Source organism: Ranitomeya imitator, chromosome 3, assembly GCF_032444005.1.
Source record: "Ranitomeya imitator isolate aRanImi1 chromosome 3, aRanImi1.pri, whole genome shotgun sequence".
Lineage (NCBI taxonomy): Eukaryota > Metazoa > Chordata > Amphibia > Anura > Dendrobatidae > Ranitomeya > Ranitomeya imitator.
Window position 1 is genome coordinate 262,440,017 of NC_091284.1, and position 72,089 is coordinate 262,512,105.

Consider the following 72,089-nt stretch of genomic DNA (forward strand, 5'->3'; position numbering starts at 1 on the left):
GATAACAGAGAGAAATAGACTGACAGCAGGATGGGGGAATGGCTGATAACAGAGAGAAATAGACTGACAGCAGGATGGGGGAATGGCTGATAATAGATAGAAAAAGACTGACAGCAGGACGGGGAATGGCTGATAACAGAGAGAAATAGACTGACAGCAGGACAGGGGAATGGCTGATAACAGAGAAATAGACTGACAGCAGGACGGGGAATGGCTGATAACAGAGAAATAGACGGACAACGGGATGGAGAATGGCTGATAACAGGGATAAATAGCCTGACAGCAGGACGGGGGAATGGCTGATAACAGGGATAAATAGCCTGACAGCAGGACGGGGGAATGGCTGATAACAGGGATAAATAGCCTTACAGCAGGACGGGGAATGGCTGATAACAGAGAGAAATAGACTGACAGCAGGACGGGGAATGGCTGATAACAGAGAGAATAGACTGACAGCAGGACGGGGGAATGGCTTATAAGAGAGAGAAATAGACTGACAGCAGGACCGGGATTGGCTGATAACAGAGAGAAATAGACTGACAGCAGGACGGGGAATAGCTGATAACAGAGAAATAGACTGACAGCAGGACGGGGGAATGGCTGATAACAGAGAAATAGACTCACAGCAGGACGGGGGAATGGCTGATAACTGAGAGAAATAGACTGACTGCAGGATGGGGATTGGCTGTTAACAGAGAGAAATAGACTGACAGCAGGACAGGGGAATGGCTGATAACAGAGAGAATAGACTGACAGCAGGACAGGGGAATGGCTGATAGCAGAGAGAAAAAGACTGACAGCAGGATGGAGGAATGGCTGATAACAGAGAGAAATAGACTGACAGCAGGACGGGGGAATGGCTGATAACATAGAGAAATAGACTGACAGCAGGACGGGGGAATGGCTGATAACAGAGAGACACAGACTGACAGCAGGATGGGGAATGGCTGATAACAGAGAGAAATAGACTAAGAGCAGGACGAGGGAATGGCTGATAACAGAGAGAAATAGACAGAATACAGGACGGGGAATGGCTGATAACAGAGAGAAATAGACTGACAGCGGGATGGGGAATGGCTGATAACAGAGAGAAATAGACTGACAGCAGGACGGGGAATAGCTGATATCAGATTGAATAGACTGAGAGCAGGACGAGGGAATGGCTGATAACAGAGAGAAATAGACTGACAGCAGGATGGGGGAATGGCTGATAGCAGAGAGTATTAGACTGACAGCAGGATGGGGAATGGCTGATAACAGAGAGAAATAGACTGACAGCAGGATGGGGAATGGCTGATAACAGAGAGAATAGACTGACAGCAGGACAGGGGAATGGCTGATAACAGAGATAAACAGACTGACAGCAGGATGGGGAATAGCTGATAACAGAGAGAAATAGACTGACAGCAGGACGGGGGAATGGCTGATAACAGAGAGAAATAGACTGACAGCAGGACCGGGATAGGCTGATAACAGAGAGAATAGACTGACAGCAGGACGGAGGAATGGCTGATAACAGAGAGAAATAGACTGACAGCAGGACAGGGGAATGGCTGATAACAGAGAGAAATAGACTGACAGCAGGACAGGGGAATGGCTGATAACAGAGAGAAATAGACTGACAGCAGGACAGGGGAATGGCTTATAAGAGAGAAATAGACTGACAGCAGGACAGGGGAATGGCTGATAACAGAGAGAATAGACTGACAGCAGGACAGGGGAATGGCTGATAACAGAGAGATATAGACTGACAGCAGGACGGGGAATAGCTGATAACATAGAGAAGTAGACTGACAGCAGGATGGAGGAATGGCTGATAACAGAGAGAAATAGACTGACAGCAGGACGAGGGAATGGCTGATAACATAGAGAAGTAGACTCACAGCAGGACGGGGGAATGGCTGATAACAGAGAAATAGACTGACAGCAGGACGGGGGAATGGCTGATAACAGAGAAATAGACTGACAGCAGGACGGGGGAATGGCTGATAGCAGAGAGTAATAGACTGACAGCAGGATGGGGAATGGCTGATAACAGAGAGAAATAGACTGACAGCAGGATGGGGAATGGCTGATAACAGAGAGAAATAGACTGACAGCAGGACAGGGGAATGGCTGATAACAGAGAGAAATAGACTGACAGCAGGACAGGGGAATGGCTGTTAACAGAGAGAAATAGACTGACAGCGGCATGGGGAATGGCTGATAACAGAGAGAAATTGACTGACAGCAAGACGGGGGAATGGCTGATAACAGAGAGAAATAGACAGAATGCAGGACGGGGAATGGCTGATAACAGAGAAATAGACTGACAGCAGGAGGGGGAATGGCTGGCAACAGAGAGAATAGACTGACAGCAGGACGGAGGAATGGCTGATGACAGAGAGAAATAGAATGACAGCAGGACGGGGAATGGCTGATAACAGAGAGAAATAGACTGACAGCAGGATGGGGAATGGCTGATAACAGAGAGAAATAGACTGACAGCAGGACAGGGGAATGGCTGTTAACAGAGAGAAATAGACTGAGCAGGACGAGGGAATGGCTGATAACAGAGAGAAATAGACTGACAGCAGGACTTGGAATGGCTGATAACAGAGAGAAATAGACTGACAGCAGGACGGGGGAATGGCTGATAACAGAGAGACATAGACTGACAGCAGGGCGGGGAATGGCTGATAACAGAGAGCAATAGACTGACAGCAGGACAGGGAATGGCTGACAACAGAGAGAATAGACTGACAGCAGGACGGAGGAATGGCTGATAACAGAGAGAAATAGACTGACAGCAGGATGGGGAATGGCTGATAACAGAGAGAAATAGACTGACAGCAGGACGGGGAATGGCTGATAACAGAGAGAAATAGACTGACAGCGGGATGGGGAATGGCTGATAACAGAGAGAAATAGACAATGCAGGACGGGGAATGGCTGATAACAGAGAGAAATAGACTGACAGCAGGACGGGGAATGACTGATAACAGAGAGAAATAGACTGACAGCAGGACCGGGATTGGCTGATAACAGAGAGAAATAGCCTGACAGCAGGACGGGGGAATGGCTTATAAGAGAGAGAAATAGACTGACAGCGGGATGGGGAATGGCTGATAACAGAGAGAAATAGACTGACAGCAGGACCGGGATTGGCTGATAACAGAGAGAAATAGACTGACAGCAGGACAGGGGAATGGCTGATAACAGAGAGAAATAGACTGACAGCAGGATGGGGAATGGCTGATATCAGAGAGAAATAGACTGACAGCAGGACAAGAAAATGGCTGATAACAGAGAGAAATAGACTGACAGCAGGACGGCGAAATGGCTGATAACAGAGAAATAGACTGACAGCGGGATGGGGAATGGCTGATAACAGAGAGAAATAGACTGACAGCAGGACCGGGATTGGCTGATAACAGAGAGAAATAAACTGACAGCAGGACGTGGGAATGGCTGATAACATAGAGAAATAGACTGACAGCAGGACGGGGGAATGGCTGATAGCAGAGATAAAAAGACTGACAGCAGGACGGGGGAATGGCTGATAACAGAGAGAAATAGACTGACAGCAGGATGGGGGAATGGCTGATAGCGGAGAGAAAAAGACTGACAACAGGACGGGGGAATGGCTGATAACAGAGAAATAGACTGACAGCAGGAGGGGGAATGGCTGATAACAGAGAGAAATAGACTGACAGCAGGACAGAGGAATGGCTGATGACAGAGAGAAATAGAATGACAGCAGGACGGGGAATGGCTGATAACAGAGAGAATTAGACTGACCGGAGGATGGGGAATGGCTGATAACAGAGAGAAATAGACTGACAGCATGACCGGGAATGGCTGATAACAGAGAGAAATAGACTGACAGCAGGACGGGGAATGGCTGATAACAGAGAGAAATAGACTGACAGCGGGATGGGGAATGGCTGATAACAGAGAGAAATAGACTGACAGCAGGATGGGGGAATGGCTGATAACAGAGAGAAATAGACTGACAGCAGGACGGGGAATGGCTGATAACAGAGAGAAATAGACTGACAGCAGGACGGGGAATGGCTGATAACAGAGAGAAATAGACTGACAGCGGGATGGGGAAAGGCTGATAACAGAGAGAAATAGACTGACAGCAGGATGGGGGAATGGCTGATAATAGATAGAAATAGACTGACAGCAGGACGGGGAATGGCTGATAACAGAGAGAAATAGACTGACAGCAGGACGGGGAATGGCTGATAACAGAGAAATAGACGGACAACGGGATGGAGAATGGCTGATAACAGGGATAAATAGCCTGACAGCAGGACGGGGGAATGGCTGATAACAGGGATAAATAGCCTGACAGCAGGACGGGGGAATGGCTTATAAGAGAGAGAAATAGACTGACAGCAGGACGGGGAATGGCTGATAACAGAGAGAAATAGACTGACAGCAGGACGGGGAATGGCTGATAACAGAGAGAATAGACTGACAGCAGGACGGGGGAATGGCTTATAAGAGAGAGAAATAGACTGACAGCAGGACCGGGATTGGCTGATAACAGAGAGAAATAGACTGACAGCAGGACGGGGAATAGCTGATAACATAGAGAAATAGACTGACAGCAGGACGGGGGAATGGCTGATAACAGAGAAATAGACTCACAGCAGGACGGGGGAATGGCTGATAACTGAGAGAAATAGACTGACTGCAGGATGGGGATTGGCTGTTAACAGAGAGAAATAGACTGACAGCAGGACAGGGGAATGGCTGATAACAGAGAGAATAGACTGACAGCAGGACAGGGGAATGGCTGATAGCAGAGAGAAAAAGACTGACAGCAGGACGGGGAATAGCTGATAACAGAGAGAAATAGACTGACAGCAGGATGGAGGAATGGCTGATAACAGAGAGAAATAGACTGACAGCAGGACGGGGGAATGGCTGATAACAGAGAGAAATAGACTGACAGCAGGACGGGGGAATGGCTGATAACATAGAGAAATAGACTGACAGCAGGACGGGGGAATGGCTGATAACAGAGAGACACAGACTGACAGCAGGATGGGGAATGACTGATAACAGAGAGAAATAGACAGAATACAGGACGGGGAATGGCTGATAACAGAGAGAAATAGACTGACAGCGGGATGGGGAATGGCTGATAACAGAGAGAAATAGACTGACAGCAGGACGGGGAATAGCTGATATCAGATTGAATAGACTGAGAGCAGGACGAGGGAATGGCTGATAACAGAGAGAAATAGACAGAATGCAGGACGGGGAATGGCTGATAACAGAGAGAAATAGAGCGACAGCAGGATGGGGAATGGCTGATAACAGAGAGAATAGACTGACAACAGGACGGAGGAATGGCTGATAACAGAGAGAAATAGACTGACCGCAGGACGTGGGAATGGCTGATAACAGAGAGAAATAGACTGACAGCAGGACGGGGATTGGCTGTTAACAGAGAGAAATAGACTGACAGCAGGACAAGGATTGGCAGAAATAGACTGACAGCAGGACGGGGGAATGGCTGATAACAGAGAGAATAGACTGACAGCAGGAACGGGATTGGCTGATAACAGAGAGACACAGACTGACAACAGGACAGGGGAATGGCTGATAACAGAGAAATAGACTGACAGCAGGAGGGGGAATGACTGATAACAGAGAGAAATAGACTGACAGCAGGACGGGGAATGGCTGATAACAGAGAGAAATAGACTGACAGCAGGATGGGGAATGGCTGATAACAGAGAGAAATAGACAGAATGCAGGACAGGGAGATGGCTGATAACAGAGAGAAATAGACTGACAGCAGGACGGGGAATAGCTGATATCAGATTGAATAGACTGACAGCAGGACGGAGGAATGGCTGATAACAGAGAGAAATAGACTGAGAGCAGGACAGGGAGATGGCTGATAACAGAGAGAATAGACTGACAGCAGGACGGGGAATAGCTGATAACAGAGAGAATAGACTGACAGCAGGACGGAGGAATGGCTGATAACAGAGAGAAATAGACTGACAGCAGGACAGGGGAATGGCTGATAACAGAGAGACATAGACTGACAGCGGCATGGGGAATGGCTGATAACAGAGAGAAATAGACTGACAGCAGGACGGGGGAATGGCTGATAACAGAGAGAAATAGACTGACAGCAGGAACGGGATTGGCTGATAACAGAGAGACATAGACTGACAGCAGGACGGGGGGATGGCTGATAGCAGAGAGAAATATAATGACAGCAGGATGGGAAATGGCTGATAACAGAGAGAAATAGACTGAGAGCAGGACGAGGGAATGGCTGATAACAGAGAGAAATAGACAGAATGCAGGACGGTGAATGGCTGATAACAGAGAGAAAAAGACTGACAGCAGGACGGGGAATGGCTGATAACAGAGAGAATAGACTGACAGCAGGACGGGGAATGGCTGATAACAGAGAGAAAAAGACTGACAGCAGGACAGGGAATGGCTGATAACAGAGAGAATAGACTGACAGCAGGACGGGGGAATGGCTGATAACAGGGATAAATAGCCTGACAGCAGGACGGGGGAATGGCTTATAAGAGAGAGAAATAGACTGACAGCGGGATGGGGAATGGCTGATAACAGAGAGAAATAGACTGACAGCAGGACAGGGGGATGGCTGATAACAGAGAGAAATAGACTGAGAGCAGGACGGGGAATAGCTGATGACAGAGAGAATAGACTGACAGCAGGATGGGGGAATGGCTGATAACAGAGAGAAATAGACTGACAGCAGGATGGGGGAATGGCTGATAACAGAGAGAAATAGACTGACAGCAGGACGGGGGAATGGCTGATAACATAGAGAAATCGACTCACAGCAGGACGGGGGAATGGCTGATAACAGAGAGAAATAGACTGACAGCAGGAACGGGATTGGCTGATAACAGAGAGACATAGACTGACAGCAGGAAGGGGGAATGGCTGATAGCAGAGAGAAATATAATGACAGCAGGACGGGGAATGGCTGATAACAGAGAGTAATAGACTGACAGCAGGATGGGGAATGGCTGATAACAGAGAGAATAGACTGACAGCAGGACAGGGGAATGGCTGATAACAGAGAGAATAGACTGACAGCAGGACAGGGGAATGGCTGATAACAGAGAGAAATAGACTGAGAGCAGGACGAGGGAATGGCTGATAACAGAGAGAAATAGACTGACATCAAGACGGGGGAATGGCTGATAGCAGAGAGAAATATAATGACAGCAGGACGGGGAATGGCTGATAACAGAGAGTAATAGACTGACAGCAGGACAGGGGAATGGCTGATAACAGAGAGAAATAGACTGACATCAAGACGGGGAATGGATGATAACAGAGAAATAGACTGACAGCAGGACGGGGGAATGGCTGATAACAGAGAGAAATACACTGACAGCAGGACGGAGGAATGGCTGATAACAGAGAGAAATAGACTGACAGCAGGACGGCGAAATGGCTGATAACAGAGAAATAGACTGACAGCGGGATGGGGAATGGCTGATAACAGAGAGAAATAGACTGACAGCAGGACCGGGATTGGCTGTTAACAGAGAATAGACTGACAGCAGGACGGGGGAATGGCTGATAACATAGAGAAATAGACTCACAGCAGGACGGGGGAATGGCTGATAACAGAGAGAAATAAACTGACAGCAGGACGTGGGAATGGCTGATAACATAGAGAAATAGACTGACAGCAGGACGGGGGAATGGCTGATAGCAGAGATAAAAAGACTGACAGCAGGACAGAGGAATGGCTGATGACAGAGAGAAATAGAATGACAGCAGGACGGGGAATGGCTGATAACAGAGAGAATTAGACTGACCGGAGGACGGGGAATGGCTGATAACAGAGAGAAATAGACTGACAGCATGACGGGGAATGGCTGATAACAGAGAGAAATAGACTGACAGCAGGACGGGGAATGGTTGATAACAGAGAGAAATAGACTGACAGCGGGATGGGGAATGGCTGATAACAGAGAGAAATAGACTGACAGCAGGATGGGGGAATGGCTGATAACAGAGAGAAATAGACTGACAGCAGGATGGGGGAATGGCTGATAATAGATAGAAAAAGACTGACAGCAGGACGGGGAATGGCTGATAACAGAGAGAAATAGACTGACAGCAGGACAGGGGAATGGCTGATAACAGAGAAATAGACTGACAGCAGGACGGGGAATGGCTGATAACAGAGAAATAGACGGACAACGGGATGGAGAATGGCTGATAACAGGGATAAATAGCCTGACAGCAGGACGGGGGAATGGCTGATAACAGGGATAAATAGCCTGACAGCAGGACGGGGGAATGGCTGATAACAGGGATAAATAGCCTGACAGCAGGACGGGGAATGGCTGATAACAGAGAGAAATAGACTGACAGCAGGACGGGGAATGGCTGATAACAGAGAGAATAGACTGACAGCAGGACGGGGGAATGGCTTATAAGAGAGAGAAATAGACTGACAGCAGGACCGGGATTGGCTGATAACAGAGAGAAATAGACTGACAGCAGGACGGGGAATAGCTGATAACAGAGAAATAGACTGACAGCAGGACGGGGGAATGGCTGATAACAGAGAAATAGACTCACAGCAGGACGGGGGAATGGCTGATAACTGAGAGAAATAGACTGACTGCAGGATGGGGATTGGCTGTTAACAGAGAGAAATAGACTGACAGCAGGACAGGGGAATGGCTGATAACAGAGAGAATAGACTGACAGCAGGACAGGGGAATGGCTGATAGCAGAGAGAAAAAGACTGACAGCAGGACGGGGGAATGGCTGATAACAGAGAGAAATAGACTGACAGCAGGATGGAGGAATGGCTGATAACAGAGAGAAATAGACTGACAGCAGGACGGGGGAATGGCTGATAACATAGAGAAATAGACTGACAGCAGGACGGGGGAATGGCTGATAACAGAGAGACACAGACTGACAGCAGGATGGGGAATGGCTGATAACAGAGAGAAATAGACTAAGAGCAGGACGAGGGAATGGCTGATAACAGAGAGAAATAGACAGAATACAGGACGGGGAATGGCTGATAACAGAGAGAAATAGACTGACAGCGGGATGGGGAATGGCTGATAACAGAGAGAAATAGACTGACAGCAGGACGGGGAATAGCTGATATCAGATTGAATAGACTGAGAGCAGGACGAGGGAATGGCTGATAACAGAGAGAAATAGACTGACAGCAGGATGGGGGAATGGCTGATAGCAGAGAGTATTAGACTGACAGCAGGATGGGGAATGGCTGATAACAGAGAGAAATAGACTGACAGCAGGATGGGGAATGGCTGATAACAGAGAGAAATAGACTGACAGCAGGACAGGGGAATGGCTGATAACAGAGAGAAATAGACTGACAGCAGGACAGGGGAATGGCTGATAACAGAGAGAAATAGACTGACAGCAGGACAGGGGAATGGCTGTTAACAGAGAGAAATAGACTGACAGCGGCATGGGGAATGGCTGATAACAGAGAGAAATAGACTGACAGCAAGACAGGGGAATGGCTGATAACAGAGAGAATAGACTGACAGCAGGACAGGGGAATGGCTGATAGCAGAGAGAAAAAGACTGACAGCAGGATGGAGGAATGGCTGATAACAGAGAGAAATAGACTGACAGCAAGACAGGGGAATGGCTGATAACAGAGAGAATAGACTGACAGCAGGACGGGGGAATGGCTGATAGCAGAGAGAAATAGACTGACAGCAGGACGGGGGAATGGCTGATAACAGAGAGAAATAGACTGACAGCAGGATCGGGATTGGCTGATAACAGAGAGAAATTGACTGACAGCAGGACAGGGGAATGGCTGATAACAGAGAGAAATAGACTGAGAGCAGGACGAAGAATGGCTGATAACAGAGAGAAATAGACTGACAGCAAGACGGGGGAATGGCTGATAACAGAGAGAAATAGACAGAATGCAGGACCGGGAATGGCTGATAACAGAGAGAAATAGACTGACAGCAGGACGGGGAATGGCTGATAACAGAGAGAAATAGACTGACAGCAGGACGGGGAATGGCTGATAACAGAGAGAATAGACTGACAGCAGGACGGGGGAATGGCTTATAAGAGAGAGAAATAGAATGACAGCGGGATGGGGAATGGCTGATAACAGAGAGAAATAGACTGACAGCAGGACAGGGGGATGGCTGATAACAGAGAGAAATAGACTGACAGCAGGACGGGGGAATGGCTGATAACAGAGAAATAGACTCACAGCAGGACGGGGGAATGGCTGATAACTGAGAGAAATAGACTGACTGCAGGATGGGGATTGGCTGTTAACAGAGAGAAATAGACTGACAGCAGGACAGGGGAATGGCTGATAACAGAGAGAAATAGACTGACTGCAGGATGGGGAATGGCTGATAACAGAGAGAATAGACTGACAGCAGGACAGGGGAATGGCTGATAGCAGAGAGAAAAAGACTGACAGCAGGACGGGGGAATGGCTGATAACAGAGAGAATAGACTGACAGCAGGAGGGGGAATGGCTGATAACAATGAGAAATAGACTGACAGCAGGACGGGGAATAGCTGATAACAGAGAGAATAGACTGACAGCAGGATGGAGGAATGGCTGATAACAGAGAGAAATAGACTGACAGCAGGACGGGGGAATGGCTGATAACAGAGAGATATAGACTGACAGCAGGACGGGGGAATGGCTGATAACATAGAGAAATAGACTGACTGCAGGACAGGGGAATGGCTGATAACAGAGAAATAGACTGACAGCAGGAGGGGGAATGGCTGATAACAGAGAGAAATAGACTGACAGCAGGACGGGGAATGGCTGATAACAGAGAGAAATAGACTGACAGCAGGATGGGGAATGGCTGATAACAGAGAGAAATAGACTAAGAGCAGGACGAGGGAATAGCTGATAACAGAGAGAAATAGACAGAATGCAGGACAGGGAGATGGCTGATAACAGAGAGAAATAGACTGACAGCAGGACGGGGAATAGCTGATATCAGATTGAATAGACTGACAGCAGGACGGAGGAATGGCTGATAACAGAGAGAAATAGACTGAGAGCAGGACAGGGAGATGGCTGATAACAGAGAGAATAGACTGACAGCAGGACGGGGAATAGCTGATAACAGAGAGAATAGACTGACAGCAGGACGGAGGAATGGCTGATAACAGAGAGAAATAGACTGACAGCAGGACAGGGGAATGGCTGATAACAGAGAGAAATAGACTGACAGCGGCATGGGGAATGGCTGATAACAGAGAGAAATAGACTGACAGCAGGACGGGGGAATGGCTGATAACAGAGAGAAATAGACTGACAGCAGGAACGGGATTGGCTGATAACAGAGAGACATAGACTGACAGCAGGACGGGGGAATGGCTGATAGCAGAGAGAAATATAATGACAGCAGGATGGGGAATGGCTGATAACAGAGAGTAATAGACTGACAGCAGGAGGGGGAATGGCTGATAACAGAGAAATAGACTGAGAGCAGGACGAGGGAATGGCTGATAACAGAGAGAAATAGACAGAATGCAGGACGGGGAATGGCTGATAACAGAGAGAATAGACTGACAGCAGGACGGGGAATGGCTGATAACTGTTGTGAATTCTGTGGCTGAGTTCACTTCTGTGGTCACAAGTGGTATTGCAGTCTCTGGGCTTCCTCCCTCAGGTGTTTTGGTGAGCTCGTTGGCTGCCTTGCTATTTAGCTCCACCTGAGTCTGTCTTCCTTGCTCCTTGTCAATGTTCCAGTGTTGGATCTGAGCTACTGCATCTTTCCTTGGGCCTGCTGCTCTGCTAGATAAGTGCTTCTAGTTTGTTTTCTGTTTTTTCTGTCCAGCATGTTATTATCTTTTGCTGGAAGCTCTGAGAAGCAAAGGGGTGCACCGCCGTGCTGTTAGTTCGGCACGGTGGGTCTTTTTGCCCCTTTGCGTGGTTTTCGTTTTAGGGTTTTTTGTAGACTGCATAGTTCTCTTTGCTATCCTCGCTCTGTCTAGAATATCGGGCCTCACTTTGCTGAATCTATTTCATTCCTACGTTTGTCTTTTCATCTTGCTAACAGTCATTATATGTGGGGGCTGCCTATTCCTTTGGGGTATTTCTCTGAGGTAAGTCAGGCTTGTATTTCTATCTTCAGGCTAGTCAGCTCCTCAGGCAGTGCCGAGTTGCATAGGTAGTTGATAGGCGCAATCCACTGCTGCTTCCAGTTGTGTGAGGATAGATCAGGTACTGCAGTCTACAGAGATTCCACGTCTCAGAGCTCGTCCTATTGTTTTGGATTATTGCCAGATCTCTGTATGTGCGCTGATTACTGCACGCTGTGTTGCCTGATTGCCAGCCATAACAGTACAAGGAGCCAACCAATGATTTCCAATAGAGGGAAAAAAGAAATCCTGACAGCATTTTTTTTTCTTAGCTCTGTCTTGAGTCTTTTTTTTCCCCTAGACATTAGAGTGCTTCAGGACACAGCTGTGGACATGGATATTCAGGCTCTGTGCTCCTCAATGGATAATCTCGTTGTAAATGTACAAAAGATTCAAGATACTATTGATCAGAAATCGATGCTAGAACCAAGAATTCCGATTCCTGATTTGTTTTTTGGTGACAGAACTAAGTTCCTGAGCTTCAGAAATAATTGTAAGCTATTTTTAGCCTTGAAACCTCATTCTTCTGGTAATCCTATTCAACAGGTTTTGATTATTATTTCTTTTTTGCGCGGCGACCCACAGGACTGGGCGTTTTCTCTTGCACCAGGAGATTCTGCATTGAGTAATGTTGATGCATTTTTCCAGGCGCTGGGATTGCTTTACGATGAGCCTAATTCAGTGGATCAAGCTGAGAAAAATCTGCTGGCTTCATGCCAGGGTCAGGATGATGTAGAAGTATATTGTCAGAAATTTAGAAAATGGTCAGTACTCACTCTGTGGAATGAATCTGCACTAGCGGCTTTGTTCAGAAAGGGTCTCTCTGAAGCTCTTAAGGATGTAATGGTGGGATTTCCTATGCCTGCTGGTTTGAATGAGTCTATGTCCTTGGCCATTCAGATCGGTCGTCGCTTGCGCGAGCGTAAATCTGTGCACCATCTGGCGGTATTGTCTGAGAGTAAGCCTGAGCCTATGCAGTGCGACAGGACTATGACTAAAGTAGAACGGCACGAACACAGACGTCTGAACAGACTGTGTTTCTATTGTGGTGATTCTACTCATGCTATTTCTAATTGTCCTAAACGCACTAGGCGGTTCGATAGCTCTGCCGTTATTGGTACTGTACAGTCCAAATTCCTTTTGTCCATTACCTTAATGTGCTCTTTGTCATCATATTCTGTCATGGCGTTTGTGGATTCAGGCGCTGCCCTGAATCTGATGGATTTGGATTATGCTAAACGTTGTGGATTTTTCTTGGAGCCTTTGCGGTGTCCTATTCCGTTGAGAGGAATTGATGCTACACCTCTGGCCAAGAATAAGCCTCAGTACTGGGCCCAGCTGACCATGTGCATGGCTCCTGCACATCAGGAAGTTATTCGCTTTTTGGTACTGCATAATTTGCATGATGTGGTCGTGTTGGGGTTGCCATGGCTACAAACCCATAATCCAGTATTGGATTGGAACTCTATGTCGGTAACCAGCTGGGGTTGTCAGGGAGTACATGGTGATGTTCCATTTTTGTCTATTTCGTCATCCATTCCTTCTGACATCCCAGAGTTTCCCAGAGTTCTTGTCGGACTTTCAGGATGTATTTGAAGAGTCCAAGTCTGATGCCCTTCCTCCGCATAGGAATTGTGATTGTGCTATCGATTTGATTCCTGGTAGTAAATTCCCTAAGGGTCGTTTATTTAATTTGTCCGTACCTGAACACACCGCTATGCGCAGTTATGTGAAGGAGTCCCTGGAGAAGGGACATATTCGCCCATCGTCGTCACCATTGGGAGCAGGGTTCTTTTTTGTAGCCAAGAAGGATGGTTCGCTAAGACCGTGTATTGATTACCGCCTTCTTAATAAGATCACTGTTAAGTTTCAGTATCCCTTGCCATTGATTTCTGACTTGTTTGCTCGGATTAAGGGGGCTAGTTGGTTTACTAAGATTGATCTTCGTGGTGCGTATAATCTGGTGAGAATCAGGCAGGGAGATGAATGGAAAACGGCATTTAATACGCCCGAGGGTCATTTTGAGTATCTGGTGATGCCGTTCGGACTTGCCAATGCTCCATCTGTTTTTCAGTCTTTTATGCATGACATTTTCCGTGAGTATCTGGATAAATTCTTGATTGTTTACTTGGATGACATTTTGATCTTCTCAGATGATTGGGAGTCTCATGTGAAGCAAGTCAGAATGGTTTTCCAGGTACTGCGTGCTAATTCCTTGTTCGTGAAGGGATCAAAGTGTCTCTTCGGTGTGCAGAAAGTTTCATTTTTGGGGTTCATCTTTTCCCCTTCTACTATTGAGATGGATCCGGTTAAGGTTCAGGCCATCCAGGATTGGACTCAGCCGACATCTCTAAAAAGTTTGCAGAAATTCCTGGGCTTTGCTAATTTTTATCGTCGCTTCATCTGTAATTTTTCTAGCATTGCCAGACCATTGACCGATTTGACCAAGAAGGGTGCTGATTTGGTTAATTGGTCTTCTGCTGCCGTGGAAGCTTTTCAGGAGTTGAAGCGTCGTTTTTGCTGTGCCCCTGTGTTGTGTCAACCTGATGTTTCTCTTCCGTTCCAGGTCGAGGTTGATGCTTCTGAGATTGGTGCAGGGGCGGTTTTGTCACAGAGAGGTTCTGGTTGCTCAGTGTTCAAACCATGTGCTTTCTTTTCCAGGAAATTTTCTGCTGCTGAGCGTAATTATGATGTGGGCAACCGAGAGTTGCTGGCCATGAAGTGGGTATTCGAAGAGTGGCGTCATTGGCTTGAGGGTGCTAAGCATCGCGTGGTGGTTTTGACTGATCATAAGAACCTTACTTATCTTGAGTCTGCCAAGCGCTTGAATCCTAGACAGGCCCGTTGGTCGTTATTTTTTGCTCGTTTTGATTTTGTGATTTCATACCTTCCGGGCTCTAAAAATGTGAAGGCGGATGCTCTGTCTAGGAGTTTTGTGCCCGACTCTCCGGGGTTATCTGAGCCGGCGAGTATCCTCAAGGAAGGAGTCATTGTGTCTGCCATCTCCCCTGATTTGCGGAGAGTGTTGCAGAAATTTCAGGCTAATAAACCTGATCGTTGTCTGGCCGAGAAACTGTTCGTCCCTGATAGGTGGACTAGTAAAGTTATCTCTGAACTTCATTGTTCGGTGCTGGCCGGTCATCCAGGAATCTTTGGTACCAGGGAGTTGGTTGCTAGATCCTTCTGGTGGCCATCTCTGTCACGGGATGTGCGTGCTTTTGTGCAGTCCTGTGGAATTTGTGCTAGGGCTAAGCCCTGCTGTTCACGTGCCAGTGGGTTGCTTTTGCCCTTGCCGGTCCCGAAGAGGCCTTGGACACATATTTCGATGGATTTCATTTCTGACCTTCCCGTTTCTCAAAAGATGTCTGTCATTTGGGTGGTCTGTGATCGCTTTTCTAAAATGGTCCATCTGGTGCCCTTGGTTAAATTGCCTTCCTCCTCTGATTTGGTGCCTTTGTTCTTCCAGCATGTGGTTCGTTTACATGGCATTCCTGAGAATATTGTTTCTGACAGAGGTTCCCAGTTTGTCTCGAGGTTCTGGCGAGCCTTTTGTGGTAGGATGGGCATTGACCTATCTTTTTCCTCGGCCTTCCATCCTCAGACTAATGGCCAGACCGAACGAACCAATCAGACCTTGGAAACATATCTGAGATGTTTTGTTTCCGCTGACCAGGATGATTGGGTGTCATTTTTGCCGTTGGCTGAGTTCGCCCTTAATAATCGGGCCAGCTCGGCTACCTTGGTCTCTCCATTTTTCTGCAATTCTGGGTTCCATCCTCGTTTCTCTTCAGGACAGGTTGAGTCTTCGGACTGTCCTGGTGTGGATTATGTGGTGGACAGGTTGCAGCAGATCTGGACTCAGGTAGTGGACAATTTGACCTTGTCCCAGGAGAAGGCTCAGCTTTTCGCTAATCGCAGACGCCGTGTGGGACCCCGACTTCGTGTTGGGGATCTGGTTTGGTTATCTTCTCGTCATATACCTATGAAGGTTTCCTCTCCTAAATTTAAACCTCGTTTTATTGGTCCGTATAGGATCTCTGAGATTCTCAATCCGGTGTCTTTTCGTCTGACCCTCCCAGACTCCTTTTCCATACATAATGTATTCCATAGGTCGTTGTTGAGGAGATACGTGGCACCTATGGTTCCATCTGTGGAGCCTCCTGCCCCTGTTTTGGTGGAGGGGGAATTGGAGTATATTGTGGAGAAGATTTTGGATTCTCGTGTCTCTAGACGGAAACTCCAGTATCTGGTCAAATGGAAGGGTTATGCTCAGGAAGATAATTCCTGGGTTTTTGCCTCTGATGTCCATGCCCCAGATCTTGTTCGTGCCTTTCATGTGGCTCATCCTGGTCGGCCTGGGGGTTCTGGTGAGGGTTCGGTGACCCCTCCTCAAGGGGGGGGTACTGTTGTGAATTCTGTGGCTGAGTTCACTTCTGTGGTCACAAGTGGTATTGCAGTCTCTGGGCTTCCTCCCTCAGGTGTTTTGGTGAGCTCGTTGGCTGCCTTGCTATTTAGCTCCACCTGAGTCTGTCTTCCTTGCTCCTTGTCAATGTTCCAGTGTTGGATCTGAGCTACTGCATCTTTCCTTGGGCCTGCTGCTCTGCTAGATAAGTGCTTCTAGTTTGTTTTCTGTTTTTTCTGTCCAGCTTGTTATTATCTTTTGCTGGAAGCTCTGAGAAGCAAAGGGGTGCACCGCCGTGCTGTTAGTTCGGCACGGTGGGTCTTTTTGCCCCTTTGCGTGGTTTTCGTTTTAGGGTTTTTTGTAGACTGCATAGTTCTCTTTGCTATCCTCGCTCTGTCTAGAATATCGGGCCTCACTTTGCTGAATCTATTTCATTCCTACGTTTGTCTTTTCATCTTGCTAACAGTCATTATATGTGGGGGCTGCCTATTCCTTTGGGGTATTTCTCTGAGGTAAGTCAGGCTTGTATTTCTATCTTCAGGCTAGTCAGCTCCTCAGGCAGTGCCGAGTTGCATAGGTAGTTGATAGGCGCAATCCACTGCTGCTTCCAGTTGTGTGAGGATAGATCAGGTACTGCAGTCTACAGAGATTCCACGTCTCAGAGCTCGTCCTATTGTTTTGGATTATTGCCAGATCTCTGTATGTGCGCTGATTACTGCACGCTGTGTTGCCTGATTGCCAGCCATAACAGATAACAGAGAGAAAAAGACTGACAGCAGGACGGGGAATGGCTGATAATAGAGAGAATAGACTGACAGCAGGACGGGGGAATGGCTGATAACAGGGATAAATAGCCTGACAGCAGGACGGGGGAATGGCTTATAAGAGAGAGAAATAGACTGACAGCGGGATGGGGAATGGCTGATAACAGAGAGAAATAGACTGACAGCAGGACAGGGGGATGGCTGATAACAGAGAGAAATAGACTGAGAGCAGGACGGGGAATAGCTGATAACAGAGAGAATAGACTGACAGCAGGATGGGGGAATGGCTGATAACAGAGAGAAATAGACTCACAGCAGGACGGGGGAATGGCTGATAACAGAGAGAAATAGACTGACAGCAGGAAGGGGGAATGGCTGATAACATAGAGAAATAGACTCACAGCAGGACGGGGGAATGGCTGATAACAGAGAGAAATAGACTGACAGCAGGAACGGGATTGGCTGATAACAGAGAGACATAGACTGACAGCAGGAAGGGGGAATGGCTGATAGCAGAGAGAAATATAATGACAGCAGGACGGGGAATGGCTGATAACAGAGAGTAATAGACTGACAGCAGGATGGGGAATGGCTGATAACAGAGAGAATAGACTGACAGCAGGACAGGGGAATGGCTGATAACAGAGAGAATAGACTGACAGCAGGACAGGGGAATGGCTGATAACAGAGAAATAGACTGAGAGCAGGACGGGGGAATGGCTGATAGCAGAGAGAAATAGACTGACATCAAGACGGGGGAATGGATGATAACAGAGAGAAATAGACTGACAGCAGGAGGGGGAATGGCTGATAACAGAGAGAAATAGACTGACAGCAGGACGGGGAATAGCTGATAACAGAGAGAATAGACTGACAGCAGGACGGAAGAATGGCTGATAACAGAGAGAAATAGACTGACAGCAGGACGGGGGAATGGCTGATAACAGAGAGAAATAGACTGACAGCAGGACGGGGGAATGGCTGATAACAGAGAGACATAGACAGCAGGACGGGGGAATGGCTGATAACAGAGAGAAATAGACTGACAGCAGGAACGGGATTGGCTGATAACAGAGAGAAATAGACTGACAGCAGGACGGGGAATGGCTGATAACAGAGAGAAATAGACTGACAGCAGGACGGGGAATGGCTGATAACAGGGATAAATAGTCTGACAGCAGGACGGGGAATGGCTGATAACAGAGAGAATAGACGGACAGCAGGACGGGGGAATGGCTGATAACATAGAGAAATAGACTCACAGCAGGACGGGGGAATGGCTGATAACAGAGAGAAATAGACTGACAGCAGGACGGGGGAATGGCTGATAACAGAGAGAAATAGACTGACAGCAGGAACGGGATTGGCTGATAACAGAGAGAAATAGACTGACAGCAGGACGGGGGAATGGCTGATAACATAGAGAAATAGACTCACAGCAGGACGGGGGAATGGCTGATAACAGAGAGAAATAGACTGACAGCAGGACGGGGGAATGGCTGATAACAGAGAGAAATAGACTGACAGCAGGAACGGGATTGGCTGATAACAGAGAGACATAGATTGACAGCAGGACGGGGGAATGGCTGATAGCAGAGAGAAATATAATGACAGCAGGACGGGGAATGGCTGATAACAGAGAGTAATAGACTGACAGCAGGACAGGGGAATGGCTGATAACAGAGAGAAATAGACTGACATCAAGACGGGGAATGGATGGATGATAACAGAGAGAAAAAGACTGACAGCAGGACGGGGGAATGGCTTATAAGAGAGAGAAATACACTGACAGCAGGACAGGGGGATGGCTGATAACAGAGAGAAATAGACTGACAGCGGGATGGGGAATGGCTAATAACAGAGAGAAATAGACTGACAGCAGGAGGGGGAATGGCTGATAACAGAGAGAAATAGACTGACAGCAGGACGGGGAATAGCTGATAACAGAGAGAATAGACTGACAGCAGGACGGGGGAATGGCTGATAACAGAGAGACATAGACTGACAGCAGGACGGAGGAATGGCTAATAACAGAGAGAAATAGACTGACAGCAGGAGGGGGAATGGCTGATAACAGAGAGAAATAGAATGACAGCAGGACGGGGAATGGCCAATAACAGAGAGAAATAGACTGACAGCAGGAGGGGGAATGGCTGATAACAGAGAGAAATAGACTGACAGCAGGACAAGAGAATGGCTGATAACAGAGAAATAGACTGACAGCAGGACGGGGGAATGGCTGATAACAGAGAAATAGACTGACAGCAGGAACGGGATTGGCTGATAACAGAGAGACATAGACTGACAGCAGGACGGGGGAATGGCTGATAGCAGAGAGAAATATAATGACAGCAGGACGGGGAATGGCTGATAACAGAGAGTAATAGACTGACATCAAGACGGGGGAATGGATGATAACAGAGAGAAATAGACAATGCAGGATGGGGAATGGCTGATAACAGAGAGAAATAGACTGACAGCAGGACGGGGAATGGCTGATAACAGAGAGAATAGACTGACAGCAGGACGGGGGAATGGCTGATAACAGGGATAAATAGCCTGACAGCGGGATGGGGAATGGCTGATAACAGAGAGAAATAGACTGACAGCAGGATGGCGAAATGGCTGATAACAGAGAAATAGACTGACAGCAGGAGGGGGAATGGCTGGCAACAGAGAGAATAGACTGACAGCAGGACGGAGGAATGGCTGATGACAGAGAGAAATAGAATGACAGCAGGACGGGGAATGGCTGATAACAGAGAGAAATAGACTGACAGCAGGATGGGGAATGGCTGATAACAGAGAGAAATAGACTGACAGCAGGACAGGGGAATGGCAGATAACAGAGAGAATAAACTGACAGCAGGACAGGGGAATGGCTGATAACAGAGAGAAATAGACTGACATCAAGACGGGGGAATGGATGATAACAGAGAGAAATAGACAGAATGCAGGACGGGGAATGGCTGATAACAGAGAAATAGACTGACAGCACGACTTGGAATGGCTGATAACAGAGAGACATAGACTGACAGCAGGGCGGGGAATGGCTGATAACAGAGAGAAATAGACTGACAGCAGGACAGGGAATGGCTGACAACAGAGAGAATAGACTTACAGCAGGACGGAGGAATGGCTGATAACAGAGAGAAATAGACTGACAGCAGGATGGGGAATGGCTGATAACAGAGAGAAATAGACAATGCAGGACGGGGAATGGCTGATAACAGAGAGAAATAGACTGACAGCAGGACGGGGAATGGCTGATAACAGAAAGAAATAGACTGACAGCAGGACGGGGAATGGCTGATAACAGAGAGAAATAGACTGACAGCGGGATGGGGAATGGCTGATAACAGAGAGAAATAGACTGACAGCAGGACGGGGAATGGCTGATAACAGAGAGAAATAGACTGACAGCAGGACGGGGGAATGGCTGATAACATAGAGAAATAGACTCACAGCAGGACGGGGGAATGGCTGATAACAGAGAGAAATAGACTGACAGCAGGACGGGGGAATGGCTGATAACAGAGAGAAATAGACTGACAGCAGGAACGGGATTGGCTGATAACAGAGAGACATAGACTGACAGCAGGACGGGGGAATGGCTGATAGCAGAGAGAAATATAATGACAGCAGGACGGGGAATGGCTGATAACAGAGAGTAATAGACTGACAGCAGGACAGGGGAATGGCTGATAACAGAGAGAAATAGACTGACATCAAGACGGGGGAATGGATGATAACAGAGAGAAAAAGACTGACAGCAGGACGGGGGAATGGCTTATAAGAGAGAGAAATACACTGACAGCAGGACAGGGGGATGGCTGATAACAGAGAGAAATAGACTGACAGCGGGATGGGGAATGGCTAATAACAGAGAGAAATAGACTGACAGCAGGAGGGGGAATGGCTGATAACAGAGAGAAATAGACTGACAGCAGGACGGGGGAATGGCTGATAACAGAGAGACATAGACTGACAGCAGGACGGAGGAATGGCTAATAACAGAGAGAAATAGACTGACAGCAGGAGGGGGAATGGCTGATAACAGAGAGAAATAGACTGACAGCAGGACGGGGGAATGGCTGATAACAGAGAGAAATAGACTGACAGCAGGACGGGGGAATGGCTGATAACAGAGAGAAATAGACTGACATCAGGAACGGGATTGGCTGATAACAGAGAGAAATAGACTGACAGCAGGACGGGGGAATGGCTGATAACATAGAGAAATAGACTCACAGCAGGACGGGGGAATGGCTGATAACATAGAGAAATAGACTCACAGCAGGACGGGGAAATGGCTGATAACAGAGAGAAATAGACTGACAGCAGGACGGGGGAATGGCTGATAACAGAGAGAAATAGACTGACAGCAAGAACGGGATTGGCTGATAACAGAGAGACATAGATTGACAGCAGGACGGGGGAATGGCTGATAGCAGAGAGAAATATAATGACAGCAGGACGGGGAATGGCTGATAACAGAGAGTAATAGACTGACAGCAGGACAGGGGAATGGCTGATAACAGAGAGAAATAGACTGACATCAAGACGGGGAATGGATGGATGATAACAGAGAGAAAAAGACTGACAGCAGGACGGGGGAATGGCTTATAAGAGAGAGAAATACACTGACAGCAGGACAGGGGGATGGCTGATAACAGAGAGAAATAGACTGACAGCGGGATGGGGAATGGCTAATAACAGAGAGAAATAGACTGACAGCAGGAGGGGGAATGGCTGATAACAGAGAGAAATAGACTGACAGCAGGACGGGGAATAGCTGATAACAGAGAGAATAGACTGACAGCAGGACGGGGGAATGGCTGATAACAGAGAGACATAGACTGACAGCAGGACGGAGGAATGGCTAATAACAGAGAGAAATAGACTGACAGCAGGAGGGGGAATGGCTGATAACAGAGAGAAATAGACTGACAGCAGGACAAGAGAATGGCTGATAACAGAGAAATAGACTGACAGCAGGACGGGGGAATGGCTGAAAACAGAGAAATAGACTGACAGCAGGAACGGGATTGGCTGATAACAGAGAGACATAGACTGACAGCAGGACGGGGGAATGGCTGATAGCAGAGAGAAATATAATGACAGCAGGACGGGGAATGGCTGATAACAGAGAGTAATAGACTGACATCAAGACGGGGGAATGGATGATAACAGAGAGAAATAGACAATGCAGGATGGGGAATGGCTGATAATAGAGAGAAATAGACTGACAGCAGGACGGGGAATGGCTGATAACAGAGAGTAATAGACTGACAGCAGGACGAGGGAATGGCTGATAACAGAGAAAAATAGACTGACATCAAGACGGGGGAATGGATGATAACAGAGAGAAATAGACAATGCAGGATGGGGAATGGCTGATAACAGAGAGAAATAGACTGACAGCAGGACGGGGAATGGCTGATAACAGAGAGAATAGACTGACAGCAGGACGGGGGAATGGCTGATAACAGGGATAAATAGCCTGACAGCGGGATGGGGAATGGCTGATAACAGAGAGAAATAGACTGACAGCAGGATGGCGAAATGGCTGATAACAGAGAAATAGACTGACAGCAGGAGGGGGAATGGCTGATAACAGAGAGAAATAGACTGACAGCAGGAGGGGGAATGGCTGGCAACAGAGAGAATAGACTGACAGCAGGACGGAGGAATGGCTGATGACAGAGAGAAATAGAATGACAGCAGGACGGGGAATGGCTGATAACAGAGAGAAATAGACTGACAGCAGGATGGGGAATGGCTGATAACAGAGAGAAATAGACTGACAGCAGGACAGGGGAATGGCTGATAACAGAGAGAATAAACTGACAGCAGGACAGGGGAATGGCTGATAACAGAGAGAAATAGACTGAGCAGGACGAGGGAATGGCTGATAACAGAGAGAAATAGACTGACATCAAGACGGGGGAATGGATGATAACAGAGAGAAATAGACAGAATGCAGGACGGGGAATGGCTGATAACAGAGAAATAGACTGACAGCACGACTTGGAATGGCTGATAACAGAGAGAAAGACTGACAGCAGGACGGGGGAATGGCTGATAACAGAGAGACATAGACTGACAGCAGGGCGGGGAATGGCTGATAACAGAGAGAAATAGACTGACAGCAGGACAGGGAATGGCTGACAACAGAGAGAATAGACTGACAGCAGGACGGAGGAATGGCTGATAACAGAGAGAAATAGACTGACAGCAGGATGGGGAATGGCTGATAACAGAGAGAAATAGACAATGCAGGACGGGGAATGGCTGATAACAGAGAGAAATAGACTGACAGCAGGACGGGGAATGGCTGATAACAGAGAGAAATAGACTGACAGCAGGACGGGGAATGGCTGATAACAGAGAGAAATAGACTGACAGCGGGATGGGGAATGGCTGATAACAGAGAGAAATAGACTGACAGCAGGACGGGGAATGGCTGATAACAGAGAGAAATAGACTGACAGCAGGACGGGGGAATGGCTGATAACATAGAGAAATAGACTCACAGCAGGACGGGGGAATGGCTGATTACAGAGAGAAATAGACTGACAGCAGGACGGGGGAATGGCTGATAACAGAGAGAAATAGACTGACAGCAGGAACGGGATTGGCTGATAACAGAGAGACATAGACTGACAGCAGGACGGGGGAATGGCTGATAGCAGAGAGAAATATAATGACAGCAGGACGGGGAATGGCTGATAACAGAGAGTAATAGACTGACAGCAGGACAGGGGAATGGCTGATAACAGAGAGAAATAGACTGACATCAAGACGGGGGAATGGATGATAACAGAGAGAAAAAGACTGACAGCAGGACGGGGGAATGGCTTATAAGAGAGAGAAATACACTGACAGCAGGACAGGGGGATGGCTGATAACAGAGAGAAATAGACTGACAGCGGGATGGGGAATGGCTAATAACAGAGAGACATAGACTGACAGCAGGACGGAGGAATGGCTAATAACAGAGAGAAATAGACTGACAGCAGGAGGGGGAATGGCTGATAACAGAGAGAAATAGAATGACAGCAGGACGGGGAATGGCCAATAACAGAGAGAAATAGACTGACAGCAGGAGGGGGAATGACTGATAACAGAGAGAAATAGACAATGCAGGACAAGGGAATGGCTGATAACAGAGAAATAGACTGACAGCAGGACAAGGGAATGGCTGATAACAGAGAAATAGACTGAGAGCAGGACGAGGGAATGGCTGATAACAGAGAAAAATAGACTGACATCAAGACGGGGAATGGATGATAACAGAGAGAAATAGACAATGCAGGACGGGGGAATGGCTTATAAGAGAGAGAAATAGACTGACAGCGGGATGGGGAATGGCTGATAACAGAGAGAAATAGACTGACAGCAGGACCGGGATTGGCTGATAACAGAGAGAAATAGACTGACAGCAGGACAGGGGAATGGCTGATAACAGAGAGAAATAGACTGACAGCAGGATGGGGAATGGCTGATATCAGAGAGAAATAGACTGACAGCAGGACAAGGGAATGGCTGATAACAGAGAGAAATAGACTGACAGCAGGACATGGGAATGGCTGATAACAGAGAGAAATAGACTGACAGCAGGACGGAGGAATGGCTGATAACAGAGAGAAATAGACTGACAGCAGGACGGCGAAATGGCTGATAACAGAGAAATAGACTGACAGCGGGATGGGGAATGGCTGATAACAGAGAGAAATAGACTGACAGCAGGACCGGGATTGGCTGTTAACAGAGAATAGACTGACAGCAGGACGGGGGAATGGCTGATAACATAGAGAAATAGACTCACAGCAGGACGGGGGAATGGCTGATAACAGAGAGAAATAAACTGACAGCAGGACGTGGGAATGGCTGATAACATAGAGAAATAGACTGACAGCAGGACGGGGGAATGGCTGATAGCAGAGATAAAAAGACTGACAGCAGAACGGGGGAATGGCTGATAACAGAGAGAAATAGACTGACAGCAGGATGGGGGAATGGCTGATAGCGGAGAGAAAAAGACTGACAACAGGACGGGGGAATGGCTGATAACAGAGAAATAGACTGACAGCAGGAGGGGGAATGGCTGATAACAGAGAGAAATAGACTGACAGCAGGACAGAGGAATGGCTGATGACAGAGAGAAATAGAATGACAGCAGGACGGGGAATGGCTGATAACAGAGAGAATTAGACTGACCGGAGGACGGGGAATGGCTGATAACAGAGAGAAATAGACTGACAGCATGACGGGGAATGGCTGATAACAGAGAGAAATAGACTGACAGCAGGACGGGGAATGGCTGATAACAGAGAGAAATAGACTGACAGCAGGACGGGGAATGGCTGATAACAGAGAGAAATAGACTGACAGCAGGACTGGGAATGGCTGATAACAGAGAAATAGACGGACAACGGGATGGAGAATGGCTGATAACAGGGATAAATAGCCTGACAGCAGGACGGGGGAATGGCTGATAACAGGGATAAATAGACTGACAGCAGGACGGGGAATGGCTGATAACAGAGAGAAATAGACTGACAGCAGGACGGGGAATGGCTGATAACAGAGAGAATAGACTGACAGCAGGACGGGGGAATGGCTTATAAGAGAGAGAAATAGGCTGACAGCAGGACCGGGATTGGCTGATAACAGAGAGAAATAGACTGACAGCAGGACGGGGAATAGCTGATAACAGAGAAATAGACTGACTGCAGGATGGGGATTGGCTGTTAACAGAGAGAAATAGACTGACAGCAGGACGGGGGAATGGCTGATAACAGAGAGAAATAGACTGACAGCAGGACGGGGGAATGGCTGATAACATAGAGAAATAGACTGACAGCAGGACGGGGGAATGGCTGATAACAGAGAGACACAGACTGACAGCAGGATGGGGAATGGCTGATAACAGAGAGAAATAGACTAAGAGCAGGACGAGGGAATGGCTGATAACTGAGAGAAATAGACAGAATACAGGACGGGGAATGGCTGATAACAGAGAGAAATAGACTGACAGCGGGATGGGGAATGGCTGATAACAGAGAGAAATAGACTGACAGCAGGACGGGGAATAGCTGATATCAGATTGAATAGACTGAGAGCAGGACGAGGGAATGGCTGATAACAGAGAGAAATAGACTGACAGCAGGACAGGGAGATGGCTGATAACAGAGAGAATAGACTGACAGCAGGACGTGGGAATGGCTGATAACAGAGAGAAATAGACTGACAGCAGGACAGGGAGATGGCTGATAACAGAGAGAAATAGACAGAATGCAGGACGGGGAATGGCTGATAACAGAGAGAAATAGACTGACAGCAGGACAGGGAGATGGCTGATAACAGAGAGAATAGACTGACAGCAGGACGTGGGAATGGCTGATAACAGAGAGAAATAGACTGACAGCAGGACGGGGATTGGCTGATAACAGAGAGAATAGACTTACAGCAGGACGTGGGAATGGCTGATAACAGAGAGAAATAGACTGAAAGCAGGACGTGGGAATGGCTGATAACAGAGAGAAATAGACTGACAGCAGGACGTGGGAATGGCTGATAACAGAGAGAAATAGACTGACAGCGGGATGGGGATTGGCTGATAACAGAGAGAAATAGACTCACAGCAGGACTGGGGAATGGCTGATAACAGAGAGAAATAGACTGACAGCAGGACGGGGAATGGCTGATAACAGAGAGAAATAGACTGACAGCAGGAACGGGATTGGCTGATAACAGAGAGAAATAGACTGACAGCAGGAAGGGGGAATGGCTGATAGCAGAGAGAAATATAATGACAGCAGGACGGGGAATGGCTGATAACAGAGAGTAATAGACTGACAGCAGGACGGGGAATAGCTGATAACAGAGAGAATAGACTGACAGCAGGACGGGGGAATGGCTGAAAACAGAGAGAAATAGACTGACAGCAGGACGGGGAAATGGCTGATAACAGAGAGAAATAGACTGACAGCAGGACGGGGAATGGCTGATAACATAGAGAAATAGACTCACAGCAGGACGGGGAATGGCTGATAACAGAGAGAAATAGACTGACAGCAGGAACGGGATTGGCTGATAACAGAGAGACATAGACTGACAGCAGGAAGGGGGAATGGCTGATAGCAGAGAGAAATATAATGACAGCAGGACGGGGAATGGCTGATAACAGAGAGTAATAGACTGACAGCAGGACGGGGGAATGGCTGATAACAGAGAGAAATAGACTGACAGCAGGACGGGGGAATGGCTGATAACATAGAGAAATAGACTGACAGCAGGACAAGGGAATGGCTGATAACAGAGAAATAGACTGAGAGTAGAACGAGGGAATGGCTGATAACAGAGAGAAATAGACTGACAGCAGGATGGGGAATGGCTGATAACAGAGAGAAATAGACTGACAGCAGGATGGGGAATGGCTGATAACAGAGAGAATAGACTGACAGCAGTACAGGGGAATGGCTGATAACAGAGAGAATAGACTGATAGCAGGACGAGGGAATGGCTGATAACAGAGAGAAATAGACTGACATCAAGACGGGGGAATGGATGATAACAGAGAGAAAAAGACTGACAGCAGGACGGGGGAATGGCTTATAAGAGAGAGAAATACACTGACAGCAGGACATGGGGATGGCTGATAACAGAGAGAAATAGACTGACAGCGGGACAGGGGAATGGCTGATAACAGAGAGAAATAGACTGACATCAAGACGGGGGAATGGATGATAACAGAGAGAAAAAGACTGACAGCAGGACGGAAGAATGGCTAATAACAGAGAGAAATAGACTGACAGCAGGAGGGGGAATGGCTGATAACAGAGAGAAATAGAATGACAGCAGGACGGGGAATGGCCAATAACAGAGAGAAATAGACTGACAGCAGGAGGGGGAATGGCTGATAACAGAGAGAAATAGACTGACAGCAGGACAAGGGAATGGCTGATAACAGAGAAATAGACTGACAGCAGGACAAGGGAATGGCTGATAACAGAGAAATAGACTGAGAGCAGGACGAGGGAATGGCTGATAACAGAGAAAAATAGACTGACATCAAGACGGGGGAATGGATGATAACAGAGAGAAATAGACAATGCAGGACGGGGGAATGGCTTATAAGAGAGAGAAATAGACTGACAGCGGGATGGGGAATGGCTGATAACAGAGAGAAATAGACTGACAGCAGGACCGGGATTGGCTGATAACAGAGAGAAATAGACTGACAGCAGGACAGGGGAATGGCTGATAACAGAGAGAAATAGACTGACAGCAGGATGGGGAATGGCTGATATCAGAGAGAAATAGACTGACAGCAGGAGAAGGGAATGGCTGATAACAGAGAGAAACAGACTGACAGCAGGACATGGGAATGGCTGATAACAGAGAGAAATAGACTGACAGCAGGACGGGGGAATGGCTGATAACAGAGAGAAATAGACTGACAGCAGGACGGCGAAATGGCTGATAACAGAGAAATAGACTGACAGCGGGATGGGGAATGGCTGATAACAGAGAGAAATAGACTGACAGCAGGACCGGGATTGGCTGTTAACAGAGAATAGACTGACAGCAGGACGGGGGAATGGCTGATAACATAGAGAAATAGACTCACAGCAGGACGGGGGAATGGCTGATAACAGAGAGAAATAAACTGACAGCAGGACATGGGAATGGCTGATAACATAGAGAAATAGACTGACAGCAGGACGGGGGAATGGCTGATAGCAGAGATAAAAAGACTGACAGCAGAACGGGGGAATGGCTGATAACAGAGAGAAATAGACTGACAGCAGGAGGGGGAATGGCTGATAACAGAGAGAAATAGACTGACAGCAGGACAGAGGAATGGCTGATGACAGAGAGAAATAGAATGACAGCAGGACGGGGAATGGCTGATAACAGAGAGAATTAGACTGACCGGAGGATGGGGAATGGCTGATAACAGAGAGAAATAGACTGACAGCATGACGGGGAATGGCTGATAACAGAGAGAAATAGACTGACAGCAGGACGGGGAATGGCTGATAACAGAGAGAAATAGACTGACAGCGGGATGGGGAATGGCTGATAACAGAGAGAAATAGACTGACAGCAGGATGGGGGAATGGCTGATAATAGATAGAAATAGACTGACAGCAGGACGGGGATTGGCTGATAACAGAGAGAAATAGACTGACAGCAGGACGGGGAATAGCTGATAACAGAGAAATAAACTGACTGCAGGATGGGGATTGGCTGTTAACAGAGAGAAAAAGACTGACAGCAGGACGGGGAATAGCTGATAACAGAGAGAAATAGACTGACAGCAGGACGGGGGAATGGCTGATAACATAGAGAAATAGACTGACAGCAGGACGGGGGAATGGCTGATAACAGAGAGAAATAGACTGACAGCAGGACGGGGAATGGCTGATAACATAGAGAAATAGACTGACAGCAGGACGGGGGAATGGCTGATAACAGAGAGACACAGACTGACAGCAGGATGGGGAATGGCTGATAACAGAGAGAAATAGACTAAGAGCAGGACGAGGGAATGGCTGATAACAGAGAGAAATAGACAGAATACAGGACGGGGAATGGCTGATAACAGAGAGAAATAGACTGACAGCGGGATGGGGAATGGCTGATAACAGAGAGAAATAGACTGACAGCAGGACGGGGAATAGCTGATATCAGATTGAATAGACTGAGAGCAGGACGAGGGAATGGCTGATAACAGAGAGAAATAGACTGACAGCAGGACAGGGAGATGGCTGATAACAGAGAGAATAGACTGACAGCAGGACGTGGGAATGGCTGATAACAGAGAGAAATAGACTGACAGCAGGACAGGGAGATGGCTGATAACAGAGAGAAATAGACAGAATGCAGGACGGGGAATGGCTGATAACAGAGAGAAATAGACTGACAGCAGGACGTGGGAATGGCTGATAACAGAGAGAAATAGACTGTTATCAGCCAATCCCCGTCCTGCTGTCAGAGAGAATAGACTGACAGCAGGACGTGGGAATGGCTGATAACAGAGAGAAATAGACTGAAAGCAGGACATGGGAATGGCTGATAACAGAGAGAAATAGACTGACAGCAGGACGTGGGAATGGCTGATAACAGAGAGAAATAGACTGACAGCGGGATGGGGATTGGCTGATAACAGAGAGAAATAGACTCACAGCAGGACTGGGGAATGGCTGATAACAGAGAGAAATAGACTGACAGCAGGACGGGGAATGGCTGATAACAGAGAGAAATAGACTGACAGCAGGAACGGGATTGGCTGATAACAGAGAGAAATAGACTGACAGCAGGAGGGGAATGGCTGATAACAGAGAGTAATAGACTGACAGCAGGATGGGGAATGGCTGATAACAGAGAGAAATAGACTGACAGCAGGACAGGGGAATGGCTGATAACAGAGAGAATAGACTGACAGCAGGAGGGGGAATGGCTGATAACAGAGAGAAATAGACTGAGAGCAGGACGAGGGAATGGCTGATAACAGAGAAATAGACTGACAGCAGGACGGGGAATGGCTGATAACAGAGAGAAAAAGACTGACAGCAGGACGGGGAATGGCTGATAACAGAGAGAAAAAGACTGACAGCAGGACGGGGGAATGGCTGATAACAGGGATAAATAGCCTGACAGCAGGACGGGGGAATGGCTTATAAGAGAGAGAAATAGACTGACAGCGGGATGGGGAATGGCTAATGACAGAGAGAAATAGACTGACAGCAGGACAGGGGGATGGCTGATAACAGAGAGAAATAGACTGACAGCAGGACGGGGAATAGCTGATAACAGAGAGAATAGACTGACAGCAGGACGGGGGAATGGCTGAAAACAGAGAGAAATAGACTGACAGCAGGACGGGGAATGGCTGATAACATAGAGAAATAGACTCACAGCAGGACGGGGGAATGGCTGATAACAGAGAGAAATAGACTGACAGCAGGAACGGGATTGGCTGATAACAGAGAGACATAGACTGACAGCAGGAAGGGGGAATGGCTGATAGCAGAGAGAAATATAATGACAGCAGGACGGGGAATGGCTGATAACAGAGTGTAATAGACTGACAGCAGGATGGGGAATGGCTGATAACAGAGAGAATAGACTGACAGCAGTACAGGGGAATGGCTGATAACAGAGAGAATAGACTGATAGCAGGACGAGGGAATGGCTGATAACAGAGAGAAATAGACTGACATCAAGACGGGGGAATGGATGATAACAGAGAGAATAGACTGACAGCAGGACGGAAGAATGGCTGATAACAGAGAGAAATAGACTGACAGCAGGACAGGGGGATGGCTGATAACAGAGAGAAATAGACTGACAGCGGGATGGGGAATGGCTAATATCAGAGAGAAATAGACTGACAGCAGGAGGGGGAATGGCTGATAACAGAGAGAAATAGACTGACAGCAGGACGGGGTATAGCTGATAACAGAGAGAATAGACTGACAGCAGGAGGGAAGAATGGCTGATAACAGAGAGAAATAGACTCACAGCAGGACGGGGGAATGGCTGATAACAGAGAGAAATAGACTGACAGCAGGACGGGGGAATGGCTGATAACAGAGAGACATAGACTGACAGCAGGACGGGGGAATGGCTGATAACAGAGAGAAATAGACTGACAGCAGGAACGGGATTGGCTGATAACAGAGAGACATAGACTGACAGCAGGACGGGGGAATGGCTGATAGCAGAAATAAAAAGACTGACAGCAGGACGGGGGAATGGCTGATAACAGAGAGTAATAGACTGACAGCAGGACGGGGAATGGCTGATAACAGAGAAATAGACTGACAGCAGGACGGGGAATGGCTGATAACAGAGAGAAATAGACTGACAGCAGGACGGAGAATGGCTTATAAGAGAGAGAAAGACTGACATCGGGATGGGGATTGGCTGATAACAGAGAGAAATAGACTGACAGCAGGACGGGGAATGGCTGATAACAGAGAAATAGACTGACAGCAGGACGGGGAATGGCTGATAACAGAGAGAAATAGATTGACAGCAGGACGGGGAATGGCTGATAACAGAGAGAAATAGACTGACAGCAGGACGGGGAATGGCTGATAACAGAGAAATAGACTGACAGCAGGACGGGGAATGGCTGATAACAGAGAGAAATAGACTGACAGCAGGACGGGGAATGGCTTATAAGAGAGAGAAAGACTGACATCGGGATGGGGATTGGCTGATAACAGAGAGAAATAGACTGACAGCAGGACGGGGGAATGGCTGATAACAGAGAGAAATAGACTCACAGCAGGACGGGGGAATGGCTGATAACATAGAGAAATAGACTGACAGCAGGACGGGGGAATGGCTGATAACAGAGAGACACAGACTGACAGCAGGATGGGGAATGGCTGATAACAGAGAGAAATAGACTAAGAGCAGGACGAGGGAATGGCTGATAACTGAGAGAAATAGACTGACAGCGGGATGGGGAATGGCTGATAACAGAGAGAAATAGACTGACAGCAGGACGGGGAATAGCTGATATCAGATTGAATAGACTGAGAGCAGGACGAGGGAATGGCTGATAACAGAGAGAAATAGACTGACAGCAGGACAGGGAGATGGCTGATAACAGAGAGAATAGACTGACAGCAGGACGTGGGAATGGCTGATAACAGAGAGAAATAGACTGACAGCAGGACAGGGAGATGGCTGATAACAGAGAGAAATAGACAGAATGCAGGACGGGGAATGGCTGATAACAGAGAGAAATAGACTGACAGCAGGACAGGGAGATGGCTGATAACAGAGAGAATAGACTGACAGCAGGACGTGGGAATGGCTGATAACAGAGAGAAATAGACTGACAGCAGGACGGGGATTGGCTGATAACAGAGAGAATAGACTTACAGCAGGACGTGGGAATGGCTGATAACAGAGAGAAATAGACTGAAAGCAGGACGTGGGAATGGCTGATAACAGAGAGAAATAGACTGACAGCAGGACGTGGGAATGGCTGATAACAGAGAGAAATAGACTGACAGCGGGATGGGGATTGGCTGATAACAGAGAGAAATAGACTCACAGCAGGACTGGGGAATGGCTGATAACAGAGAGAAATAGACTGACAGCAGGACGGGGAATGGCTGATAACATAGAGAAATAGACTCACAGCAGGACGGGGGAATGGCTGATAACAGAGAGAAATAGACTGACAGCAGGAACGGGATTGGCTGATAACAGAGAGACATAGACTGACAGCAGGAAGGGGGAATGGCTGATAGCAGAGAGAAATATAATGACAGCAGGACGGGGAATGGCTGATAACAGAGAGTAATAGACTGACAGCAGGATGGGGAATGGCTGATAACAGAGAGAATAGACTGACAGCAGTACAGGGGAATGGCTGATAACAGAGAGAATAGACTGATAGCAGGACGAGGGAATGGCTGATAACAGAGAGAAATAGACTGACATCAAGACGGGGGAATGGATGATAACAGAGAGAAAAAGACTGACAGCAGGACGGGGGAATGGCTTATAAGAGAGAGAAATACACTGACAGCAGGACATGGGGATGGCTGATAACAGAGAGAAATAGACTGACAGCGGGACAGGGGAATGGCTGATAACAGAGAGAAATAGACTGACATCAAGACGGGGGAATGGATGATAACAGAGAGAAAAAGACTGACAGCAGGACGGAAGAATGGCTAATAACAGAGAGAAATAGACTGACAGCAGGAGGGGGAATGGCTGATAACAGAGAGAAATAGAATGACAGCAGGACGGGGAATGGCCAATAACAGAGAGAAATAGACTGACAGCAGGAGGGGGAATGGCTGATAACAGAGAGAAATAGACTGACAGCAGGACAAGGGAATGGCTGATAACAGAGAAATAGACTGACAGCAGGACAAGGGAATGGCTGATAACAGAGAAATAGACTGAGAGCAGGACGAGGGAATGGCTGATAACAGAGAAAAATAGACTGACATCAAGACGGGGGAATGGATGATAACAGAGAGAAATAGACAATGCAGAACGGGGGAATGGCTTATAAGAGAGAGAAATAGACTGACAGCGGGATGGGGAATGGCTGATAACAGAGAGAAATAGACTGACAGCAGGACCGGGATTGGCTGATAACAGAGAGAAATAGACTGACAGCAGGACAGGGGAATGGCTGATAACAGAGAGAAATAGACTGACAGCAGGATGGGGAATGGCTGATATCAGAGAGAAATAGACTGACAGCAGGACAAGGGAATGGCTGATAACAGAGAGAAATAGACTGACAGCAGGACATGGGAATGGCTGATAACAGAGAGAAATAGACTGACAGCAGGACGGGGGAATGGCTGATAACAGAGAGAAATAGACTGACAGCAGGACGGCGAAATGGCTGATAACAGAGAAATAGACTGACAGCGGGATGGGGAATGGCTGATAACAGAGAGAAATAGACTGACAGCAGGACCGGGATTGGCTGTTAACAGAGAATAGACTGACAGCAGGACGGGGGAATGGCTGATAACATAGAGAAATAGACTCACAGCAGGACGGGGGAATGGCTGATAACAGAGAGAAATAAACTGACAGCAGGACATGGGAATGGCTGATAACATAGAGAAATAGACTGACAGCAGGACGGGGGAATGGCTGATAGCAGAGATAAAAAGACTGACAGCAGAACGGGGGAATGGCTGATAACAGAGAGAAATAGACTGACAGCAGGATGGGGGAATGGCTGATAGCGGAGAGAAAAAGACTGACAACAGGACGGGGGAATGGCTGATAACAGAGAAATAGACTGACAGCAGGAGGGGGAATGGCTGATAACAGAGAGAAATAGACTGACAGCAGGACAGAGGAATGGCTGATGACAGAGAGAAATAGAATGACAGCAGGACGGGGAATGGCTGATAACAGAGAGAATTAGACTGACCGGAGGATGGGGAATGGCTGATAACAGAGAGAAATAGACTGACAGCATGACGGGGAATGGCTGATAACAGAGAGAAATAGACTGACAGCAGGACGGGGAATGGCTGATAACAGAGAGAAATAGACTGACAGCGGGATGGGGAATGGCTGATAACAGAGAGAAATAGACTGACAGCAGGATGGGGGAATGGCTGATAATAGATAGAAATAGACTGACAGCAGGACGGGGATTGGCTGATAACAGAGAGAAATAGACTGACAGCAGGACGGGGAATAGCTGATAACAGAGAAATAAACTGACTGCAGGATGGGGATTGGCTGTTAACAGAGAGAAAAAGACTGACAGCAGGACGGGGAATAGCTGATAACAGAGAGAAATAGACTGACAGCAGGACGGGGGAATGGCTGATAACATAGAGAAATAGACTGACAGCAGGACGGGGGAATGGCTGATAACAGAGAGAAATAGACTGACAGCAGGACGGGGAATGGCTGATAACATAGAGAAATAGACTGACAGCAGGACGGGGGAATGGCTGATAACAGAGAGACACAGACTGACAGCAGGATGGGGAATGGCTGATAACAGAGAGAAATAGACTAAGAGCAGGACGAGGGAATGGCTGATAACAGAGAGAAATAGACAGAATACAGGACGGGGAATGGCTGATAACAGAGAGAAATAGACTGACAGCGGGATGGGGAATGGCTGATAACAGAGAGAAATAGACTGACAGCAGGACGGGGAATAGCTGATATCAGATTGAATAGACTGAGAGCAGGACGAGGGAATGGCTGATAACAGAGAGAAATAGACTGACAGCAGGACAGGGAGATGGCTGATAACAGAGAGAATAGACTGACAGCAGGACGTGGGAATGGCTGATAACAGAGAGAAATAGACTGACAGCAGGACAGGGAGATGGCTGATAACAGAGAGAAATAGACAGAATGCAGGACGGGGAATGGCTGATAACAGAGAGAAATAGACTGACAGCAGGACGTGGGAATGGCTGATAACAGAGAGAAATAGACTGACAGCAGGACGGGGATTGGCTGATAACAGAGAGAATAGACTGACAGCAGGACGTGGGAATGGCTGATAACAGAGAGAAATAGACTGAAAGCAGGACATGGGAATGGCTGATAACAGAGAGAAATAGACTGACAGCAGGACGTGGGAATGGCTGATAACAGAGAGAAATAGACTGACAGCGGGATGGGGATTGGCTGATAACAGAGAGAAATAGACTCACAGCAGGACTGGGGAATGGCTGATAACAGAGAGAAATAGACTGACAGCAGGACGGGGAATGGCTGATAACAGAGAGAAATAGACTGACAGCAGGAACGGGATTGGCTGATAACAGAGAGAAATAGACTGACAGCAGGAGGGGAATGGCTGATAACAGAGAGTAATAGACTGACAGCAGGATGGGGAATGGCTGATAACAGAGAGAAATAGACTGACAGCAGGACAGGGGAATGGCTGATAACAGAGAGAATAGACTGACAGCAGGAGGGGGAATGGCTGATAACAGAGAGAAATAGACTGAGAGCAGGACGAGGGAATGGCTGATAACAGAGAAATAGACTGACAGCAGGACGGGGAATGGCTGATAACAGAGAGAAAAAGACTGACAGCAGGACGGGGAATGGCTGATAACAGAGAGAAAAAGACTGACAGCAGGACGGGGGAATGGCTGATAACAGGGATAAATAGCCTGACAGCAGGACGGGGGAATGGCTTATAAGAGAGAGAAATAGACTGACAGCGGGATGGGGAATGGCTAATGACAGAGAGAAATAGACTGACAGCAGGACAGGGGGATGGCTGATAACAGAGAGAAATAGACTGACAGCAGGACGGGGAATAGCTGATAACAGAGAGAATAGACTGACAGCAGGACGGGGGAATGGCTGAAAACAGAGAGAAATAGACTGACAGCAGGACGGGGAAATGGCTGATAACAGAGAGAAATAGACTGACAGCAGGACGGGGAATGGCTGATTACATAGAGAAATAGACTCACAGCAGGACGGGGGAATGGCTGATAACAGAGAGAAATAGACTGACAGCAGGAACGGGATTGGCTGATAACAGAGAGACATAGACTGACAGCAGGAAGGGGGAATGGCTGATAGCAGAGAGAAATATAATGACAGCAGGACGGGGAATGGCTGATAACAGAGAGTAATAGACTGACAGCAGGATGGGGAATGGCTGATAACAGAGAGAATAGACTGACAGCAGTACAGGGGAATGGCTGATAACAGAGAGAATAGACTGACAGCAGGACGAGGGAATGGCTGATAACAGAGAGAAATAGACTGACATCAAGACGGGGGAATGGATGATAACAGAGAGAATAGACTGACAGCAGGACGGAAGAATGGCTGATAACAGAGAGAAATAGACTGACAGCAGGACAGGGGGATGGCTGATAACAGAGAGAAATAGACTGACAGCGGGATGGGGAATGGCTAATATCAGAGAGAAATAGACTGACAGCAGGAGGGGGAATGGCTGATAACAGAGAGAAATAGACTGACAGCAGGACGGGGTATAGCTGATAACAGAGAGAATAGACTGACAGCAGGAGGGAAGAATGGCTGATAACAGAGAGAAATAGACTCACAGCAGGACGGGGGAATGGCTGATAACAGAGAGAAATAGACTGACAGCAGGAACGGGATTGGCTGATAACAGAGAGACATAGACTGACAGCAGGACGGGGGAATGGCTGATAGCAGAAATAAAAAGACTGACAGCAGGACGGGGGAATGGCTGATAACAGAGAGTAATAGACTGACAGCAGGACGGGGAATGGCTGATAACAGAGAAATAGACTGACAGCAGGACGGGGAATGGCTGATAACAGAGAGAAATAGACTGACAGCAGGACGGAGAATGGCTTATAAGAGAGAGAAAGACTGACATCGGGATGGGGATTGGCTGATAACAGAGAGAAATAGACTGACAGCAGGACGGGGAATGGCTGATAACAGAGAAATAGACTGACAGCAGGACGGGGAATGGCTGATAACAGAGAGAAATAGATTGACAGCAGGACGGGGAATGGCTGATAACAGAGAGAAATAGACTGACAGCAGGACGGGGAATGGCTGATAACAGAGAGAAATAGACTGACAGCAGGACGGGGAATGGCTTATAAGAGAGAGAAAGACTGACATCGGGATGGGGATTGGCTGATAACAGAGAGAAATAGACTGACAGCAGGACGGGGAATAGCTGATAACAGAGAGAAATAGACTGACAGCAGGATGGAGGAATGGCTGATAACAGAGAGAAATAGACTGACAGCAGGACGGGGGAATGGCTGATAACAGAGAGAAATAGACTGACAGCAGGACGGGGGAATGGCTGATAACAGAGAGAAATATATTGACAGCAGGACGGGGAATGGCTGATAACAGAGAGAAATAGACTGACAGCAGGACAGGGGAATGGCTGATAACAGAGAGAAAAAGACTGACAGCAGGACGGGGGAATGGCTGATAACAGGGATAAATAGCCTGACAGCAGGACGGGGGAATGGCTTATAAGAGAGAGAAATACACTGACAGCAGGACAGGGGGATGGCTGATAACAGAGAGAAATAGACTGACAGCGGGATGGGGAATGGCTAATAACAGAGTGAAATAGACTGACAGCAGGAGGGGGAATGGCTGATAACAGAGAGAAATAGACTGACAGCAGGACGGGGAATAGCTGATAACAGAGAGAATAGACTGACAGCAGGACGGGGGAATGGCTGATAACAGAGAGACATAGACTGACAGCAGGACGGAGGAATGGCTAATAACAGAGAGAAATAGACTGACAGCAGGAGGGGGAATAGCTGATAACAGAGAAATAGACTGACAGCAGGACGGGGAATAGCTAATAACAGAGAAATAGACTGACAGCAGGACAAGGGAATGGCTGATAACAGAGAAATAGACTGAGAGCAGGACGAGGGAATGGCTGATAACAGAGAAAAATAGACTGACATCAAGACGGGGGAATGGATGATAACAGAGAAATAGACTGACAGCAGGATGGGGAATGGCTGATAACAGAGAGAAATAGACAATGCAGGACGGGGAATGGCTGATAACAGAGAGAAATAGACTGACAGCAGGATGGGGAATGGCTGATAACAGAGAGAAATAGACTGACAGCAGGAGGGGGAATGGATGATAACAGAGAGAAATAGACTGACAGCAGGAGGGGGAATGGCTGATAACAGAGAGAAATAGACTGACAGCAGGAGGGGGAATGGCTGGCAACAGAGAGAAATAGACTGACAGCAGGACGGGGAATGGCTGATAACAGAGAGAAATAGACTGACAGCAGGACAGGGGAATGGCTGATAACAGAGAGAAATAGACTGACATCAAGACGGGGGAATGGATGATAACAGAGAGAAATAGACAGAATGCAGGACTTGGAATGGCTGATAACAGAGAGAAATAGACTGACAGCAGGACGGGGGAATGGCTGATAACAGAGAGACATAGACTGACAGCAGGACGGGGGAATAGCTGATAACAGAGAGAAATAGACTGACAGCGGGATGGGGAATGGCTGATAACAGAGAGACATAGACTGACAGCAGGACGGGGGAATGGCTGATAGCAGAGATAAAAAGACTGACAGCAGGGCGGGGAATGGCTGATAACAGAGAGAAATAGACTGACAGCAGGACAGGGAATGGCTGATAACAGAGAGAAATAGACTGACAGCAGGATGGGGAATGGCTGATAACAGAGAGAAATAGACAATGCAGGACGGGGAATGGCTGATAACAGAGAGACATAGACTGACAGCAGGACGGGGGAATGGCTGATAACAGAGAGACATAGACTGACAGCAGGACGGGGAATGGCTGATAACAGAGAGAAATAGACTGACAGCGGGATGGGGAATGGCTGATAACAGAGAGAAATAGACTGACAGCGGGATGGGGAATGGCTGATAACAGAGAGAAATAGATTGACAGCAGGACAGGGGAATGGCTGATAACAGAGAGAAATAGACTGACAGCAGGATGGGGAATGGCTGATATCAGAGAGAAATAGACTGACAGCAGGACAAGGGAATGGCTGATAACAGAGAGAAATAGACTGACAGCAGGACAGGGGAATGGCTGATAACAGAGAGAAATAGACTGACGGCAGGATGGAGGAATGGCTGATAACAGAGAGAAATAGACTGACAGCAGGACGGGGGAATGGCTGATAACAGAGAGAAATAGACTGACAGCAGGACGGAGGAATGGCTGATAACAGAGAGAAATAGACTGACAGCAGGACGGGGGAATGGCTGATAACAGAGAGAAATAGACTGACAGCAGGACGGAGGAATGGCTGATAACAGAAAGAAATAGACTGACAGCAGGACGGCGAAATGACTGATAACAGAGAAATAGACTGACAGCAGGACCGGGATTGGCTGATAACAGAGAATAGACTGACAGCAGGATGGGGCAATGGCTGATAACATAGAGAAATAGACTCACAGCAGGACGGGGGAATGGCTGATAACAGAGAGAAATAAACTGACAGCAGGACGTGGGAATGGCTGATAACATAGAGAAATAGACTGACAGCAGGATGGGGGAATGGCTGATAACAGAGAGAAATAGACTGACAGCAGGATGGGGGAATGGCTGATAGCGGAGAGAAAAAGACTGACAACAGGACGGGGGAATGGCTGATGACAGAGAGAAATAGACAGACAGCAGGAGGGGGAATGGCTGATAACAGAGAGAAATAGACTGACAGCAGGACAGAGGAATGGCTGATGACAGAGAGAAATAGAATGACAGCAGGACGGGGAATGGCTGATAACAGAGAGAATTAGACTGACCGGAGGATGGGGAATGGCTGATAACAGAGAGAAATAGACTGACAGCATGACGGGGAATGGCTGATAACAGAGAGAAATAGACTGACAGCAGGACGGGGAATGGCTGATAACAGAGAGAAATAGACTGACAGCGGGATGGGGAATGGCTGATAACAGAGAGAAATAGATTGACAGCGGGATGGGGAATGGCTGATAACAGAGAGAAATAGACTGACAGCAGGATGGGGAATGGCTGATAACAGAGAAATAGACGGACAACGGGATGGAGAATGGCTGATAACAGGGATAAATAGCCTGACAGCAGGACGGGGGAATGGCTTATAAGAGAGAGAAATAGACTGAGAGCAGGACGAGGGAATGGCTGATAACAGAGAGAAATAGACTGACAGCAAGACAGGGGAATGGCTGATAACAGAGAGAAATAGACAGAATGCAGGACGGGGAATGGCTGATAACAGAGAGAAATTGACTGACAGCAGGACGGGGAATGGCTGATAACAGAGAGAATAGCCTGACAGCAGGACGGGGGAATGGCTTATAAGAGAGAGAAATAGACTGACAGCGGGATGGGGAATGGCTGATAACAGAGAGAAATAGACTGACAGCAGGATGGGGAATGGCTGATATCAGAGAGAAATAGACTGACAGCAGGACAAGGGAATGGCTGATAACAGAGAGAAATAGACTGACAGCAGGACAGGGGAATGGCTGATAACAGAGAGAAATAGACTGACAGCAGGACGGAGGAATGGCTGATAACAGAGAGAAATAGACTGACAGCAGGACGGGGGAATGGCTGATAACAGAGAGAAATAGACTGACAGCGGGATGGGGAATGGCTGATAACAGAGAGAAATAGACTGACAGCGGGATGGGGAATGGCTGATAACAGAGAGAAATAGACTGACAGCAGGATGGGGAAATGGCTGATAACAGAGAGAAATAGACTGACAGCAGGACGGGGAATGGCTGATAACAGAGAGAAATAGACTGACAGCAGGACAGGGGAATGGCTGATAACAGAGAGAAATAGACTGACAGCAGGATGGGGAATGGCTGATAACAGAGATAAATAGCCTGACAGCAGGAGGGGGGAATGGCTTATAAGAGAGAGAAATAGACTGAGAGCAGGACAGGGGAATGGCTGATAGCAGAGAGAAAAAGACTGACAGCAGGACGGGGGAATGGCTGATAACATAGAGAAATAGACTCACAGCAGGACGGGGGAATGGCTGATAACAGAGAGAAATAGACTGACAGCAGGACGGGGGAATGGCTGATAACAGAGAGACATAGACTGACAGCAGGACAGGGAATGGCTGACAACAGAGAGAATAGACTGACAGCAGGACGGAGGAATGGCTGATGACAGAGAGAAATAGAATGACAGCAGGACGGGGAATGGCTGATAACAGAGAGAAATAAACTGACAGCAGGATGGGGAATGGCTGATAACAGAGAGAAATAGACTGACAGCAGGATGGGGAATGGCTGATATCAGAGAGAAATAGACTGACAGCAGGACAAGGGAATGGCTGATAACAGAGAGAAATAGACTGACAGCAGGACAGGGGAATGGCTGATAACAGAGAGAAATAGACTGACATCAAGACGGGGGAATGGATGATAACAGAGAGAAATAGACAGAATGCAAGACTTGGAATGGCTGATAACAGAGAGAAATAGACTGACAGCAGGACGGGGGAATGGCTGATAACAGAGAGACATAGACTGACAGCAGGACGGGGGAATAGCTGATAACAGAGAGAAATAGACTGACAGCGGGATGGGGAATGGCTGATAACAGAGAGACATAGACTGACAGCAGGACGGGGGAATGGCTGATAGCAGAGATAAAAAGACTGACAGCAGGGCGGGGAATGGCTGATAACAGAGAGAAATAGACTGACAGCAGGACAGGGAATGGCTGATAACAGAGAGAAATAGACTGACAGCAGGATGGGGAATGGCTGATAACAGAGAGAAATAGACAATGCAGGACGGGGAATGGCTGATAACAGAGAGAAATAGACTGACAGCAGGACGGGGAATGGCTGATAACAGAGAGAAATAGACTGACAGTGGGATGGGGAATGGCTGATAACAGAGAGAAATAGACTGACAGCGGGATGGGGAATGGCTGATAACAGAGAGAAATAGATTGACAGCAGGACAGGGGAATGGCTGATAACAGAGAGAAATAGACTGACAGCAGGATGGGGAATGGCTGATATCAGAGAGAAATAGACTGACAGCAGGACAAGGGAATGGCTGATAACAGAGAGAAATAGACTGACAGCAGGACAGGGGAATGGCTGATAACAGAGAGAAATAGACTGACAGCAGGATGGAGGAATGGCTGATAACAGAGAGAAATAGACTGACAGCAGGACGGGGGAATGGCTGATAACAGAGAGAAATAGACTGACAGCAGGAAGTAGGAATGGGTGATAACAGAGAGAAATAGACTGACAGCAGGACGGGGGAATGGCTGATAACAGAGAGAAATAGACTGACAGCAGGACGGAGGAATGGCTGATAACAGAGAAATAGACTGACAGCAGGACGGCGAAATGACTGATAACAGAGAAATAGACTGACAGCGGGATGGGGAATGGCTGATAACAGAGAGAAATAGACTGACAGCAGGACCGGGATTGGCTGATAACAGAGAATAGACTGACAGCAGGATGGGGCAATGGCTGATAACATAGAGAAATAGACTCACAGCAGGACGGGGGAATGGCTGATAACAGAGAGAAATAAACTGACAGCAGGACGTGGGAATGGCTGATAACATAGAGAAATAGACTGACAGCAGGATGGGGGAATGGCTGATAACAGAGAGAAATAGACTGACAGCAGGATGGGGGAATGGCTGATAGCGGAGAGAAAAAGACTGACAACAGGACGGGGGAATGGCTGATGACAGAGAGAAATAGACAGACAGCAGGAGGGGGAATGGCTGATAACAGAGAGAAATAGACTGACAGCAGGACAGAGGAATGGCTGATAACAGAGAGAAATAGAATGACAGCAGGACGGGGAATGGCTGATAACAGAGAGAATTAGACTGACCGGAGGATGGGGAATGGCTGATAACAGAGAGAAATAGACTGACAGCATGACGGGGAATGGCTGATAACAGAGAGAAATAGACTGACAGCAGGACGGGGAATGGCTGATAACAGAGAGAAATAGACTGACAGCGGGATGGGGAATGGCTGATAACAGAGAGAAATAGACTGACAGCAGGATGGGGAATGGCTGATAACAGAGAAATAGACGGACAACGGGATGGAGAATGGCTGATAACAGGGATAAATAGCCTGACAGCAGGACGGGGGAATGGCTTATAAGAGAGAGAAATAGACTGAGAGCAGGACGAGGGAATGGCTGATAACAGAGAGAAATAGACTGACAGCAAGACAGGGGAATGGCTGATAACAGAGAGAAATAGACAGAATGCAGGACGGGGAATGGCTGATAACAGAGAGAAATTGACTGACAGCAGGACGGGGAATGGCTGATAACAGAGAGAATAGCCTGACAGCAGGACGGGGGAATGGCTTATAAGAGAGAGAAATAGACTGACAGCGGGATGGGGAATGGCTGATAACAGAGAGAAATAGACTGACAGCAGGATGGGGAATGGCTGATATCAGAGAGAAATAGACTGACAGCAGGACAAGGGAATGGCTGATAACAGAGAGAAATAGACTGACAGCAGGACAGGGGAATGGCTGATAACAGAGAGAAATAGACTGACATCAAGACGGGGGAATGGATGATAACAGAGAGAAATAGACAGAATGCAAGACTTGGAATGGCTGATAACAGAGAGAAATAGACTGACAGCAGGACGGGGGAATGGCTGATAACAGAGAGACATAGACTGACAGCAGGACGGGGGAATAGCTGATAACAGAGAGAAATAGACTGACAGCGGGATGGGGAATGGCTGATAACAGAGAGACATAGACTGACAGCAGGACGGGGGAATGGCTGATAGCAGAGATAAAAAGACTGACAGCAGGGCGGGGAATGGCTGATAACAGAGAGAAATAGACTGACAGCAGGACAGGGAATGGCTGATAACAGAGAGAAATAGACTGACAGCAGGATGGGGAATGGCTGATAACAGAGAGAAATAGACAATGCAGGACGGGGAATGGCTGATAACAGAGAGAAATAGACTGACAGCAGGACGGGGAATGGCTGATAACAGAGAGAAATAGACTGACAGTGGGATGGGGAATGGCTGATAACAGAGAGAAATAGACTGACAGCGGGATGGGGAATGGCTGATAACAGAGAGAAATAGATTGACAGCAGGACAGGGGAATGGCTGATAACAGAGAGAAATAGACTGACAGCAGGATGGGGAATGGCTGATATCAGAGAGAAATAGACTGACAGCAGGACAAGGGAATGGCTGATAACAGAGAGAAATAGACTGACAGCAGGACAGGGGAATGGCTGATAACAGAGAGAAATAGACTGACAGCAGGATGGAGGAATGGCTGATAACAGAGAGAAATAGACTGACAGCAGGACGGGGGAATGGCTGATAACAGAGAGAAATAGACTGACAGCAGGACGTAGGAATGGGTGATAACAGAGAGAAATAGACTGACAGCAGGACGGGGGAATGGCTGATAACAGAGAGAAATAGACTGACAGCAGGACGGAGGAATGGCTGATAACAGAGAAATAGACTGACAGCAGGACGGCGAAATGACTGATAACAGAGAAATAGACTGACAGCGGGATGGGGAATGGCTGATAACAGAGAGAAATAGACTGACAGCAGGACCGGGATTGGCTGATAACAGAGAATAGACTGACAGCAGGATGGGGCAATGGCTGATAACATAGAGAAATAGACTCACAGCAGGACGGGGGAATGGCTGATAACAGAGAGAAATAAACTGACAGCAGGACGTGGGAATGGCTGATAACATAGAGAAATAGACTGACAGCAGGATGGGGGAATGGCTGATAACAGAGAGAAATAGACTGACAGCAGGATGGGGGAATGGCTGATAGCGGAGAGAAAAAGACTGACAACAGGACGGGGGAATGGCTGATGACAGAGAGAAATAGACAGACAGCAGGAGGGGGAATGGCTGATAACAGAGAGAAATAGACTGACAGCAGGACAGAGGAATGGCTGATAACAGAGAGAAATAGAATGACAGCAGGACGGGGAATGGCTGATAACAGAGAGAATTAGACTGACCGGAGGATGGGGAATGGCTGATAACAGAGAGAAATAGACTGACAGCATGACGGGGAATGGCTGATAACAGAGAGAAATAGACTGACAGCAGGACGGGGAATGGCTGATAACAGAGAGAAATAGACTGACAGCGGGATGGGGAATGGCTGATAACAGAGAGAAATAGACTGACAGCGGGATGGGGAATGGCTGATAACAGAGAGAAATAGACTGACAGCAGGATGGGGAATGGCTGATAACAGAGAAATAGACGGACAACGGGATGGAGAATGGCTGATAACAGGGATAAATAGCCTGACAGCAGGACGGGGGAATGGCTTATAAGAGAGAGAAATAGACTGAGAGCAGGACGAGGGAATGGCTGATAACAGAGAGAAATAGACTGACAGCAAGACAGGGGAATGGCTGATAACAGAGAGAAATAGACAGAATGCAGGACGGGGAATGGCTGATAACAGAGAGAAATTGACTGACAGCAGGACGGGGAATGGCTGATAACAGAGAGAATAGCCTGACAGCAGGACGGGGGAATGGCTTATAAGAGAGAGAAATAGACTGACAGCGGGATGGGGAATGGCTGATAACAGAGAGAAATAGACTGACAGCAGGATGGGGAATGGCTGATATCAGAGAGAAATAGACTGACAGCAGGACAAGGGAATGGCTGATAACAGAGAGAAATAGACTGACAGCAGGACAGGGGAATGGCTGATAACAGAGAGAAATAGACTGACAGCAGGACGGAGGAATGGCTGATAACAGAGAGAAATAGACTGACAGCAGGACGGGGGAATGGCTGATAACAGAGAGAAATAGACTGACAGCGGGATGGGGAATGGCTGATAACAGAGAGAAATAGACTGACAGCAGGATGGGGAAATGGCTGATAACAGAGAGAAATAGACTGACAGCAGGACGGGGAATGGCTGATAACAGAGAGAAATAGACTGACAGCAGGACAGGGGAATGGCTGATAACAGAGAGAAATAGACTGACAGCAGGATGGGGAATGGCTGATAACAGAGATAAATAGCCTGACAGCAGGAGGGGGGAATGGCTTATAAGAGAGAGAAATAGACTGAGAGCAGGACAGGGGAATGGCTGATAGCAGAGAGAAAAAGACTGACAGCAGGACGGGGGAATGGCTGATAACATAGAGAAATAGACTCACAGCAGGACGGGGGAATGGCTGATAACAGAGAGAAATAGACTGACAGCAGGACGGGGGAATGGCTGATAACAGAGAGACATAGACTGACAGCAGGACAGGGAATGGCTGACAACAGAGAGAATAGACTGACAGCAGGACGGAGGAATGGCTGATGACAGAGAGAAATAGAATGACAGCAGGACGGGAAATGGCTGATAACAGAGAGAAATAAACTGACAGCAGGATGGGGAATGGCTGATAACAGAGAGAAATAGACTGACAGCAGGATGGGGAATGGCTGATATCAGAGAGAAATAGACTGACAGCAGGACAAGGGAATGGCTGATAACAGAGAGAAATAGACTGACAGCAGGACAGGGGAATGGCTGATAACAGAGAGAAATAGACTGACAGCAGGACGGAGGAATGGCTGATAACAGAGAGAAATAGACTGACAGCAGGATGGGGAATGGCTGATATCAGAGAGAAATAGACTGACAGCAGGACAAGGGAATGGCTGATAACAGAGAGAAATAGACTGACAGCAGGACAGGGGAATGGCTGATAACAGAGAGAAATAGACTGACAGCAGGACGGGGGAATGGCTGATAACATAGAGAAATAGACTGACAGCAGGACGGGGGAATGGCTGATAACAGAGAGACACAGACTGACAGCAGGATGGGGAATGGCTGATAACAGAGAGAAATAGACTAAGAGCAGGACGAGGGAATGGCTGATAACTGAGAGAAATAGACAGAATACAGGACGGGGAATGGCTGATAACAGAGAGAAATAGACTGACAGCGGGATGGGGAATGGCTGATAACAGAGAGAAATAGACTGACAGCAGGACGGGGAATAGCTGATATCAGATTGAATAGACTGAGAGCAGGACGAGGGAATGGCTGATAACAGAGAGAAATAGACTGACAGCAGGACAGGGAGATGGCTGATAACAGAGAGAATAGACTGACAGCAGGACGTGGGAATGGCTGATAACAGAGAGAAATAGACTGACAGCAGGACAGGGAGATGGCTGATAACAGAGAGAAATAGACAGAATGCAGGACGGGGAATGGCTGATAACAGAGAGAAATAGACTGACAGCAGGACAGGGAGATGGCTGATAACAGAGAGAATAGACTGACAGCAGGACGTGGGAATGGCTGATAACAGAGAGAAATAGACTGACAGCAGGACGGGGATTGGCTGATAACAGAGAGAATAGACTTACAGCAGGACGTGGGAATGGCTGATAACAGAGAGAAATAGACTGAAAGCAGGACGTGGGAATGGCTGATAACAGAGAGAAATAGACTGACAGCAGGACGTGGGAATGGCTGATAACAGAGAGAAATAGACTGACAGCGGGATGGGGATTGGCTGATAACAGAGAGAAATAGACTCACAGCAGGACTGGGGAATGGCTGATAACAGAGAGAAATAGACTGACAGCAGGACGGGGAATGGCTGATAACAGAGAGAAATAGACTGACAGCAGGAACGGGATTGGCTGATAACAGAGAGAAATAGACTGACAGCAGGAAGGGGGAATGGCTGATAGCAGAGAGAAATATAATGACAGCAGGACGGGGAATGGCTGATAACAGAGAGTAATAGACTGACAGCAGGACGGGGAATAGCTGATAACAGAGAGAATAGACTGACAGCAGGACGGGGGAATGGCTGAAAACAGAGAGAAATAGACTGACAGCAGGACGGGGAAATGGCTGATAACAGAGAGAAATAGACTGACAGCAGGACGGGGAATGGCTGATAACATAGAGAAATAGACTCACAGCAGGACGGGGAATGGCTGATAACAGAGAGAAATAGACTGACAGCAGGAACGGGATTGGCTGATAACAGAGAGACATAGACTGACAGCAGGAAGGGGGAATGGCTGATAGCAGAGAGAAATATAATGACAGCAGGACGGGGAATGGCTGATAACAGAGAGTAATAGACTGACAGCAGGACGGGGGAATGGCTGATAACAGAGAGAAATAGACTGACAGCAGGACGGGGGAATGGCTGATAACATAGAGAAATAGACTGACAGCAGGACAAGGGAATGGCTGATAACAGAGAAATAGACTGAGAGTAGAACGAGGGAATGGCTGATAACAGAGAGAAATAGACTGACAGCAGGATGGGGAATGGCTGATAACAGAGAGAAATAGACTGACAGCAGGATGGGGAATGGCTGATAACAGAGAGAATAGACTGACAGCAGTACAGGGGAATGGCTGATAACAGAGAGAATAGACTGATAGCAGGACGAGGGAATGGCTGATAACAGAGAGAAATAGACTGACATCAAGACGGGGGAATGGATGATAACAGAGAGAAAAAGACTGACAGCAGGACGGGGGAATGGCTTATAAGAGAGAGAAATACACTGACAGCAGGACATGGGGATGGCTGATAACAGAGAGAAATAGACTGACAGCGGGACAGGGGAATGGCTGATAACAGAGAGAAATAGACTGACATCAAGACGGGGGAATGGATGATAACAGAGAGAAAAAGACTGACAGCAGGACGGAAGAATGGCTAATAACAGAGAGAAATAGACTGACAGCAGGAGGGGGAATGGCTGATAACAGAGAGAAATAGAATGACAGCAGGACGGGGAATGGCCAATAACAGAGAGAAATAGACTGACAGCAGGAGGGGGAATGGCTGATAACAGAGAGAAATAGACTGACAGCAGGACAAGGGAATGGCTGATAACAGAGAAATAGACTGACAGCAGGACAAGGGAATGGCTGATAACAGAGAAATAGACTGAGAGCAGGACGAGGGAATGGCTGATAACAGAGAAAAATAGACTGACATCAAGACGGGGGAATGGATGATAACAGAGAGAAATAGACAATGCAGGACGGGGGAATGGCTTATAAGAGAGAGAAATAGACTGACAGCGGGATGGGGAATGGCTGATAACAGAGAGAAATAGACTGACAGCAGGACCGGGATTGGCTGATAACAGAGAGAAATAGACTGACAGCAGGACAGGGGAATGGCTGATAACAGAGAGAAATAGACTGACAGCAGGATGGGGAATGGCTGATATCAGAGAGAAATAGACTGACAGCAGGAGAAGGGAATGGCTGATAACAGAGAGAAACAGACTGACAGCAGGACATGGGAATGGCTGATAACAGAGAGAAATAGACTGACAGCAGGACGGGGGAATGGCTGATAACAGAGAGAAATAGACTGACAGCAGGACGGCGAAATGGCTGATAACAGAGAAATAGACTGACAGCGGGATGGGGAATGGCTGATAACAGAGAGAAATAGACTGACAGCAGGACCGGGATTGGCTGTTAACAGAGAATAGACTGACAGCAGGACGGGGGAATGGCTGATAACATAGAGAAATAGACTCACAGCAGGACGGGGGAATGGCTGATAACAGAGAGAAATAAACTGACAGCAGGACATGGGAATGGCTGATAACATAGAGAAATAGACTGACAGCAGGACGGGGGAATGGCTGATAGCAGAGATAAAAAGACTGACAGCAGAACGGGGGAATGGCTGATAACAGAGAGAAATAGACTGACAGCAGGAGGGGGAATGGCTGATAACAGAGAGAAATAGACTGACAGCAGGACAGAGGAATGGCTGATGACAGAGAGAAATAGAATGACAGCAGGACGGGGAATGGCTGATAACAGAGAGAATTAGACTGACCGGAGGATGGGGAATGGCTGATAACAGAGAGAAATAGACTGACAGCATGACGGGGAATGGCTGATAACAGAGAGAAATAGACTGACAGCAGGACGGGGAATGGCTGATAACAGAGAGAAATAGACTGACAGCGGGATGGGGAATGGCTGATAACAGAGAGAAATAGACTGACAGCAGGATGGGGGAATGGCTGATAATAGATAGAAATAGACTGACAGCAGGACGGGGATTGGCTGATAACAGAGAGAAATAGACTGACAGCAGGACGGGGAATAGCTGATAACAGAGAAATAAACTGACTGCAGGATGGGGATTGGCTGTTAACAGAGAGAAAAAGACTGACAGCAGGACGGGGAATAGCTGATAACAGAGAGAAATAGACTGACAGCAGGACGGGGGAATGGCTGATAACATAGAGAAATAGACTGACAGCAGGACGGGGGAATGGCTGATAACAGAGAGAAATAGACTGACAGCAGGACGGGGAATGGCTGATAACATAGAGAAATAGACTGACAGCAGGACGGGGGAATGGCTGATAACAGAGAGACACAGACTGACAGCAGGATGGGGAATGGCTGATAACAGAGAGAAATAGACTAAGAGCAGGACGAGGGAATGGCTGATAACAGAGAGAAATAGACAGAATACAGGACGGGGAATGGCTGATAACAGAGAGAAATAGACTGACAGCGGGATGGGGAATGGCTGATAACAGAGAGAAATAGACTGACAGCAGGACGGGGAATAGCTGATATCAGATTGAATAGACTGAGAGCAGGACGAGGGAATGGCTGATAACAGAGAGAAATAGACTGACAGCAGGACAGGGAGATGGCTGATAACAGAGAGAATAGACTGACAGCAGGACGTGGGAATGGCTGATAACAGAGAGAAATAGACTGACAGCAGGACAGGGAGATGGCTGATAACAGAGAGAAATAGACAGAATGCAGGACGGGGAATGGCTGATAACAGAGAGAAATAGACTGACAGCAGGACGTGGGAATGGCTGATAACAGAGAGAAATAGACTGTTATCAGCCAATCCCCGTCCTGCTGTCAGAGAGAATAGACTGACAGCAGGACGTGGGAATGGCTGATAACAGAGAGAAATAGACTGAAAGCAGGACATGGGAATGGCTGATAACAGAGAGAAATAGACTGACAGCAGGACGTGGGAATGGCTGATAACAGAGAGAAATAGACTGACAGCGGGATGGGGATTGGCTGATAACAGAGAGAAATAGACTCACAGCAGGACTGGGGAATGGCTGATAACAGAGAGAAATAGACTGACAGCAGGACGGGGAATGGCTGATAACAGAGAGAAATAGACTGACAGCAGGAACGGGATTGGCTGATAACAGAGAGAAATAGACTGACAGCAGGAGGGGAATGGCTGATAACAGAGAGTAATAGACTGACAGCAGGATGGGGAATGGCTGATAACAGAGAGAAATAGACTGACAGCAGGACAGGGGAATGGCTGATAACAGAGAGAATAGACTGACAGCAGGAGGGGGAATGGCTGATAACAGAGAGAAATAGACTGAGAGCAGGACGAGGGAATGGCTGATAACAGAGAAATAGACTGACAGCAGGACGGGGAATGGCTGATAACAGAGAGAAAAAGACTGACAGCAGGACGGGGAATGGCTGATAACAGAGAGAAAAAGACTGACAGCAGGACGGGGGAATGGCTGATAACAGGGATAAATAGCCTGACAGCAGGACGGGGGAATGGCTTATAAGAGAGAGAAATAGACTGACAGCGGGATGGGGAATGGCTAATGACAGAGAGAAATAGACTGACAGCAGGACAGGGGGATGGCTGATAACAGAGAGAAATAGACTGACAGCAGGACGGGGAATAGCTGATAACAGAGAGAATAGACTGACAGCAGGACGGGGGAATGGCTGAAAACAGAGAGAAATAGACTGACAGCAGGACGGGGAATGGCTGATAACATAGAGAAATAGACTCACAGCAGGACGGGGGAATGGCTGATAACAGAGAGAAATAGACTGACAGCAGGAACGGGATTGGCTGATAACAGAGAGACATAGACTGACAGCAGGAAGGGGGAATGGCTGATAGCAGAGAGAAATATAATGACAGCAGGACGGGGAATGGCTGATAACAGAGTGTAATAGACTGACAGCAGGATGGGGAATGGCTGATAACAGAGAGAATAGACTGACAGCAGTACAGGGGAATGGCTGATAACAGAGAGAATAGACTGATAGCAGGACGAGGGAATGGCTGATAACAGAGAGAAATAGACTGACATCAAGACGGGGGAATGGATGATAACAGAGAGAATAGACTGACAGCAGGACGGAAGAATGGCTGATAACAGAGAGAAATAGACTGACAGCAGGACAGGGGGATGGCTGATAACAGAGAGAAATAGACTGACAGCGGGATGGGGAATGGCTAATATCAGAGAGAAATAGACTGACAGCAGGAGGGGGAATGGCTGATAACAGAGAGAAATAGACTGACAGCAGGACGGGGTATAGCTGATAACAGAGAGAATAGACTGACAGCAGGAGGGAAGAATGGCTGATAACAGAGAGAAATAGACTCACAGCAGGACGGGGGAATGGCTGATAACAGAGAGAAATAGACTGACAGCAGGACGGGGGAATGGCTGATAACAGAGAGACATAGACTGACAGCAGGACGGGGGAATGGCTGATAACAGAGAGAAATAGACTGACAGCAGGAACGGGATTGGCTGATAACAGAGAGACATAGACTGACAGCAGGACGGGGGAATGGCTGATAGCAGAAATAAAAAGACTGACAGCAGGACGGGGGAATGGCTGATAACAGAGAGTAATAGACTGACAGCAGGACGGGGAATGGCTGATAACAGAGAAATAGACTGACAGCAGGACGGGGAATGGCTGATAACAGAGAGAAATAGACTGACAGCAGGACGGAGAATGGCTTATAAGAGAGAGAAAGACTGACATCGGGATGGGGATTGGCTGATAACAGAGAGAAATAGACTGACAGCAGGACGGGGAATGGCTGATAACAGAGAAATAGACTGACAGCAGGACGGGGAATGGCTGATAACAGAGAGAAATAGATTGACAGCAGGACGGGGAATGGCTGATAACAGAGAGAAATAGACTGACAGCAGGACGGGGAATGGCTGATAACAGAGAAATAGACTGACAGCAGGACGGGGAATGGCTGATAACAGAGAGAAATAGACTGACAGCAGGACGGGGAATGGCTTATAAGAGAGAGAAAGACTGACATCGGGATGGGGATTGGCTGATAACAGAGAGAAATAGACTGACAGCAGGACGGGGGAATGGCTGATAACAGAGAGAAATAGACTCACAGCAGGACGGGGGAATGGCTGATAACATAGAGAAATAGACTGACAGCAGGACGGGGGAATGGCTGATAACAGAGAGACACAGACTGACAGCAGGATGGGGAATGGCTGATAACAGAGAGAAATAGACTAAGAGCAGGACGAGGGAATGGCTGATAACTGAGAGAAATAGACTGACAGCGGGATGGGGAATGGCTGATAACAGAGAGAAATAGACTGACAGCAGGACGGGGAATAGCTGATATCAGATTGAATAGACTGAGAGCAGGACGAGGGAATGGCTGATAACAGAGAGAAATAGACTGACAGCAGGACAGGGAGATGGCTGATAACAGAGAGAATAGACTGACAGCAGGACGTGGGAATGGCTGATAACAGAGAGAAATAGACTGACAGCAGGACAGGGAGATGGCTGATAACAGAGAGAAATAGACAGAATGCAGGACGGGGAATGGCTGATAACAGAGAGAAATAGACTGACAGCAGGACAGGGAGATGGCTGATAACAGAGAGAATAGACTGACAGCAGGACGTGGGAATGGCTGATAACAGAGAGAAATAGACTGACAGCAGGACGGGGATTGGCTGATAACAGAGAGAATAGACTTACAGCAGGACGTGGGAATGGCTGATAACAGAGAGAAATAGACTGAAAGCAGGACGTGGGAATGGCTGATAACAGAGAGAAATAGACTGACAGCAGGACGTGGGAATGGCTGATAACAGAGAGAAATAGACTGACAGCGGGATGGGGATTGGCTGATAACAGAGAGAAATAGACTCACAGCAGGACTGGGGAATGGCTGATAACAGAGAGAAATAGACTGACAGCAGGACGGGGAATGGCTGATAACATAGAGAAATAGACTCACAGCAGGACGGGGGAATGGCTGATAACAGAGAGAAATAGACTGACAGCAGGAACGGGATTGGCTGATAACAGAGAGACATAGACTGACAGCAGGAAGGGGGAATGGCTGATAGCAGAGAGAAATATAATGACAGCAGGACGGGGAATGGCTGATAACAGAGAGTAATAGACTGACAGCAGGATGGGGAATGGCTGATAACAGAGAGAATAGACTGACAGCAGTACAGGGGAATGGCTGATAACAGAGAGAATAGACTGATAGCAGGACGAGGGAATGGCTGATAACAGAGAGAAATAGACTGACATCAAGACGGGGGAATGGATGATAACAGAGAGAAAAAGACTGACAGCAGGACGGGGGAATGGCTTATAAGAGAGAGAAATACACTGACAGCAGGACATGGGGATGGCTGATAACAGAGAGAAATAGACTGACAGCGGGACAGGGGAATGGCTGATAACAGAGAGAAATAGACTGACATCAAGACGGGGGAATGGATGATAACAGAGAGAAAAAGACTGACAGCAGGACGGAAGAATGGCTAATAACAGAGAGAAATAGACTGACAGCAGGAGGGGGAATGGCTGATAACAGAGAGAAATAGAATGACAGCAGGACGGGGAATGGCCAATAACAGAGAGAAATAGACTGACAGCAGGAGGGGGAATGGCTGATAACAGAGAGAAATAGACTGACAGCAGGACAAGGGAATGGCTGATAACAGAGAAATAGACTGACAGCAGGACAAGGGAATGGCTGATAACAGAGAAATAGACTGAGAGCAGGACGAGGGAATGGCTGATAACAGAGAAAAATAGACTGACATCAAGACGGGGGAATGGATGATAACAGAGAGAAATAGACAATGCAGAACGGGGGAATGGCTTATAAGAGAGAGAAATAGACTGACAGCGGGATGGGGAATGGCTGATAACAGAGAGAAATAGACTGACAGCAGGACCGGGATTGGCTGATAACAGAGAGAAATAGACTGACAGCAGGACAGGGGAATGGCTGATAACAGAGAGAAATAGACTGACAGCAGGATGGGGAATGGCTGATATCAGAGAGAAATAGACTGACAGCAGGACAAGGGAATGGCTGATAACAGAGAGAAATAGACTGACAGCAGGACATGGGAATGGCTGATAACAGAGAGAAATAGACTGACAGCAGGACGGGGGAATGGCTGATAACAGAGAGAAATAGACTGACAGCAGGACGGCGAAATGGCTGATAACAGAGAAATAGACTGACAGCGGGATGGGGAATGGCTGATAACAGAGAGAAATAGACTGACAGCAGGACCGGGATTGGCTGTTAACAGAGAATAGACTGACAGCAGGACGGGGGAATGGCTGATAACATAGAGAAATAGACTCACAGCAGGACGGGGGAATGGCTGATAACAGAGAGAAATAAACTGACAGCAGGACATGGGAATGGCTGATAACATAGAGAAATAGACTGACAGCAGGACGGGGGAATGGCTGATAGCAGAGATAAAAAGACTGACAGCAGAACGGGGGAATGGCTGATAACAGAGAGAAATAGACTGACAGCAGGATGGGGGAATGGCTGATAGCGGAGAGAAAAAGACTGACAACAGGACGGGGGAATGGCTGATAACAGAGAAATAGACTGACAGCAGGAGGGGGAATGGCTGATAACAGAGAGAAATAGACTGACAGCAGGACAGAGGAATGGCTGATGACAGAGAGAAATAGAATGACAGCAGGACGGGGAATGGCTGATAACAGAGAGAATTAGACTGACCGGAGGATGGGGAATGGCTGATAACAGAGAGAAATAGACTGACAGCATGACGGGGAATGGCTGATAACAGAGAGAAATAGACTGACAGCAGGACGGGGAATGGCTGATAACAGAGAGAAATAGACTGACAGCGGGATGGGGAATGGCTGATAACAGAGAGAAATAGACTGACAGCAGGATGGGGGAATGGCTGATAATAGATAGAAATAGACTGACAGCAGGACGGGGATTGGCTGATAACAGAGAGAAATAGACTGACAGCAGGACGGGGAATAGCTGATAACAGAGAAATAAACTGACTGCAGGATGGGGATTGGCTGTTAACAGAGAGAAAAAGACTGACAGCAGGACGGGGAATAGCTGATAACAGAGAGAAATAGACTGACAGCAGGACGGGGGAATGGCTGATAACATAGAGAAATAGACTGACAGCAGGACGGGGGAATGGCTGATAACAGAGAGAAATAGACTGACAGCAGGACGGGGAATGGCTGATAACATAGAGAAATAGACTGACAGCAGGACGGGGGAATGGCTGATAACAGAGAGACACAGACTGACAGCAGGATGGGGAATGGCTGATAACAGAGAGAAATAGACTAAGAGCAGGACGAGGGAATGGCTGATAACAGAGAGAAATAGACAGAATACAGGACGGGGAATGGCTGATAACAGAGAGAAATAGACTGACAGCGGGATGGGGAATGGCTGATAACAGAGAGAAATAGACTGACAGCAGGACGGGGAATAGCTGATATCAGATTGAATAGACTGAGAGCAGGACGAGGGAATGGCTGATAACAGAGAGAAATAGACTGACAGCAGGACAGGGAGATGGCTGATAACAGAGAGAATAGACTGACAGCAGGACGTGGGAATGGCTGATAACAGAGAGAAATAGACTGACAGCAGGACAGGGAGATGGCTGATAACAGAGAGAAATAGACAGAATGCAGGACGGGGAATGGCTGATAACAGAGAGAAATAGACTGACAGCAGGACGTGGGAATGGCTGATAACAGAGAGAAATAGACTGACAGCAGGACGGGGATTGGCTGATAACAGAGAGAATAGACTGACAGCAGGACGTGGGAATGGCTGATAACAGAGAGAAATAGACTGAAAGCAGGACATGGGAATGGCTGATAACAGAGAGAAATAGACTGACAGCAGGACGTGGGAATGGCTGATAACAGAGAGAAATAGACTGACAGCGGGATGGGGATTGGCTGATAACAGAGAGAAATAGACTCACAGCAGGACTGGGGAATGGCTGATAACAGAGAGAAATAGACTGACAGCAGGACGGGGAATGGCTGATAACAGAGAGAAATAGACTGACAGCAGGAACGGGATTGGCTGATAACAGAGAGAAATAGACTGACAGCAGGAGGGGAATGGCTGATAACAGAGAGTAATAGACTGACAGCAGGATGGGGAATGGCTGATAACAGAGAGAAATAGACTGACAGCAGGACAGGGGAATGGCTGATAACAGAGAGAATAGACTGACAGCAGGAGGGGGAATGGCTGATAACAGAGAGAAATAGACTGAGAGCAGGACGAGGGAATGGCTGATAACAGAGAAATAGACTGACAGCAGGACGGGGAATGGCTGATAACAGAGAGAAAAAGACTGACAGCAGGACGGGGAATGGCTGATAACAGAGAGAAAAAGACTGACAGCAGGACGGGGGAATGGCTGATAACAGGGATAAATAGCCTGACAGCAGGACGGGGGAATGGCTTATAAGAGAGAGAAATAGACTGACAGCGGGATGGGGAATGGCTAATGACAGAGAGAAATAGACTGACAGCAGGACAGGGGGATGGCTGATAACAGAGAGAAATAGACTGACAGCAGGACGGGGAATAGCTGATAACAGAGAGAATAGACTGACAGCAGGACGGGGGAATGGCTGAAAACAGAGAGAAATAGACTGACAGCAGGACGGGGAAATGGCTGATAACAGAGAGAAATAGACTGACAGCAGGACGGGGAATGGCTGATTACATAGAGAAATAGACTCACAGCAGGACGGGGGAATGGCTGATAACAGAGAGAAATAGACTGACAGCAGGAACGGGATTGGCTGATAACAGAGAGACATAGACTGACAGCAGGAAGGGGGAATGGCTGATAGCAGAGAGAAATATAATGACAGCAGGACGGGGAATGGCTGATAACAGAGAGTAATAGACTGACAGCAGGATGGGGAATGGCTGATAACAGAGAGAATAGACTGACAGCAGTACAGGGGAATGGCTGATAACAGAGAGAATAGACTGACAGCAGGACGAGGGAATGGCTGATAACAGAGAGAAATAGACTGACATCAAGACGGGGGAATGGATGATAACAGAGAGAATAGACTGACAGCAGGACGGAAGAATGGCTGATAACAGAGAGAAATAGACTGACAGCAGGACAGGGGGATGGCTGATAACAGAGAGAAATAGACTGACAGCGGGATGGGGAATGGCTAATATCAGAGAGAAATAGACTGACAGCAGGAGGGGGAATGGCTGATAACAGAGAGAAATAGACTGACAGCAGGACGGGGTATAGCTGATAACAGAGAGAATAGACTGACAGCAGGAGGGAAGAATGGCTGATAACAGAGAGAAATAGACTCACAGCAGGACGGGGGAATGGCTGATAACAGAGAGAAATAGACTGACAGCAGGAACGGGATTGGCTGATAACAGAGAGACATAGACTGACAGCAGGACGGGGGAATGGCTGATAGCAGAAATAAAAAGACTGACAGCAGGACGGGGGAATGGCTGATAACAGAGAGTAATAGACTGACAGCAGGACGGGGAATGGCTGATAACAGAGAAATAGACTGACAGCAGGACGGGGAATGGCTGATAACAGAGAGAAATAGACTGACAGCAGGACGGAGAATGGCTTATAAGAGAGAGAAAGACTGACATCGGGATGGGGATTGGCTGATAACAGAGAGAAATAGACTGACAGCAGGACGGGGAATGGCTGATAACAGAGAAATAGACTGACAGCAGGACGGGGAATGGCTGATAACAGAGAGAAATAGATTGACAGCAGGACGGGGAATGGCTGATAACAGAGAGAAATAGACTGACAGCAGGACGGGGAATGGCTGATAACAGAGAGAAATAGACTGACAGCAGGACGGGGAATGGCTTATAAGAGAGAGAAAGACTGACATCGGGATGGGGATTGGCTGATAACAGAGAGAAATAGACTGACAGCAGGACGGGGAATAGCTGATAACAGAGAGAAATAGACTGACAGCAGGATGGAGGAATGGCTGATAACAGAGAGAAATAGACTGACAGCAGGACGGGGGAATGGCTGATAACAGAGAGAAATAGACTGACAGCAGGACGGGGGAATGGCTGATAACAGAGAGAAATATATTGACAGCAGGACGGGGAATGGCTGATAACAGAGAGAAATAGACTGACAGCAGGACAGGGGAATGGCTGATAACAGAGAGAAAAAGACTGACAGCAGGACGGGGGAATGGCTGATAACAGGGATAAATAGCCTGACAGCAGGACGGGGGAATGGCTTATAAGAGAGAGAAATACACTGACAGCAGGACAGGGGGATGGCTGATAACAGAGAGAAATAGACTGACAGCGGGATGGGGAATGGCTAATAACAGAGTGAAATAGACTGACAGCAGGAGGGGGAATGGCTGATAACAGAGAGAAATAGACTGACAGCAGGACGGGGAATAGCTGATAACAGAGAGAATAGACTGACAGCAGGACGGGGGAATGGCTGATAACAGAGAGACATAGACTGACAGCAGGACGGAGGAATGGCTAATAACAGAGAGAAATAGACTGACAGCAGGAGGGGGAATAGCTGATAACAGAGAAATAGACTGACAGCAGGACGGGGAATAGCTAATAACAGAGAAATAGACTGACAGCAGGACAAGGGAATGGCTGATAACAGAGAAATAGACTGAGAGCAGGACGAGGGAATGGCTGATAACAGAGAAAAATAGACTGACATCAAGACGGGGGAATGGATGATAACAGAGAAATAGACTGACAGCAGGATGGGGAATGGCTGATAACAGAGAGAAATAGACAATGCAGGACGGGGAATGGCTGATAACAGAGAGAAATAGACTGACAGCAGGATGGGGAATGGCTGATAACAGAGAGAAATAGACTGACAGCAGGAGGGGGAATGGATGATAACAGAGAGAAATAGACTGACAGCAGGAGGGGGAATGGCTGATAACAGAGAGAAATAGACTGACAGCAGGAGGGGGAATGGCTGGCAACAGAGAGAAATAGACTGACAGCAGGACGGGGAATGGCTGATAACAGAGAGAAATAGACTGACAGCAGGACAGGGGAATGGCTGATAACAGAGAGAAATAGACTGACATCAAGACGGGGGAATGGATGATAACAGAGAGAAATAGACAGAATGCAGGACTTGGAATGGCTGATAACAGAGAGAAATAGACTGACAGCAGGACGGGGGAATGGCTGATAACAGAGAGACATAGACTGACAGCAGGACGGGGGAATAGCTGATAACAGAGAGAAATAGACTGACAGCGGGATGGGGAATGGCTGATAACAGAGAGACATAGACTGACAGCAGGACGGGGGAATGGCTGATAGCAGAGATAAAAAGACTGACAGCAGGGCGGGGAATGGCTGATAACAGAGAGAAATAGACTGACAGCAGGACAGGGAATGGCTGATAACAGAGAGAAATAGACTGACAGCAGGATGGGGAATGGCTGATAACAGAGAGAAATAGACAATGCAGGACGGGGAATGGCTGATAACAGAGAGACATAGACTGACAGCAGGACGGGGGAATGGCTGATAACAGAGAGACATAGACTGACAGCAGGACGGGGAATGGCTGATAACAGAGAGAAATAGACTGACAGCGGGATGGGGAATGGCTGATAACAGAGAGAAATAGACTGACAGCGGGATGGGGAATGGCTGATAACAGAGAGAAATAGATTGACAGCAGGACAGGGGAATGGCTGATAACAGAGAGAAATAGACTGACAGCAGGATGGGGAATGGCTGATATCAGAGAGAAATAGACTGACAGCAGGACAAGGGAATGGCTGATAACAGAGAGAAATAGACTGACAGCAGGACAGGGGAATGGCTGATAACAGAGAGAAATAGACTGACGGCAGGATGGAGGAATGGCTGATAACAGAGAGAAATAGACTGACAGCAGGACGGGGGAATGGCTGATAACAGAGAGAAATAGACTGACAGCAGGACGGAGGAATGGCTGATAACAGAGAGAAATAGACTGACAGCAGGACGGGGGAATGGCTGATAACAGAGAGAAATAGACTGACAGCAGGACGGAGGAATGGCTGATAACAGAAAGAAATAGACTGACAGCAGGACGGCGAAATGACTGATAACAGAGAAATAGACTGACAGCAGGACCGGGATTGGCTGATAACAGAGAATAGACTGACAGCAGGATGGGGCAATGGCTGATAACATAGAGAAATAGACTCACAGCAGGACGGGGGAATGGCTGATAACAGAGAGAAATAAACTGACAGCAGGACGTGGGAATGGCTGATAACATAGAGAAATAGACTGACAGCAGGATGGGGGAATGGCTGATAACAGAGAGAAATAGACTGACAGCAGGATGGGGGAATGGCTGATAGCGGAGAGAAAAAGACTGACAACAGGACGGGGGAATGGCTGATGACAGAGAGAAATAGACAGACAGCAGGAGGGGGAATGGCTGATAACAGAGAGAAATAGACTGACAGCAGGACAGAGGAATGGCTGATGACAGAGAGAAATAGAATGACAGCAGGACGGGGAATGGCTGATAACAGAGAGAATTAGACTGACCGGAGGATGGGGAATGGCTGATAACAGAGAGAAATAGACTGACAGCATGACGGGGAATGGCTGATAACAGAGAGAAATAGACTGACAGCAGGACGGGGAATGGCTGATAACAGAGAGAAATAGACTGACAGCGGGATGGGGAATGGCTGATAACAGAGAGAAATAGATTGACAGCGGGATGGGGAATGGCTGATAACAGAGAGAAATAGACTGACAGCAGGATGGGGAATGGCTGATAACAGAGAAATAGACGGACAACGGGATGGAGAATGGCTGATAACAGGGATAAATAGCCTGACAGCAGGACGGGGGAATGGCTTATAAGAGAGAGAAATAGACTGAGAGCAGGACGAGGGAATGGCTGATAACAGAGAGAAATAGACTGACAGCAAGACAGGGGAATGGCTGATAACAGAGAGAAATAGACAGAATGCAGGACGGGGAATGGCTGATAACAGAGAGAAATTGACTGACAGCAGGACGGGGAATGGCTGATAACAGAGAGAATAGCCTGACAGCAGGACGGGGGAATGGCTTATAAGAGAGAGAAATAGACTGACAGCGGGATGGGGAATGGCTGATAACAGAGAGAAATAGACTGACAGCAGGATGGGGAATGGCTGATATCAGAGAGAAATAGACTGACAGCAGGACAAGGGAATGGCTGATAACAGAGAGAAATAGACTGACAGCAGGACAGGGGAATGGCTGATAACAGAGAGAAATAGACTGACAGCAGGACGGAGGAATGGCTGATAACAGAGAGAAATAGACTGACAGCAGGACGGGGGAATGGCTGATAACAGAGAGAAATAGACTGACAGCGGGATGGGGAATGGCTGATAACAGAGAGAAATAGACTGACAGCGGGATGGGGAATGGCTGATAACAGAGAGAAATAGACTGACAGCAGGATGGGGAAATGGCTGATAACAGAGAGAAATAGACTGACAGCAGGACGGGGAATGGCTGATAACAGAGAGAAATAGACTGACAGCAGGACAGGGGAATGGCTGATAACAGAGAGAAATAGACTGACAGCAGGATGGGGAATGGCTGATAACAGAGATAAATAGCCTGACAGCAGGAGGGGGGAATGGCTTATAAGAGAGAGAAATAGACTGAGAGCAGGACAGGGGAATGGCTGATAGCAGAGAGAAAAAGACTGACAGCAGGACGGGGGAATGGCTGATAACATAGAGAAATAGACTCACAGCAGGACGGGGGAATGGCTGATAACAGAGAGAAATAGACTGACAGCAGGACGGGGGAATGGCTGATAACAGAGAGACATAGACTGACAGCAGGACAGGGAATGGCTGACAACAGAGAGAATAGACTGACAGCAGGACGGAGGAATGGCTGATGACAGAGAGAAATAGAATGACAGCAGGACGGGGAATGGCTGATAACAGAGAGAAATAAACTGACAGCAGGATGGGGAATGGCTGATAACAGAGAGAAATAGACTGACAGCAGGATGGGGAATGGCTGATATCAGAGAGAAATAGACTGACAGCAGGACAAGGGAATGGCTGATAACAGAGAGAAATAGACTGACAGCAGGACAGGGGAATGGCTGATAACAGAGAGAAATAGACTGACATCAAGACGGGGGAATGGATGATAACAGAGAGAAATAGACAGAATGCAAGACTTGGAATGGCTGATAACAGAGAGAAATAGACTGACAGCAGGACGGGGGAATGGCTGATAACAGAGAGACATAGACTGACAGCAGGACGGGGGAATAGCTGATAACAGAGAGAAATAGACTGACAGCGGGATGGGGAATGGCTGATAACAGAGAGACATAGACTGACAGCAGGACGGGGGAATGGCTGATAGCAGAGATAAAAAGACTGACAGCAGGGCGGGGAATGGCTGATAACAGAGAGAAATAGACTGACAGCAGGACAGGGAATGGCTGATAACAGAGAGAAATAGACTGACAGCAGGATGGGGAATGGCTGATAACAGAGAGAAATAGACAATGCAGGACGGGGAATGGCTGATAACAGAGAGAAATAGACTGACAGCAGGACGGGGAATGGCTGATAACAGAGAGAAATAGACTGACAGTGGGATGGGGAATGGCTGATAACAGAGAGAAATAGACTGACAGCGGGATGGGGAATGGCTGATAACAGAGAGAAATAGATTGACAGCAGGACAGGGGAATGGCTGATAACAGAGAGAAATAGACTGACAGCAGGATGGGGAATGGCTGATATCAGAGAGAAATAGACTGACAGCAGGACAAGGGAATGGCTGATAACAGAGAGAAATAGACTGACAGCAGGACAGGGGAATGGCTGATAACAGAGAGAAATAGACTGACAGCAGGATGGAGGAATGGCTGATAACAGAGAGAAATAGACTGACAGCAGGACGGGGGAATGGCTGATAACAGAGAGAAATAGACTGACAGCAGGAAGTAGGAATGGGTGATAACAGAGAGAAATAGACTGACAGCAGGACGGGGGAATGGCTGATAACAGAGAGAAATAGACTGACAGCAGGACGGAGGAATGGCTGATAACAGAGAAATAGACTGACAGCAGGACGGCGAAATGACTGATAACAGAGAAATAGACTGACAGCGGGATGGGGAATGGCTGATAACAGAGAGAAATAGACTGACAGCAGGACCGGGATTGGCTGATAACAGAGAATAGACTGACAGCAGGATGGGGCAATGGCTGATAACATAGAGAAATAGACTCACAGCAGGACGGGGGAATGGCTGATAACAGAGAGAAATAAACTGACAGCAGGACGTGGGAATGGCTGATAACATAGAGAAATAGACTGACAGCAGGATGGGGGAATGGCTGATAACAGAGAGAAATAGACTGACAGCAGGATGGGGGAATGGCTGATAGCGGAGAGAAAAAGACTGACAACAGGACGGGGGAATGGCTGATGACAGAGAGAAATAGACAGACAGCAGGAGGGGGAATGGCTGATAACAGAGAGAAATAGACTGACAGCAGGACAGAGGAATGGCTGATAACAGAGAGAAATAGAATGACAGCAGGACGGGGAATGGCTGATAACAGAGAGAATTAGACTGACCGGAGGATGGGGAATGGCTGATAACAGAGAGAAATAGACTGACAGCATGACGGGGAATGGCTGATAACAGAGAGAAATAGACTGACAGCAGGACGGGGAATGGCTGATAACAGAGAGAAATAGACTGACAGCGGGATGGGGAATGGCTGATAACAGAGAGAAATAGACTGACAGCAGGATGGGGAATGGCTGATAACAGAGAAATAGACGGACAACGGGATGGAGAATGGCTGATAACAGGGATAAATAGCCTGACAGCAGGACGGGGGAATGGCTTATAAGAGAGAGAAATAGACTGAGAGCAGGACGAGGGAATGGCTGATAACAGAGAGAAATAGACTGACAGCAAGACAGGGGAATGGCTGATAACAGAGAGAAATAGACAGAATGCAGGACGGGGAATGGCTGATAACAGAGAGAAATTGACTGACAGCAGGACGGGGAATGGCTGATAACAGAGAGAATAGCCTGACAGCAGGACGGGGGAATGGCTTATAAGAGAGAGAAATAGACTGACAGCGGGATGGGGAATGGCTGATAACAGAGAGAAATAGACTGACAGCAGGATGGGGAATGGCTGATATCAGAGAGAAATAGACTGACAGCAGGACAAGGGAATGGCTGATAACAGAGAGAAATAGACTGACAGCAGGACAGGGGAATGGCTGATAACAGAGAGAAATAGACTGACATCAAGACGGGGGAATGGATGATAACAGAGAGAAATAGACAGAATGCAAGACTTGGAATGGCTGATAACAGAGAGAAATAGACTGACAGCAGGACGGGGGAATGGCTGATAACAGAGAGACATAGACTGACAGCAGGACGGGGGAATAGCTGATAACAGAGAGAAATAGACTGACAGCGGGATGGGGAATGGCTGATAACAGAGAGACATAGACTGACAGCAGGACGGGGGAATAGCTGATAGCAGAGATAAAAAGACTGACAGCAGGGCGGGGAATGGCTGATAACAGAGAGAAATAGACTGACAGCAGGACAGGGAATGGCTGATAACAGAGAGAAATAGACTGACAGCAGGATGGGGAATGGCTGATAACAGAGAGAAATAGACAATGCAGGACGGGGAATGGCTGATAACAGAGAGAAATAGACTGACAGCAGGACGGGGAATGGCTGATAACAGAGAGAAATAGACTGACAGTGGGATGGGGAATGGCTGATAACAGAGAGAAATAGACTGACAGCGGGATGGGGAATGGCTGATAACAGAGAGAAATAGATTGACAGCAGGACAGGGGAATGGCTGATAACAGAGAGAAATAGACTGACAGCAGGATGGGGAATGGCTGATATCAGAGAGAAATAGACTGACAGCAGGACAAGGGAATGGCTGATAACAGAGAGAAATAGACTGACAGCAGGACAGGGGAATGGCTGATAACAGAGAGAAATAGACTGACAGCAGGATGGAGGAATGGCTGATAACAGAGAGAAATAGACTGACAGCAGGACGGGGGAATGGCTGATAACAGAGAGAAATAGACTGACAGCAGGACGTAGGAATGGGTGATAACAGAGAGAAATAGACTGACAGCAGGACGGGGGAATGGCTGATAACAGAGAGAAATAGACTGACAGCAGGACGGAGGAATGGCTGATAACAGAGAAATAGACTGACAGCAGGACGGCGAAATGACTGATAACAGAGAAATAGACTGACAGCGGGATGGGGAATGGCTGATAACAGAGAGAAATAGACTGACAGCAGGACCGGGATTGGCTGATAACAGAGAATAGACTGACAGCAGGATGGGGCAATGGCTGATAACATAGAGAAATAGACTCACAGCAGGACGGGGGAATGGCTGATAACAGAGAGAAATAAACTGACAGCAGGACGTGGGAATGGCTGATAACATAGAGAAATAGACTGACAGCAGGATGGGGGAATGGCTGATAACAGAGAGAAATAGACTGACAGCAGGATGGGGGAATGGCTGATAGCGGAGAGAAAAAGACTGACAACAGGACGGGGGAATGGCTGATGACAGAGAGAAATAGACAGACAGCAGGAGGGGGAATGGCTGATAACAGAGAGAAATAGACTGACAGCAGGACAGAGGAATGGCTGATAACAGAGAGAAATAGAATGACAGCAGGACGGGGAATGGCTGATAACAGAGAGAATTAGACTGACCGGAGGATGGGGAATGGCTGATAACAGAGAGAAATAGACTGACAGCATGACGGGGAATGGCTGATAACAGAGAGAAATAGACTGACAGCAGGACGGGGAATGGCTGATAACAGAGAGAAATAGACTGACAGCGGGATGGGGAATGGCTGATAACAGAGAGAAATAGACTGACAGCGGGATGGGGAATGGCTGATAACAGAGAGAAATAGACTGACAGCAGGATGGGGAATGGCTGATAACAGAGAAATAGACGGACAACGGGATGGAGAATGGCTGATAACAGGGATAAATAGCCTGACAGCAGGACGGGGGAATGGCTTATAAGAGAGAGAAATAGACTGAGAGCAGGACGAGGGAATGGCTGATAACAGAGAGAAATAGACTGACAGCAAGACAGGGGAATGGCTGATAACAGAGAGAAATAGACAGAATGCAGGACGGGGAATGGCTGATAACAGAGAGAAATTGACTGACAGCAGGACGGGGAATGGCTGATAACAGAGAGAATAGCCTGACAGCAGGACGGGGGAATGGCTTATAAGAGAGAGAAATAGACTGACAGCGGGATGGGGAATGGCTGATAACAGAGAGAAATAGACTGACAGCAGGATGGGGAATGGCTGATATCAGAGAGAAATAGACTGACAGCAGGACAAGGGAATGGCTGATAACAGAGAGAAATAGACTGACAGCAGGACAGGGGAATGGCTGATAACAGAGAGAAATAGACTGACAGCAGGACGGAGGAATGGCTGATAACAGAGAGAAATAGACTGACAGCAGGACGGGGGAATGGCTGATAACAGAGAGAAATAGACTGACAGCGGGATGGGGAATGGCTGATAACAGAGAGAAATAGACTGACAGCAGGATGGGGAAATGGCTGATAACAGAGAGAAATAGACTGACAGCAGGACGGGGAATGGCTGATAACAGAGAGAAATAGACTGACAGCAGGACAGGGGAATGGCTGATAACAGAGAGAAATAGACTGACAGCAGGATGGGGAATGGCTGATAACAGAGATAAATAGCCTGACAGCAGGAGGGGGGAATGGCTTATAAGAGAGAGAAATAGACTGAGAGCAGGACAGGGGAATGGCTGATAGCAGAGAGAAAAAGACTGACAGCAGGACGGGGGAATGGCTGATAACATAGAGAAATAGACTCACAGCAGGACGGGGGAATGGCTGATAACAGAGAGAAATAGACTGACAGCAGGACGGGGGAATGGCTGATAACAGAGAGACATAGACTGACAGCAGGACAGGGAATGGCTGACAACAGAGAGAATAGACTGACAGCAGGACGGAGGAATGGCTGATGACAGAGAGAAATAGAATGACAGCAGGACGGGAAATGGCTGATAACAGAGAGAAATAAACTGACAGCAGGATGGGGAATGGCTGATAACAGAGAGAAATAGACTGACAGCAGGATGGGGAATGGCTGATATCAGAGAGAAATAGACTGACAGCAGGACAAGGGAATGGCTGATAACAGAGAGAAATAGACTGACAGCAGGACAGGGGAATGGCTGATAACAGAGAGAAATAGACTGACAGCAGGACGGAGGAATGGCTGATAACAGAGAGAAATAGACTGACAGCAGGATGGGGAATGGCTGATATCAGAGAGAAATAGACTGACAGCAGGACAAGGGAATGGCTGATAACAGAGAGAAATAGACTGACAGCAGGACAGGGGAATGGCTGATAACAGAGAGAAATAGACTGACAGCAGGACGGAGGAATGGCTGATAACAGAGAGAAATAGACTGACAGCAGGACGGGGGAATGGCTGATAACAGAGAGAAATAGACTGACAGCAGGACGGAGGAATGGCTGATAACAGAGAGAAATAGACTGACAGCAGGACGGGGGAATGGCTGATAACAGAGAGAAATAGACTGACAGCAGGACGGAGGAATGGCTGATAACAGAAAGAAATAGACTGACAGCAGGACAGCGAAATGGCTGATAACAGAGAAATAGACTGACAGCGGGATGGGGAATGGCTGATAACAGAGAGAAATAGACTGACAGCAGGACCGGGATTGGCTGATAACAGAGAATAGACTGACAGCAGGATGGGGCAATGGCTGATAACATAGAGAAATAGACTCACAGCAGGACGGGGGAATGGCTGATAACAGAGAGAAATAAACTGACAGCAGGACGTGGGAATGGCTGATAACATAGAGAAATAGACTGACAGCAGGATGGGGGAATGGCTGATAACAGAGAGAAATAGACTGACAGCAGGATGGGGGAATGGCTGATAGCGGAGAGAAAAAGACTGACAACAGGACGGGGGAATGGCTGATGACAGAGAGAAATAGACAGACAGCAGGACGGGGAATGGCTGATAACAGAGAGAAATAGACTGACAGCAGGACAGAGGAATGGCTGATGACAGAGAGAAATAGAATGACAGCAGGACGGGGAATGGCTGATAACAGAGAGAATTAGACTAACCGGAGGATGGGGAATGGCTGATAACAGAGAGAAATAGACTGACAGCATGACGGGGAATGGCTGATAACAGAGAGAAATAGACTGACAGCAGGACGGGGAATGGCTGATAACAGAGAGAAATAGACTGACAGCGGGATGGGGAATGGCTGATAACAGAGAGAAATAGACTGACAGCGGGATGGGGAATGGCTGATAACAGAGAGAAATAGACTGACAGCAGGATGGGGAATGGCTGATAACAGAGAAATAGACGGACAACGGGATGGAGAATGGCTGATAACAGGGATAAATAGCCTGACAGCAGGACGGGGGAATGGCTTATAAGAGAGAGAAATAGACTGAGAGCAGGACGAGGGAATGGCTGATAACAGAGAAATAGACTGACAGCAAGACAGGGGAATGGCTGATAACAGAGAGAAATAGACAGAATGCAGGACGGGGAATGGCTGATAACAGAGAGAATAGCCTGACAGCAGGACGGGGGAATGGCTTATTAGAGAGAGAAATAGACTGACAGCGGGATGGGGAATGGCTGATAACAGAGAGAAATAGACTGACAGCAGGATGGGGAATGGCTGATATCAGAGAGAAATAGACTGACAGCAGGACAAGGGAATGGCTGATAACAGAGAGAAATAGACTGACAGCAGGACAGGGGAATGGCTGATAACAGAGAGAAATAGACTGACAGCAGGACGGAGGAATGGCTGATAACAGAGAGAAATAGACTGACAGCAGGACGGGGGAATGGCTGATAACAGAGAGAAATAGACTGACAGCGGGATGGGGAATGGCTGATAACAGAGAGAAATAGACTGACAGCAGGATGGGGAAATGGCTGATAACAGAGAGAAATAGACTGACAGCAGGACGGGGAATGGCTGATAACAGAGAGAAATAGACTGACAGCAGGACAGGGGAATGGCTGATAACAGAGAGAAATAGACTGACAGCAGGATGGGGAATGGCTGATAACAGAGATAAATAGCCTGACAGCAGGAGGGGGGAATGGCTTATAAGAGAGAGAAATAGACTGAGAGCAGGACAGGGGAATGGCTGATAGCAGAGAGAAAAAGACTGACAGCAGGACGGGGGAATGGCTGATAACATAGAGAAATAGACTCACAGCAGGACGGGGGAATGGCTGATAACAGAGAGAAATAGACTGACAGCAGGACGGGGGAATGGCTGATAACAGAGAGACATAGACTGACAGCAGGACAGGGAATG